Here is a 54,539-nt window from a genome sequence, read left to right as displayed (position 1 = left end):
AAAAAGCATATATATAAAAACATGATAGCACCCTCATTCAATAAGTCAACAGATAACCAATCCTAAATTTAGAGGTAGCAATCCAAGCCATATTTGAGATGTGTGAAAGTCCAATAGTGGGTAACAGGAATTCAGGGAGATCTTTAAATTTCCCTTTCTGCATAGGAATTTCCTCTTACTTCCTGTTGCCTCTTTGGGACAGGAAGTGAAAGCAAATCTCGCCAACGTGACAAAGACAACTAAAAACCTAAACTAACAAGGATGTTAGTTTAGATTAGTTAGTTTAGATTTTCTTATGCTACCCAAATTTTCGAGTGTATGACCACCCAAAATTTTTTCTCCTAATTTTGCATAAAATTGGGAAGATTTTGAACCTCTGTCAGGTTTCAACTGCTATCTAGGGCTGCTTTAGGCCTCTTTCACACGGTCATTCCAATCAGGTCCACCTGTCACTTTATCAGGCAGACCTGATCGAAAGGGCTATTCATCCCTATAGGCAGGCTGGTGTAAACTGACTTGTGTCCTTTTGCACCCGCCTACCTCAGGGTCCCCTAAAAAAAGAGGGGATCCAACCTCTTCTGTTTAGGTGGAATGGATTGGAGAGTAGTCAAGTGTAAATGGGCAGCAGAATCCGTTTACTCCCAGCCTCCCATGCAGCAGATACTGAGTGGACACGGATGTGTCATCTGCCCGCTCTGCTCTGATCAGCAGGAGATGTGTGAGCTGATCCCGCTAATCAGAATGGAATCCAGCCCATGTGAAACGAGTGGGGTTTTTTTTTCCTCACTTCCTGTCCTGCTGATATTTTACCAGACGTGAAATGAGCTCTCCAACAGCAACACAAACACACATTTTTTTTTACTAGGGAAGGGAAACTGCTGGAACTATATATGCACAATTTGTTTAGTTAGGAATCAAAATTTGGACGAAATTTGTGTTATTTGTAGATTCAGAGTATCCAAATCACAATAGTAATGGATTTCAAATAATCCAAAATAAATTATAACGAAAGCAACAAATTGTTTTGTATTCATTCATTTCATTCAGATGGTGTGTTGCGATAGTTTGGGGTTTTTGTTAATGTTTGAAGCATCCAAATTAATGTAACATCATAATGAATGATCCAAGCTTATTCGGATCCGTTCCTTTTTATTCTAGTGAGCATAGCATGCATATTCTAATAGATTCTTTTGGTATTGGGGTTGAACTTGGGAGCCCATACATTTAATTTGCGCAGTCAAACTAACAAAGTCAGTTGGGAATGGGGAAATTAATTCAACATAATGAATTAATACGTATCATTTGGATTCAATTTTTTTATTCGAGTTGAGAGTGATAGTCTTTTTGCATTAACATTTTTCATTATTATTAAAAAAGCACTACATATTAAATAAAAACATATTGCAATAATTCAGTAAGGTATAAAAGTGAAATAAGATAATTCCTGCTTATTGTGTTTGGGTTGGATGGAGGTGGATCCATCAGAATCTCCAAAAGATAACATAACGAATGACCTTGAAATGTATTTTATTTTAGTTTCGTACTTTCAGATGCACACGTCCAGCTCATTCCATTTATCTTTGTGGGTTGGGCCAGCAGGGAGTGCATAAGTAATCTCCCAAAATAAATGAACGTGTTAAAACTAATATAGACAATATTCCAAATTAACAACAGAACTTCCAAAAATACGAATCAATTCCAAACGATGAATATATACTTTCCCGAAATAACAAAAATGTTTAAAAAAATTATCATTCTAACATAACCATTATGACTAAATTAAATGAATTAAACCAAAATTAAACAAAACAATTTTTCCATCGTGCACATCTTTAGCTAGAATATCTGTCTTCTTTTTGTTTTCTCTCTCTGTCCCTGTTGGAGACTTTTCCTCACTTGTAGTAAAACCGTTGTAAAGCAAAAAGTGATGGAAAATCTTTATAATTTCTCATGGAATGTTCCTTCAGCATGCATGGTGATCATGTGGGCTATGCCCCCCAAAAAATTAATAATTTCTTTATCCATCCCAATTCCACTAGCTGGTTTGAACTGAAGCGATTAAAATGGATAATAGTGAATGTTTCAGCGGCAGAATGGCACTCCTGCGCAAATTGCCGTAGCTGTATGGCCGGCACTGTGTGCCGGGCACCCGCGATCACTCCTGACAGTGCAAGAATGGGGATCCATGTCCTGTCAAGGAAAAGGAGACAAATCGTGTGTTCCTAGTGTATAGGAACAACGATCGGTTTCCTCCCCAAATCAATCACAGCTCCCCACAGTTAGAACACACAGTCAGGGAACACATATAACCCCATTGGTCACCCCCTAGTGTTCCTTCCCTTCCAGTGACATTTATACTTTAATCAGTGCATTTTTATAGCACTTATCGCTGTATAAATGTCAATGGTCCCAAAAATGTGTAAAAAGTATTCGATCTGTCCACCGCAATGTCGCAGTCCCAATAAAATTTGCAGATCGTCGCCATTACTAGTAAAAAAAAATTTTTTGAAAAAAAAATGAATAAATCTCCTATTTTGTAGACTATAACTTTTGCACAAACCAATCAATAAATGCTTATTGTGATTTTTTTTCAAAAATATGAATAATACATATCGGGCTAAACTGAGGAAGAATTTTTTTTTAAAATCTGGATATTTAGTATAGTAAAAAGTAGAATATTGTGTTTTTTTTTTCAAAATTGTTGCGCTTCTTTTGTTTATAGCGCAAAAAAATAAAAAGCGCAGAGGTGATCAAATACCACCGAAAGAAAGCCCTTTTTGTGGAAAAAAAAGGACATAAATTTTGTTTGGGTACAACATCACATGACCCCGCAATTGTCAGTTAAAGCGATGCAGTGTCGTATCGCAAAAATGGCCTGGTCGGGAAGGTGGTAAAGTGGTTAAACAAGTGAAAACACAATAGATACTAATTCAGTTTTATTGCACAGCAATTATAGAAATTTTAAGAATGCTGCCATATTTTAAAATGGGAACAAGAACCTCTAAAACACCACCTTATATCAGTCTTCATGATACAAAACATTGAATACATTTCATAATGTTTATACAAACACATATTTTTTTTTTTTTTACAAATATTTTATTTAGTCATAGGGCACAGTCAAAGACATACATCAGGGCATTCCAGAAAAAAGAATAACACAACATTGAAATTAAACATTGCTGATTAGAACACAACATAGCTTCAGAATGCCAATATATTGGATCGCTATCTAAAGTGTCTCTCCTATTCCGCAATAATGATGCTTTATACGTTGAGTACAGGCGTACTCAACGTATAAAGAAAAGCGAACCATGTATGCTGCCCCATCTATAGTCCCAGACCAGTCCTAATCAATTTTATAACTTTATATATTAAAAAAAACAAAAAGGTTATGGACCCCAGGAGCCTGGATCCAAGGGATCAAAAAGGTAAAGGGCAAAAATATAGGGGGAGAAAGAAATATATTTTTTTAACAAACCTTTAAAACAATATGAAAAATGGCACATCCTTTTCATACAGCACACAAGCTTAAAATATAGGTGTACCTTTCGATAAAAAACTGTGTATGCGCCCCCACCCCTTTTTGACATAACACCAAAAATCAATTGAGCACTCTTGGGACTGTGCTGCATTTCAGGTTCCATTTAAAAAAATTTTTTTGCATAAACTTAAAGCGTAGTTCCACACAAAAATGGAACTTCTGCTTTTCCAGTCCCCCCCCCCCCCCATTGTCACATTTGGCACCTTTCAGAGGGGAGGAGAGAGCAGATATCTGTCTAATACAGGTATTTTGCTGCCATGGGTACCTACGCCACTTCCCGTTCCCCCCCGCTGTTTTCTGGGAGACACACGGGTCCCAGGAGACAGCAGGTACCAGTGGGAACGCGCAGCGCGAGTCGCACATGCACAATAGGGACAAGGCTTCACTTCCTGATTCCCTTACCGAAGATGGCGGCAGCAGTATCCGAGAGCCGAGGGACACATAGGCTTCGGGTGCCGACATCGCGGGTGCCCTGGACAGGTAAGTGTCCATATTTTAAAAATCAGTAGTTGCAGTATTAAAAAAAAAAAAAAAAAAACGCGGTATTCCACTTTAAGGTAGAGTGGGGAAGCACTGTACAGACCGCAAATCCACAAATTGATTCATCTTCCAGTATGGGGAAGGAACCATAGGTTGAAAGCAAGCAACTGTCACTCTATCTTCAACTGAAGCAGAGTACATTGCAGCAGCACACGCATGTCAAAAAGCGATATGGATTCGTCAACTTTTTGTGGACATTGGGATAGACATGACAAAACCAATTCCCATTTTTGAAAACAACCAGGGACATATAAAGCTCACGCAATCAGAAAGGGTCAATCCTAGGTCCAAACACTCAACTATCACCTACTGAGGGACAATCAAGAGCAAGGTCTTATTGACATTCAATACTGCCCATCAGAGGAGAGGACTGCCGATGCACTCACCAAACCTTTGTTGAAGAAACAGCATAGTCATATCCAGAAGAAGCTGAATATAATTTGACTAAGCACATGCTGTTGAGAAGGGGTGTTGGAAGAACAACAACAATCTGCTCACATACTGTGACTGTGTATATGCATTACAGCTGTCTATCCAGCAGGTAGCACTGCAGTGTTATAGTGCGTTATCTATGGTAATGTAATCACAGGATGTTATGTCTACGTCCAGTGTGCACTTGTTTGTATTCAGTTCCTGTCTCCATGATAAAAGATATGTTCTGCTATTTCTCTATGAAAGTAAAGCATATTGCTATATACAAGACCCTTCAAGCACATTATTTCAATACTCTAAAAACAGGCAGAACACACAACATGAAAGGAAAATTATCACGTAAGCTTAAATTGGTTTGTCAAATATAACTACTGTCTGTATTGTTATTACAATGATGATGATATACAATTAAAATATATGCTGTGACCATAGCTCTCCTTTAATATAAGGCAGGTGTCTCTGCAGACATTGAGGAGTGAAATGGAATTAATGTACTAAAAATTAACATATAGGGGTGTATTTACAAAGCAATGAATGTAACATTCACCAAGCAGTCACTGCACAGTGCATCGGTAACTGTAATTGAAAACACCAGAACTAGGAAGGCACACCTGCAGTGAATGTTTGGTGCATGCCACATTTTACTGTTTAAAAAAAAACATAGTAATATTGTTGTTGTTAGGCAAAACAATCATATTTTAAAGATAACTGTTCAATACAAGTGTTTTAATGATATGTTTGTTTTAGTTTATATGAAGAGGGAAGCCATTTTAGCTGCTACCTCAGACAGAATGAACAAGTGTACACTCACTCCGTTCCAACCATCATACAAAAGGAATGCAGCTCTAACTGGGTTTGTGTTATATGAGCACTCAGGAAACGGGTTTAATGAGACCATAATCTAAGCATTTGACGAGGGCTTCTCTGGCCACAGCTATAATGTGTTCCTTCTTTGGATTCTTCTCCTCTTTTCCAATAACAGTTAGGATTTCCAGCATTTCAGCCTCCACCATTTTCTTTGCAAGCTCTTTGTCAGCATTAATCAGGTTGTAGACAATCACAACTCCACGGTGCTGAACCTGCAAGTCCTCATTAAGGCAAAGTCTCTGCAGGATCTCCATCCACTGTGTAGTCTAAAAAATGCATACACACATACAATTATATATATATATATATATATATATATATATATATATATATATAAAAGAACATGTCAAATTGCAAAGCCAAAAAAGAAAGATAAATCAGAAACCAATTAGATATAAGCTAATCTAAAAGTTTCCATGTTCCCATTAAAACATTTTCACAAACCAAAAGGGGCCAAAGTTTGACAGCTCTGCTGATCATAAACACCCCTTTTTTCCACCACTACAAGTATGCGTGGGAATGAACTTAAAATCCCCCAAATTCAACTAAATATGTCCTCTCTTTTATTTACTTGTACAGTATATGGCAAAACCTGTATCAGGTTGCGTTAACTACCTCAGACTCCACTACATTGCCGGATGGTCCTAAATGGTCAAAATGCCAAAAAATTTGGTGCAGCTGTGCATTGGAACTAATTAGCTTCCATGTTGTTTGTCAAAGCTTAATTGAACAAGCTGACGTTAGAAGCTAATTGGCTACCATGCACAGCTGCACTAGATTTTGCCCTCTGCAGTTTTAGTAAATCAACCATCTTGTGTTTATAAATTCTTCCTGTGATCTCTGCCATGTCTCTTCATTCAAAGAAAAGACTAGTTGAGGCTTCTTTACATATATCATCATGTAATCGATGGTGATGTTGTCACCGTTAAAACATAGACTACCAATGTGAAGATATGCAATGGTTGTGGCCATGTCATTGAACTTTTGAGGCCTATGAGCGTAATTACACACTTCTGGACTATATATGTAAAGGACACATTTTCAGTGAGAAATATGGAGGATGTCACTGTTAACTTGCCTTCTGCAAATGGTAGTTGCCTGTTTATCGTGCTTTAATATTTTGAATCATTTACTGAGAAAAAGCATGCAGATAATAATTTATGATTCTCTGATATTAAGAATTGTTCCAGGTCAGTGACTTTGAAAGAATTTAAACTAATGGCCCAGCATAATAGCCAGGAAAGCTGATTGGCTACCATGCAAAGCTGCACCAGATTTTACACTCTCCAGTTTTAGTAAATCAACCCCATTGTGTTTTGTAAACTAGACAATTTTTTACTAAAAATATGGGTTGGATAAACAGTTGTCAAAAAATTCCCACAAACATTGGTGGGGTTACAAGCCTCCCTCTGCTTCTTTTCTCTTCTCTGCTTCTTTCATTAGGCCATGATCCTCCTTCCCTTGCATTCCTTAGAAATGGCTTTGGAACCCTTCCTTGACCGATACATGCACATTACTTTGTTTCTAATCTGTTCTTGAATTTTTTTAGATTGTGGCATGATGTGTGTTTTTTTGTGATCTGTTGGCGTGCTTCACTTTGTCAGACAGCTTCTATTTATGTGATTTCTTGATTCAGCAGGTATGGCAGTAATCAGGCCTGGGTGTGGCAAGTGAAATTTAACTCAGCTTTCCAAAAAATTGTGGTTAATCACAGTTCATTCATGATTCAGCATGGAAGAAGGCAAATACTTTTTTTCACATAGGGCCAGGCAGGTTTGAACAGCTTTTTTCCCTTAATAAATAAAATAATAATTTAAAAACTGCATCTTGGATTTACTTGAGTTATCTTTGTGTAATATTAACATTTGTTTGATGATCTGAATCATTTAAGTGTGAGAAATATGCAAAAAAAATAAAAAATCAGTAAGGGGCAAATACTTTTTTCACACAACTGTATTGTCATTTAAGTAGTGTTAGCTTGCAATGAGCTGTACTCACCACTTGTGTTAATTTGTGGCATAGCTTCTTCTCGGCTGAGGTCAAAACAGCTAGGGTTCCTGCTGCGGCTCTTTGCAGTTTCACTTCATCCTCTTCACCGCACAACAATACTACCAATTTCAAACGATCATTTCCTTCCGCCAAGAACCTTTCCTGGATCTACAAGAATGATACCACAAACTAAGACTCGTGGACATTTTGGCATTTTGACTGTTAAAATATTAAGCTGGTAAAGTGGTTTTATACTATTTGTAAAGCCATGGGAACTCCACTGGAGCATTCTGTTCTTGTCCTGTAGCCATTATTTATAACCTCAAAGAGATTTTCCCTTTACAAAATAGGAATGTTCCACGTTACATCATATATATATATGAACCATTTCCTAGATAAAATAAACATGCCTACAAAAATTATAGCAATATAATAATGTACTAAAACAGAGCAGTACTATTAAAGCAATTAAGATAACTGTCAACAAGAAAAAAAAATATTGTCTCCCCATATAAATCTGTTAAACTGTTTTATTAAAGAACGCAGCAGTATACAATGCAAGTTTCAATACATTGACGTATGGAGTAGTCCAAACTAGTTGCATCATGTGCTGATGACTGTTGTAGGGACAGAACAGTTCCTTGAGGCCTTAGTAATTGAGGGACTCCTGGAGGGAGTATAATTCACTTTCACTTTTTTGACATTCTCCACACCCCCCCCCCGGGCACCATATTGGTCTGTATATTTTATAATGGATCTGGCATTCAGTGTCAAGAGAGGCCCTGAAGAAATTAGTTTACTCTACAAAACCAGCCAGGCTGAGTTTGCTCCCTCTTCCCAGACTGCTCAATCTTATGATGATGCTACTGCTAATTGAGATGTAGTCTGAAATACTAATGCATTACCAAATGAGTGTGATGTTGAAGCTTCTGCTAATATGATCCTTTGATGTCTTGGGACTTATCCACTACTGAGTTGTAAAGTTTTACTTTGGCTTTTCAGAATGGGTGCAGTCATTTTTACTTTATTTATCCTGGTTGGTAATTTCTTTCTGAGTGTTTCAATGCAAACTATGAACATGCTCTGTCTTCTGAAGCTTACTGTGTGAAATTTACAGTGAACTTATGAATTTCCCCAGTAAAGCTGAATGTACCCACATGGATGGATACTGTCCATGGCATAAATTCACCAGTCTTACTGTTACACACTTTACATGATACAACAATATCCTGATTCATCAGCTTATTTCTTGCTTAGCCATTTTATGGAGTTTGGATTTACAGCACACAAACGCAATAATGGTCTTGTACATCCATTATATATAGAAATACAACTACAGTAAAGCATCAGATCTTCAGGGCCATTTACTTAGAAGCTTCGCCATGTAAGTATTATACATTCTATATTCTATAATTATTCTATATTTTGTGATTAGATGATCTTAACAAGAACAGAGAAATGAGAATATGTATGTGTTTTTATATGGTATACTAAATGTTGTCTTGTCTTGGTCTTAATTTCTTTGATTCTGAATAAAATATGTAAATTGAATAGCTATTTATGTTTATATACATTTATTTTTTTGTTTCAAGGATTTCTCGTCTTAGCCTTTAAACAGTAATTTTGTAAAAAAAAAGTAATTTGTAAAAAAGTTATTTGTTTGAATAGTTGGCCTTACTGGAGGCCCAGAATTTTTCATTTTTTGAGGTTTGGATGGTCTGTGCTTAATTTTTAATTTTGCAAAAGATGATTGTTACTTCTACTTCAGATTGAGGATTTGAGACTTTTCTTGACTCTACTTTGCATGTGTATTCAGATAGGAATGAGCACTACTTTTAAGACTAACAGACTACAAAAGTGCCAAGAAAAAAGTATTAGCACAATCCACATCAATAAGCACATGCATTTAGACATGTATTTCTACTTTTGTGTTTCCTGCATTGTTTCAGCAGTGAAAATGCAAGGGTTTTGGATAACAGTAGTATCACTTTAAATAAGATGGAATCGTGTGGGCATCTACTTGTAGCTAATAAACCTTTTCTTTTTAATTCTATTTAGGTATCCCACACAGTGCACAGAGTAGATATGGTGTCTGCACATCTGAAGAATCCAGACAGAATGACTGACCAGAACCAAAAGGCATACTTAATAATATGGCTTAGAATTTTTCTTAAATGAGTTGTAAAGGCAGAAGTTTTTTTTATCTTAATGCATTAAGATAAAAAACTTTCTGTGTGGAGCAGCCCCCCATCACCCCCCTAATTACCTACCCGAGCCTCTCCTCTCTCTAGCGATGTCCACAATCCCCTCAGCCATCCAGGACACTCCTCCTGAGACAAAGCAGTGGCACCATTGGCTTCCATGGCTGTCAAAGTCAGTCAGCCAATCAGGGGAGAGAGGATACGGGGCCAGGTCGGGGCTCAGTGTCTTAATGGATACACGGAGCTCTGACGCGGCTTGGGTGCCCCCTGTAGCAAGCTGCTGGCTGAGGGGCTAGGACCAGCGAAGAGGGACTCGAGAAGAGGAGGATCCAGATTTCTCTGTGCAAAACCAACTGCACAGAGGAGGTAAGTATAACGTGTTTGTTATAAAAAAAAAAAGCTTTACAATCACTTTAATGATAATACATTTGTGTATTGATAGCCGCATTCTAACCCATTGACTATGTGTTATTATTGGTGCATCTAAAGCCGAATGTAGATGCATTAAGCAATGTAATCCAAGTATTCTGAAATATATTAATCTTTAAGTTACAGTTGTAAGTGAATTGACTAAAAATAGTATGATAATTAGTAAAGGCTCACTCAGAAAATATTTGTAACTACAACATTCATTTTAAAATATGTTAAACTGACTTTAATATTGTCTTGTTAGCTCACAACAGTATCCCTTGTCTTTTGTAAGTCTTGCAAGTACATTCCCATAAATGGAACAAATCTCCATCTACACAAAGGTAAAAACCTCATGAAACAATTATTGCCCTAGCTGGTACCAAAGCAGGTACTGTATGTCTTACTTACCTCTTTGTTTACTGCCAAGTTGCACATGCATTCGGTGGCAGCTTGTCGGATCTGTTCATGATTTTCAAACATATAATTCTCTATGTCAGCAAGGGCCTTCTCCTTTATGATTTTTTTCCTTTACGAGAAACATTTGAAAAAGATCACTTAAATATGTAAAGCATTCCTTTTCGGTCTTTATCAGCAATTTCACTTTCATCATTTTCAGCATTTAAAATTTTCCACCGTTTACTGCTTGTGATGTGAGAAGTTTTTTAACAACTAGCAGAACAGTGCTCATTCTGTAATCTAAATTAAATAAAAGAACAATAGTTTCTCCCGGGACCAAATAGCAGTTTTAGTTTCCAACAGTGATGAAATTATGTATTTTTTATTGTCTTTAACAATCAAGTAACAAACCTCATACTGAACATACTTTGTGTACACTATGAAGACCGTGCATAATGTTTATGAGGCCAGTTTTCCTGGGGCACTTCAAAGCTATCCCAGATCTGCTGAGAGTTCTAATCATTTTAGATTTGCTTTAGAACCTCCACCCAGATGACTGTGCCTGATAACTTCTGAAGGGGCATTCATATAGGATATAGTATGTAGGTTTTCAGCACCAGGAATGTGGAACTGATAGTTCTTGGTGTGGGCGCATTGCTGCAAACAGGTAGAAATAAAATGTCTTGACACTTACCTTAACACAAGTCGGCCCTAACCCTATCTTCTCCTAACTCATAATCTTAGACCCAAGTGCCAGGCCATTCTCTATAGCTAAAGGTTTGACACCTCTGAGGCCGCGTACACACGCGGGGACTGTCTGCCGAAACCAAGTTCGTCAAACAGTCCGCTCAAACTTTTGAATGAACGAACACGCCCACACACGGCACTTTTTGAGCGGACAAATACGGCAAACTTTGTTCGTCGTACTAAGTCCGCGCAACTTTTGAAATGAACGGACTCGCCCACACACGAGGCAACAGTCCGCTCATTTCGAGCGCGTGTGCAGGTAGGCGGGGCCCGCGACGGAGACGTCGCGGGCTCCGCCGCCTGGAATGTACTTAAAGGGGAACCCCAACGCCGAAAAAAATCGGCGTGGGGGTCCCCCCAAAGTCCACAACAGACCCTTGTCCGAGCACGCTACCTGGCCGGCCAGGAAAGGGGGGCGAGCGAGCGCGCCCCCCCTCCCGAGCCGTACCAGGCCGCGTGCCCTCAACATGGGGGGTGCCTTGGGGAAGGGGGGGCCGCGCGGCCCCCCACCCCAAAGCACCTTGTCCCCATGTTGATGAGGACAAGGGCCTCTTCCCGACAACCCTGGCCGTTGGTTGTCGGGGTCTGCGGGCGGGGGGCTTATCGGAATCCGGGAGCCCCCTTTAATAAGGGGGCCCCCGGATACCGGCCCCCCACCCTATGTGAATGAGTATGGGGTACAATGTACCCCTACCCATTCACCTGTAAAATAAAAGTACCCAAAAAAAAAACACAACACACGAGATAAAATATTTTATTGCACAGCTCCGGGGGACTTCCGTCTTCGGGGGTCTTCTCGCCGGACTCCTCCGCTATCTTCTTGTAGCTCTTTTGCTAGCGGAGGAGTCCGGCTTTCTTTCTCCCCGCCGCCGGCCTCTTCTCCCGACTTCGGGGGTCTTGTCCCCCTCTTCGGTTCTTCTGCCGGGCCACCGCGCCTTCTTATAGCTCTTTTACAGGCGGTGGCCCGGTCTTCTGTCGCCGCCGCCTTCCGTTCTTCTGCCGGGCCACCGCGCCTTCTTATAGCTCTTTTAGAGGCGGTGGCCCGGTCTTCTGTCGCCGCTGTCGCCTTCCGGTCGCCTTCCGTTCTTCTTCTTGTTCTTCTTCTTCTTCTTCTCCAGGAGATGTTGACACGTCGCTCTCTCCGGCCGGAATGCCAGAGCCGCGCTGTGCGGCCACTTATATAGTGACAATGGGGCGGTGTCACATGGTATATGTCACATGGGTTGGTCACATGGTGACCCCGCCCCCTTACGATGTCATAGTCCCAATGTGACATCAACCCATGTGACCAACCCATGTGACATATACCATGTGACACCGCCCCATTGTCACTATATAAGTGGCCGCACAGCGCGGCTCTGGCATTCCGGTAAGCCCCCCGCCCGCAGACCCCAACAACCAACGGCCAGGGTTGTCGGGAAGAGGCCCTTGTCCTCATCAACATGGGGACAAGGTGCTTTGGGGTGAGGGGGCCGCGCGGCCCCCCCTTCCCCAAGGCACCCCCCATGTTGAGGGCACGCGGCCTGGTACGGCTCGGGAGGGGGGGCGCGCTCGCTCGATTTTTTTCGGCGTTGGGGTTCCCCTTTAATCCATACCAGGCGGCGGGGCCCGCGACGTCTCCTTCGCGGGCCCCGCCTACCTGGAGACGCGCTCGAAATGAGCAGACTTTCCTCCGAGCGGGAACAGCTTGCTCATTTCGAAAGTGGCCTACACACGGGCGGACTGTCCGCTCAAACCAAGTTTCAGCAGACAGTTTTTCGGAATTTCCGAAAAACTTTGTTCGTCAAACTGTCCGCTGAAACTGTCCGCTGAAGCCCCACACACGAGCGGACTGTCCGCTGAAACACTGTTCAGCGGACAAAGTTGAGCGAACAGTCCGCCCGTGTGTACGCGGCCTGAGAGCTTTCTTCTGCCCTCACACAAATGCCAACTGGCAAGGCACTAATATGGACTCCCTCACTAGGCCAACAGGAATATGTAGTCACTACCAGGCAGAACGTGCCAGAGCTTTGCCTTTTCAAAATGGCTCAGCGGGAAAGGGGGTCAATGAAATCTGTTGCTAGCAATTTGATGTTCTTAAAGTGGTTGTAAACCCTCCCCCACAACTTTGTCCCATGTAAATCAGCATAAAAAACCCTAATGAACACTGCTCGTAGATATCTCCTTACTTGCTTAGTATTGTTATAATCCTTGTTGTTCTGTAGAATGAAGTCACTGAGCATGCCCAGATCTCCCCTGATTTAAGGCACACTCTCTATATGCTTATCTATCTGTTATCAGGACTTTCTACGGCACAATACTGAACTCTGCTAATCACTCAGAGCTTCCTCCTACACACCATGTGACCATGTGACCTCACATACAGTCTAAACTTGCCCATTACTGCAGTCTTATCAGCTGAAGCTGATCAGTCTGACAAAGGGAAACATTAGACATCGGCACAAGTAAATACTATGAAATAAACAAGTAAGTTATGAACAGGGATGCAGGGTTGCCATAGAAATGTTGGATTGAGAAGGAGGCTTGGTAACAGTACAGGAAGTGCTCAATGTAAGGGCGAAATTACACTCCACTGTGGACTCAGAAAACAATACTTAAGATGGCGCTGCCTAACCCCTGGAAACAAGTTTTTTAAAGTTTCTTTAAACAGTAAGTAATATGCAATTTGGGCTGGATTACAGTGGCTATAGTCTGATAATGACTTATTTTAATGGACTAAATGAAAAGAAGCATCAGAGTGGGAGAGTTTACTTCCTCTTTAAGTGCTGCATTCGAACACAGAAAGCATCTCACAGTAAAAGAGAAGTGAACATGTGAGCTTGGAGCTGGGCTTTATCCTAATCCTTAGAATCAATTGTTAAAATGTCATCTGAACCATAAAACCTCCTAAAAAATTTAAACTCCTAAAAAACAAACCCTCCTTACCTCAAACCCCTACTCTTAACACTCACCTTAGCCTTACCAATAACCTAACCTCTTACACTTAAATTGTGCAGATCCATATTTACTTTTTTGAGTGTCTTACTCTGAATTCAATCCAAATAATGCCAAAGAGCTCATTACCGAGAACCAAGACCTCTCCGTCAAAGCACCCCCAGATCTGCTTACCCTACTAAACTCTGTAAGCCCCCCAAAACGTTCAAAGAAGCATTGTTTATTCCATCTGCATCCATGGCTTTAAGTTTTGTTTAAAATCCTATTGTTAATTACCATAGGCAAGAATAAATACATGCACTGTGTGGTACACCCTGAACTTAGTCCAAAATCTCAATTTTCACAGTAATTATGTTTGATGAGGAACCTGTTTTTTCTTTCTATGAATCCTTGCCATCGTAATTCTACTGAAAAAAGTAACCACTGCAAGGAAGGCCACATTCTGCACTTATTCATCATTATATAGTGTATCACATTAATGTGTAGTAATCACTGACACACATATACAGTAGTACCATCAGCTGGTATTAAACATATTTATCTAAACCACTTCTTTAAATTGAAAGGAATTTATGTGGCATGTAGTATGGTGAAAATGTAAAGATTAATATTTATTGTGTGAACATAAAACCAACCTTAATTTGTCACTTTTCCCAGCAAGGTTGGTCAGGCCTAAAAGTGCTTCATAATTCTGCATACCATCTTTCTCTGTGTTTAGAAGACTGACCAGGGGACGTACCACTTCATATACCTGTAAGCATACCAAAATGCTTATAAAGAGCAGTCTCCAAAACATATATTTATGTGGTAGCATTTTCTCATCAAAGAATAAACTGCTTCAAAGCTTCTTTATCTTGAAAGAAAGAATAGTTACGGGCAGGTTGAAAGAAGACCCATTGTTTTTAATCTAAGCACAGATTTTTAAAAAAAATCATCTTAAAAACCCAGTAAATTCAAAGGATGGCAATACACTTATAAAGCATGGTCAACAGAAAATAGAACTTGGGGGGGATAAAAATAATATTTGATGCCTGGATCAATAATCTACAGCGTCATTTATTATAACTATTAGTAGACATTGATATTTTTTGCATTCAGAAGCATCACTCTGTCCATTCTTAAAGCATTCTATTGAACCGGTTTGAGCCTGCTCTTGTGTAAGACTATTCTGTGTTTGTACAGTCCTTATCGCAAAGAACCCTTAAATTACTATTTTGCTGGTTAAATACATTTGTGGCAAGTTGGCAACTAACAATGATAATGTGTATAATAATGATTATCTATACGGATTCATTTACAGGTGAAAATTGCCTGTAATTTTGCTTGTGGAGTATGTTTACAGGCGCTTGTTTAGTCCTTTTCAATGCACCCTAGTAAACACTATGGCCTCATTCACACCGGCATACCAGTCCATACATCTGTGCAAAGGGGCTGTTTTCTGTGCAGACCTGTGCCTTAAGCCTAATCAAATCAATTATATGCGGTTGATTGCACAGATCTTCATGCGCATGTGGGTTTGATACACAGATCAGAATGCAGTCTGTCTGTGTCCTTATCCAGGCATCAGACATGCATGGATGTACATTCCTAGATGCACATGAAGATATATACAGCCGGCTGCATGTCACAGATTTTCTGCCTGCACAAGTCTACATGGAACACCTGTGCATCCTATACAGGAAAAGACAGCCCATTTGGATGGGGGTATGGATTGGTACACCTGTGTGAATGAGACTCAAAGCTCTCCACTTTTACCTCTGTATGGTGAGGCTCAATAGTAATTTGACCTCAACAGTCAAGGTTAGGAGGATAGCTGTAGGCGTTTGATCTAATAAAATACATACCCTTTCTCCTGGGAATGCAATGTCAGGGTTAGATATAGCTGCTATTTTGGCAAGACCATGAGCGGCTTTTGTCTTCCCAGCTTCAGTACCTTCCAGAGCCAGTGGGATCATGACCTATCAAAACAAAGAGCAATGGATGGTATTGTTAAACCTTCTTGGTTAGGAATAGCTAACAACTGAATAATTGTAAGACCTATTGGATTAATAATAAAGAAGGAATATTGTTAAGCACTTTACCTTGCCACCCCCTTGTGCTACAATAATTCCTCTGTCCTTTGGATCTTCACACAATGCCAGGAAAACCCTAGAAACAGTACAATGTAAATGAACAGAAACAGCTACTAAAAAATTTATCTTGCATTCTCTGATCTCTGAGCTGTTTAAGGTGGTTGTAAAGGCTTAGGCCATTTTACTTTAATGCATTCTATTCTTTAAGGTAAAAAACCTTCTGCATGCATATACAGTGGTGTGAAAAAGTGTTTGTCCCCTTCCTCATTTCCTGTTCCTTTGCATGTTTGTCACACTTAAGTGTTTCGGAACATCAAACCAATTTAAACAATAGTCAAGGACAACACAAGTAAACACAAAATGCAATTTGTAAATGAAGGTGTTTATTATTAAAGGTGAAAAAAAAATCCAAACCATCATGGCCCTGTGTGAAAAAGTGATTGCCCCCCTTGTTAAAACATACTATAACTGTGGTTGTCCACACTTGAGTTCAATTTCTCTAGCCACACCCAGGCCTGATTATTGCCACACCTGTTCACAATCAAGGCATCACTTAAATAGGAGCTGCTTGACACAGTAAGGTCCACCAGAAGATCCTTAAAAGCTACACATCATGCCGAGACCCAAAGAAATTCAGGAACAATTGAGAAAGAAAGTAATTGAGATCTATCAGTCTGGAAAGGGTTATAAAGCCATTTCCAAAGCTTTGGGGATCCAGCGAACCACAGTGAGAGCCATTATCCACAAATGGCGAAGACATGGAACAGTGGTGAACCTTCCCAGGAGTGGCCGGCCGCCCAAAATTACCCCAAGAGCGCAGCGACGACTCATCCAAGAGGTCACAAAAGACCCCACAACAACGTCCAAGGAACTGCAGGCCTCACTTGCCTCAGTTAAGGTCAGCGTTCATGCCTCCACCATCAGGAAAAGACTGGGCAAAAATGGCCTGCATGGCAGAGTTCCAAGGAGAAAACCACTGCTGAGCAAAAAGAACATCAAAGCTCGTCTCAATTTCTCCACAACACATCTTGATAATCCCAAAGACTTTTGGGACAACATTCTGTGGACCGATGAGACAAAAGTGGAACTCTTTGGAAGGTGTGTGTCCAAGTATATCTGGCGTAGAAGGAACACTGCATTTCATAAAAAGAACATTATACCAACAGTAAAATATGGTGGTGGTAGTGTGATGGTCTGGGGCTGTTTTGCTGCTTCAGGACCTGGAAGACTTGCCGTGATAAAAGGAACTATGAATTCTGCTGTCTACCAAGAGATCCTGAAGGAGAATTTCCGACCATCTGTTCGTGTACTCAAGCTGATACGAACTTGGGTTCTGCAGCAGGACAATGATCCTAAACACACCAGCAAGTCCACCACCGAATGGCTGAAGAAAAACAAAATGAAGACTTTGGAGTGGCCTAGCCAAAGTCCTGACCTGAATCCTATTGAGATGTTGTGGTATGACCTTAAAAAGGCCGTTCATGCTCGAAAACCCTCTAATGTAACTGAATTAGGACAATTCTGCAAAGATGAGTGGGCCAAAATTCCTCCAGGACGCTGTAAAAGCCTCATTGCACGTTATCGCAAACGCTTGGTTGCAGTTGTTGCTGCTAAGGGTGGCCCAACCAGTTATTAGGTTTAGGGGGCAATCACTTTTTCACACATGGCCATGATGGTTTGGATTTTTTTTCACCTTTAATAATAAACACCTTCATTTACAAATTGCATTTTGTGTTTACTTGTGTTGTCCTTGACTATTGTTTAAATTGGTTTGATGTTCCGAAACACTTAAGTGTGACAAACATGCAAAGGAACAGGAAATGAGGAAGGGGGCAAACACTTTTTCACACCACTGTATATATATATATATATATATTTAAAAGGTAAACTATAATGGTCTGGGGTCAATTTTATTAGTAATTTGTATAAATTCGTTTTTTAAACAGATGTATTTTTTTTTAACTATGCATATAAAATCTTTGTGTTACTAATAATTATTTAACACAGGGTTGACACATGAGCTATGGAGAGAACGAGTATTCATATTTTTCCTTTTTAGATAACTTGTTCTAGGTGATATTACCTGGCTAACTGCTCTTTTGTTTGATCTGTAAGGATAGCACTGTCTGCTTTCAACATGCAAGCAAGGGTGGATATGACATCAGCCTTTAACAGTCTCTTAACTCGCTTGGTCACAAAGTCTTTCTTGTCCTAACAGAACACAGAAGAAAATCGAATAAATGCAAAATAATATAGACAATTTTTTCAAGCCAAATGAACAAATACTAGGCAGCAGGACAGAACCGAATAGGTTACTGTATTTGTCTTAGTAAAGTAATAACGTTGAAACACAATCTTTTCAGGGTATATTCAGATGTTCAGTTATATTTTATTAATTCATTTTTTCATTAAGTGCTGCTAAAAAATATTCTGTACAGGTACTTACCTAGATGTGGCATAACTCTGGCTACCAAATATTTTATGGGTACTTAACCAGATAATTAAAAAAAACATTTTCCTAGTTATGTACATGATAACCAAACATGGCCCATTATCCGTTTTATAATTTGCCCTTCTCCAGTAGGTGACTTACCTTTGGGTGCTGTTCAGGAACATGTTGCTTTGAGAATTTGGCCAGCTGTACCAGCTCAGGAATGACCTCTTTCACATCATAACTGTTTGTACAGTTGACCAGAGTGGAAGCCACTGAGTACAAGACTGTCTTGTCACTTGTCTGTGGAAGTAAATGCTGAAATGTCAACTAAATGGTACAGAGCAAGCATTATTAATATTATAAAAAAAACTAGCATGTCCATTCAACACATCGGCTGTACAAACCTTAGCCAGTTCAAACATGGCCTGCAAAGCTTGTTCATCTTCAACAAAATCATCCTTTACATCAGCATCTAAAGTCAGATAAGCCAAGCCTTCGACTGCCCACTTCCTTGTTTGTATGTCAATGCTGGGATTACACAGCCACCTATAAAGAGACACCGGTCACTTTCCAGGTGGGAATGGAAAAGACAACTAAACACTCCATACACAACAGATTTTATACAAACTGCTTAACTATTTGCTGGGTAATATTATTTCTTTGGAACCAAGTAAAGCCAGCATATAATATGTACTGTAAGTAGTATATTTGTGCATGCTGTGATAGGCATTAATGGTGAAAGGCTTTTATTGTATAAGGTACTTACTTCCTGCATTGTTTAGCAAGTTTATCTGTAGATCCCTCAGCAAACTGCCTTAAAGCGTAGTCTGAACCACCAGCTGATCCCAGTTTGCAAAGACCCTGAAAATTGAAAGCCATACAAAACAAGTAAGACACTCAAAGGAGAATTTATCAAATATTCAAGAACCAGGCGCCCATCTAGTGTAAATATGACTGCCTCTTACTTAGTATATTGCAACCCATGGACCTGCTATCCTGCACAGCCAACTGGTGACAGTTTTACAAAATATCTAGGACATATTTACCAAGTTGCCTATATCTGATCAAGGCCATATTTTATGTTGGCATAATGCTACTTTTGACCCACAAGGGGAGGGATTTTTTAAAAGAGAAGTTTAGGAACACAAAATATGAAACATCTTTATTCATCCACATGGTTGACGCACTGATCCCAGCTGCAGCTGTCCCCCGCCAGCTTTACAGCAAGAACTGATCGCTGAGTTCTCAGTATCCAGTCTGCAAAGAGGCGGTCACTATCAGTCACCGACTCTCTAACTTGCCCCTCCAGTGCTGGGGGTGGGAGTGGCTGGCTCAGGCATTCAGCGGCTTGTCTGTCCAGGCATTTGAGTAGATCCTAATTGGCTTCTGTCCAAAATTGGCCCTAGTATATGAATGTGAGTTGGAGACCTTGGATTGTGGGCTCCTTGATGGTATGGACCAATGTGAGTGTGCGATGTATGTGTGGAGCACTGCGTAAATTGACGGCGCTGTATGGTTACCTTAAATAAATAGGGATAATTGTAGACACGCTCCCACACTCACTCAGGATGAACTGGATGGACTGGTGTCTTTATTCAACATTAATAACTATGTAAAGTTGGGATCTTTCCAAAACCTGGATAGGGTGAGTGACTTAGATCCATAGGAGAAGTAGGGCCAAAATTGCTTTGGCTATACTTCTCCTTTAATTGATTTTCAAATTTGTAGTAAATATTTTTCTCATCTTTCCTGTTTTGCACAGCCTTTGGTCTAGCAAAATGGGTTAATAACCCATTATTATTACAAGGTCATATTTTAAACCAACAATGATGACTGAGGTCAGCGAAAAAAGTCATTTATAGAAGAGAAAATGACAGAAGGTAGCAACAACCATTGCAATAGTCTGACTTGTATAGTAAGGGTCACAGAAATTCATGATCTATGGTCTCTAAAGTGAAAGCAGTAAGGCTCAGATTTGGAGTTTAATGTGAGGAACATTGTGCCAGCTTGGATTCATGCTCATAAGTATGCACATGTTTCTGTGCATAGATGCCTTGCTAGATAAGCAACCTGTGTGCACGAGTACACACATTGCCATGGATACATGTCCACCATGGATAGTAGGTATATTTAAACTTGCATAGGCTCACTGCTGAATGGTCTTTCAAATGTGTTCCTGTGACCCATGATCTCTGGTCTTGAACCTTGCGCCTGACCTTAATTACTGACCCAGCTTCTGTCTGACTTGTCCTTAGATTTCCCCCATTCTTGCATTTAGGCACTTGTGCCCTGCTATCATTCTTGCAGGCCCTGTTGCAACTTTTAGGGGAGCTCATGTAGGAATTGTGCAAGGGGTCACCCTCATTATCCTGGGCTCCTTCTACAGGTACATGACACTCAAAGTAAATGGCACTGGTCCCATCCACTCTTTGAGCTTGCGGCAACTCTTAACTCTCACTGTTAAGCACCTACATTTATATATGCTGCAGATTTTTGGAAGTCACAAGTCTTTGCAGGCCCTGTTGTAGCTTTTAGGGGAGCTTGGAAAGGAATTGTGCAAGAGGTCACCCTCATCATCTTGGGTTCCTCATACAGGTACATGGCACTCAATGTAAATGACACTGGTCCGATGCACTCTTTGAGCTTGCGGCAAGTTTTAACTTTCACTGTCAAGCACCTACTCTTAGCCCCTGTACACACGGTCAGAGATTTCCACAACCAAATCCGTCTGATTTTGCCCGTCGGATTATGTCCGAAACTGTTGCATACACACGGTCGGACAAAGTTGGCGAAAAATATGATCTTTCAGAACGTGATGATGTAATTTCGTTACGATGGGACTACATTCAGGCTAGTAGCCAATAGCTTTGATGTAGGAATTTGATCTGAGCATGCGTGGCACTTGGTCCGATCAAAATTCTCTACACATGATCGGAGTATGTCCGACCGGCCCAGTTGGTCGGGAAATATTTCCAACATGTTGGAAAATTGGGTCCGACGGATATTCAGACGGAATCAGTCCGATGCATACCACACACAGTCGGATTATCCGACGACACGGTCAGATAGGACACATTCCGACGGATTCTCCGACCGTGTGTACAAGGGCTTATACATGCTACAACATTTTGGTAGTCACATGGGGGAGACAGTAATCAGAGCTGTTGAAAGCATAACATATTTCAGTTTGCTCATACTCACCACCAAAGCACGGATCTTAATCTTTTCATTCTTTGTTTTCTTGTAAATGTCTTTTAACATAGACACTCCATTAGTGATGATGAAGGAGGCACGGCTAAACTTTGTAGAGGCATGAATGAGAGCTTCCACTGCAACCAGCTGGTCTATCTCATTTTCTGATGCTGTCAGTGCTACCATCATTTCCATTACACCCTGCAGCCCAAGCAATTTGTTTCCCAGATCAAATGGTCCTTGCAGAATACCTGACACAGTTTGTATGGCATGTAAGTTCTTCTCCATATTCTTAGGGTCAAAATTACCACTGCGAGAAAAAATAACATAAAATGGAGAGATGATGTACAGTGTAAAGAAAATTTTCTCAAATGCATTGAAATTTACAACATGTACCCTCTGGTATGGCCTACTCACATCACAAGTAGCCCTTGGCATACATATTTTTATTCTTATATATGCGGTTCTTAAATGGAGGTATCTATACCTATCTGTGTAAGCAAACCATATGATGGGGATATAGGCCTAGATCAGTGATGGCGAACCTTGGCACCACAGATGTTTTTGAACTACATTTCCCATGATGCTCAACCACACTGAAGAATGCATGAGCATCATGGGAAATGTAGTTCCAAAACATCTGGGGTGCCAAGGTTCGCCATCACTGGCCTAGATCTTTGATTTTATTTTTTTATATTGCTAGATTATATTATTCATTGTTGATTGTGATCGTGGAGGGGCTAACCAATCAGCAATCAAATCACTCAACGCGGATGTTTTCCCACTTCCCTGTATTGCCATTTGATATGTTGGTGTGGTCAGAATTGACATGGTCTGTAACTGCACCCTAATTATATGTCTTTAATGCACGCAACAAAAGAAAAAATCTCACTAATTGTAGTAAACTTGAGGTTTTGTGATTTGCCATTTTATAATAATATAATACATAAAAAAAAAATTCAGATGTTCTATTCTCAGCTATCCTTGTGCAAAGTAAAACATCTTACTGACATTTTTTGAAGTCATACTGTTAACTAATAGGATTGATGATGACGAAGATCACAATTTTACAGAGGAGTATGGAAACATATGTGCAATCCATCTGAGGCTGTATTTGTAAAAAATGTTAAGGACCAATAACTTTATGTTTTTCAAATAACACTAATTGGATCTATTTTAGATAAGGCACTGTATGCTATTTGCCAAGACTGAAACTGATGGAAACTATTACTACAAATCTGCTTATAAAAAGCCAAAGTACACTTGTCTGTACATATACTATTGGTTAAGGGGCAATAGTGCAGAATGCAAATATCTTTTATATTATTTTTACCAAAAATAAAAAAACTTTACATTTTAATGATAATTTTCTTTAATGAGGATTATATTAACCTGGTAGAGCATTGTAGCATTAATTACTGACTTTTAAAATTTGTAAATTATTGTTAAATTACTTACGTTATGTACTCCTCACATATTACACGGAAGTTGTCTCTTTCAGGGTCAAAGCGCATGTCATCATATAGCTTATTCACAAGAATGGAAGCATTTAAACGGGTGTTCACCGTGAGTGGAAGGCAGTTTGGCAATTCTGGGATTTGCCCCAAAATCTTTAATATCTTCTTCAGTCCTGTCAGTAAAAATTGTATTGCTTTATATATAGAGCTCTGATCACTGACAACCTCATTGTTTTTGTGTTTTAAAGACCTGAATTTATTTTACATTTTTCTATGCTGTTTTCTTATGGCAATGACCTTTGTAGTAGCTAGAAGAGGGGATTGGATATACTTTGAATGTTATTAAACAATAAATATATGGCTTTCAAATAATTCTCTACACACAGGCTTTATAGAGGCTACAGTAGTACCTATGACATAAATTATTATATAAGATAAAAATACCATAAAGGACATTTTTTGTGGTAATCCTTTGCCATAGGTGCATTTTTTTTGTAAAACAAACATTTACATAAATAATATGAAATACAACATTTTGCTTACATTTTTTTACAAATTAAGTTAAAATTGACCAAAAGTCATTACAGTTTCTTTTGAAACACAAAGCCTCATTCCTAGCTTCCATATTGCATTTTTTTTATCTTTCACTCATTTTATTTTATTTTTAAATTACATTAATTAAAGAATTACATCTAAGTTGCTAAGCCGTGAATTGAAGTATAGAATTTAATAAATAATATAAATCAAGACAGGAAAATTAACATTTATGTGTTGCAAGATAATAGCAACTGTCTAAAAGGGAAATAGAAAGATGAAAAAAGCAATTTGGGGCAAAAATAAATTTGTGTCATCAATTGTTTAATGCATTATTTTTAAAAAAACATGTTATTTTGAGAGTTTTCAAATATTTGTTAATGTCACCTGAGTCAACTACGAATAGAGATTTGGTGTTGTCTTTAATCTTCTGGTCTTTGCGGGGGATGTTTTTATTTAGCAGATTTAGAGCTTGATCCCTGCCATGTCCGGAGACCTTTTTACTAACAAGCATGTCCAACAAGTGTGTGGTGATCATCTGGAGGTCCTTCTTGCTGTCTGTAACAAAACATTTAGATTGAGATGTAGGAATCATGCATACCTATGTTCACAGTCTGCCAGTATGTACTATAAAAAAATAAGGGATACTGTATGTATACTGCTTTGTTGCTTCTTAGCACAAAAATCTAAGGCTGACGAAATATGTGACAATCTCATTGTAAAATTTTCTTTCAATTTGCAACTAGTGCAGGGGCCCCTAACTGAGTACAGGTGGAAAAGATTATATATTTCTATTTCTGCATCATTGATTTGTGTATAATACTTGCAGAGAGAAACCCCTTTTGACTTTGTGCTATTGCATAATCTTATTGCAGTGTAAGTATCCATTTTCCTTAATTCTTCTCAAAAATTCAAGTAAAAGAAAAGATTGTTCATGCAGGCCTTCACTTTTTTCTCTAGACACATTTTAAGAAGATTTGTACAGAGCCTATTCAGATTTCAACATGTATGGCCAGTATAAGCCCTTGTACACACGGTCGGACATTCCGACAACAAAATCCATCAGATTTTTTCCAACGGATTTTGTCCGAAACTGGTGTTGCATACACACGGTCGGACAAAGTTGTCGGAAAATCTGATCGTTCGTAACGCGATGACGTTATTTAGTTACGACGGGACTACGTTCAGGCTAGTAGCTTTGGTCTAGGAATTTGATCTGAGCATGCGTGACACTTTGTCTGATCGGAATTCTCTACAAACAATCGGACAAAGTCCGATCGGATCATGTTGTCGGAAAATTTTTATATCCAGCTCTCAAACTTTGTTGGTCGGACATTCCGTCGGAAAAAGTCAGATTGCCCACACATGGTTGGATTATCCGACAACACGGTCCAATCGGACATTTTCCATCGGAATGTATGACCGTATGTACAAGGGCTAAGAGTGTTTTGTGCACTATGCATATTTTTATCAGTACAGCCCCAACACTTGATTACCTATTACATAAACTGCATTTAACATATAGGTTCAATTTGGACGTACAACATTTTATATCCAAATTTTCCAGAGCTCTTACCTAAAACCAAAGCCTCTTCTTTCCCATGGTCCCTTCGATCCTCTCCTGTCAGTGAGTCCACAATATTCTGCACCAGGTTGCTTGTAGCTATAGCAATTTCTTCATTATCAACTGCCATAATGCTCAAGATTTTACTGATACCCACAAGATGTAGAATAGCTGTAGCCTTGAGGACAAAACATATGTAATTAAAAACAAGAAAATTCACATACTTTTAAACGACTAAGCTCCCATGACTAAGCTCCTAGGGGCAGAGCGAAACACGTCAAAGCTTAGGTTGCCACTTACACACTCATTTTAGGGACAGCATCGATGTGCGTCTACAGGGAATCCTTTCTTTACCTTCAAAAATATTTTCCTTTGTACATTTCTTTAGAAAATCCTTGATTTTATGAACTTGCAACTTATTCCATGTACTATATTTATATTGCAGATCCGGTCAAACCTTTTTTTGTTCATTATAGTAAGGAAGGGTTAGAACATCTGCCGAGTTTTATTGCTGTTTAAAGCCTTTGAGTATAACTAAAGGCAAAACTTTTTTTTTAGTTTTGGATAGAGTGGAGAGGGATTAGAACACCTGTCAGTTTTTATTGCTGCCAGTGCCCCTGTTAGGGAGATTTGCCCTCTCTATTTGTCCTCTTTACTATTATCATTGAAAGTGAAAGTTAAAGAAAATCTCAGATTATGTGTTGTCCCCAGAAAAGTAATAGATGCATTGGGGGTTATTTACAAAAGGCAAATCCACTTTGCACTGAAAGTGCACTAAGAAGTGCAGTCTCTCTAAATCGAAGGGGTAGATCTGAAATGAGACAGGAAATAAGTGGAAATCTCTCCATAAAGATCAGTAAAAAATACGTCTGTGCTAACCTTTCCCTTAATTTACCCAACACTACGAAAACGATTTGGCTGGTGATACTCTTTTTTTTAAATTAATAAACTTCTTTAGGTAATGAAGTCCCATGCAGGTATCATGAACAATGAGGAATTTAAAGTTTGGCAGGCCTTAGAAGTTACATAAATAGAAAATGACAAGGTCCAAAAAATTGCACACACTTACTCTTGCCCTGTGGCCAGTGCACATGCCAGAAAGAGTCCTCACTGCAGAAAGAATCAGCTCTGGGTCTTTGGTATCCACCAATTCCATTAGAAGGTTCACACCATTGTTCTGGAAAATTCTCTCAGCACCTGCATCCTCCCTGCCCAGAACGATTAGATTGTTGAGAGCCTGCAAAAAAGAGCATTTGAATATTAAGGCCTGATTCACACCTATGCAGGTTGCAGTTTGCATATTTCAAGGGGCATTTTACATTTTTTCAATACATGCTTTTAATCCATTGAAGTCTATGGAACCAAAAACCAATGGCCCTTTCCTTAAAGCGGGATTCCACTGCCGTTTTTTTTTTTTACCTGTGTCACTGGTGGGCGATTCCTACGGTGTCTTTGCAGCCACGATCGGCGGCGTCTTTTTAACCCCCGGCATGACGATTTCATTGCTAAGGAAAACTTTTAAAAAAGCAGTCCGGCGGTTTCCATTTTCACTGTGGGCGTTTGAAGCCCACAGGCATTTACTTCCTGGATGCGATGATGCTGAGCTCCCAGCATCCACCGCTCCATCTCGCACATACTCATTGAGTGTCCTCTTTGTTTTCCTTCCTCTTGCCTCATGTGCTATAGTGGTAATGGCAGATAGAGCTGCCTGCCCACTTTCAAAATGACAATTTCGGCATGACTGTGTCCCCCACGGATTCCTGGGAAATAGCTAAAAAAGTTCCCAGGGACCATTGCGAAGCCGATAAACACGCCTACTCCCATGGGAGGAGAGCCCGGAAGTCAGCATAAACATTAAAAATAAAAGGTAAATACTGCATATTATTTTATTTCAATGGTCATAACTGCATCTATGTTCCAAAGCCATTTGAATAAGATGAACTTGCAATTTTCTGTACAAAACCGCTTTAAAATGCACAGATGTGAATGTGACCCATAGAAACCATGTTAAATGGACTGTAGTGTGTTTCTGCAAAACTGAAAACACACTATAAAATGCATAGGTATGAACCAGGCCTAAGAGAGAGACATCTAAATAATTTTTTTTACCTTTTCTCGTTTTTCCTTTTCACTGTTTGGGTCCAGCAGGATCTCAAACATGTTCTGAACACGAGAGTCAGTGGAGAACTGAAGGCGAAGCTGTGGGAATTAAGAGAGAGAGGTTGATTGTAATGATATACACACAATTTATCTAGATTATTTAATCTCAGTACACAGTATTGTATTAGAGTGGTTGTGTACCCTTACATATTCCAAGTGAAGTGAATGGCCTCAGGTGAAACACAGAGATTAAATAAATCCTCCTACATAAATTGTACCTATTTATCTGCAGGCTTCTCCTCTCTACAGCCGTTCAAAATGCAGAATATATAAAACATGTCTGAGATTTCAGAAAGTAGTAGGTGGAGAGCTAAAGTTACACTTTGCAGAGCTCAGTGAGAGCTGATTGGACGGAAGGGAAACACCTCTTTCACACAGCACACAGGAATAGAGCTGAGGCTGTCAATCACAGGCTGTGTGCTGGTGATTCCTCCCCTGTCACCTTTTTTCTTATGGTTTTAGGAAAATGTGTCAGAAGACACTCATGCAAACAGAAACGCCACTCAGAGCTCTGGATTGAGACAAGTATACACTATAGAGGGATATGCTTTCTTCTTATTTCATGTCTGAGGTTTCCATTCATTTTAAAGTAAATGATATGCCCTATTTGCGTGTGTGGAAATGCACAAAAAACATGCAAAAAAGTGAGCGGTATTGCATGTTCCTGCTATGTGAGGTGTGAACGAAGCCTTATGTGCAATGTGCAGTAACACAACAAAGCCAATCAATTTATTATATTAATCTGATTGCATTCATGCAAAACATAATGATTTGTAAGTGCATTTTTATTTTTAATAAATGATGGTATATATGTTAATGCACTGTGAGCCCTCTCCATTGCTTTTATTATAACAAGCTGTCAGAGACATGAGCCCAATGGGATCAATTTGTCTGGTAAGAGGCCGATTGTAATGGTTTTGAGTACGGTGGTGAAGCACAAGCACCTTTGATTCATTTAATTCACACAAGGAAAATTTCTTTAATCTCTTTGCATGTGGGGCATTTGGAACCACAGATCAACTTTTAGCAGAGAGATTATATGAACTGTGAGAGCATTTTCATATGATCTGGAACATAAGTTTAATCAATCGTATTTGTTGGATCAGAATTAAAATTATATTAATTTTGTAACGTGGTTAATTTATTGCACTTAAAGCGGAACTTCAGTCATTTTTTCATCTTTCCATCTATTAAATCTTTTGCCCTTGTTATTTTAACTTTGGGTAGTAAAACATTTTTTCTTCAGCCGGTAAATCCCTTATACAGCCCATTTCCTGTTTCTTGTCTGAAAAAAAAACCTAAGCTTATGACATCATCCATAGCCCTCTCTCTAACTCTTGTGAGAGTTTGCCAGGAAGGTAGGTGGGGTGAGTCATAAGAGGGCCAATGAGAGCTGCAGAGCTGGAGGTGTGCCTCTGTGTGTCTGTGTAAATCCAGGAAGTGAACAGGCAGCCGCTTCAGCTACCCACAGTTAAAAATTTTACAGCCAGACTCAGTGGAGGGAGATTTCTGTAGCATATTTGGAAAGTACACAATAACAGTATATATAAAATAATATGCAAAGTGCTTGAAGGGAAGCTTCAGAATGGCAAAGAGGTTTTTTATTAATTACATAATTACAAATTATGTGAGCAGACTGACTGACTCTTTAATAGCACATCATATTAGCACTCTTTACACACGCTATTTATGCACATAGCACTTTTATTATGTGGATTCATATAATGGTATGATATTTAGAAAGATAGTTTATATATATTTTATATAGATTTTTTGATGTAGTTTGTTTTCAAAATTGTATGTGAATACTCATAATATAGCAATAAAAACAGCGCACCAGCACATGACTGTATATACTTACCCTAAAAATAAAATGTATATATATACCAGTATAAAGGAGTACTGTATATACAATATATTTTATTGAACTGTGGTGTTACAGCAAGCAGGGTCTTACCTTTTCCTGAATATTAGTACCTAGCCGGTGCAGAGTCTCTACAAAGGTCTTATTCTTTGGCTCTAGTGTTGCACATCTCTGAACATCCTTATATGCTTGGTCCAGCTTCCCTAGTTTCTCCAGAGCCTGGCAGCGTCTGAACAGGGCTTTTATGTCTGATGCATCAACATCGATAGCTGAAAGTGAACAAAACAATTATTTCATTTCAGTGTCTGACCTATTTGTTAATTGCTACTTCATAACCAGTTGATTAGATAAATCCCCTGATTTGAATTATTAGTAAAGTCATAGTTTACAGTAGGGGTGCTCAACCCATTGGATGTTTACCTACTGTTTAAAGCGGGGTTCCCACTTAAAAAAAAAAATTACAAGTCAGCAGCTACAAATACTGCAGCTGACTTTTAATAAGCGGACACGTACCTGTCCCAGGGTCCAACGATGCAGGGGATTGAAGCCCCACTCACCTCCCCCTCCATTCGGCGGGCCGGCATTGTAACTGTGGGTGCCTGGCTGATGCTTCACAGCCGGGCACCCACTGGGCATGCCAGAGCGGCGCTGGGCGCCGTGATTGACCGCGCAATCATGTGGGACCTGTCACATGTCCCAGATGATTGACCAGAGGGAGGGGGCAGAGCTGAGCCCTTCCTGCGCCAAGGGGAAGTGACGTCAAGAGAACAGGCACTGAAGGAGGCAGACTACGAGGGACCCCCTAGCAACAGCCATTTAGAGGTGAGTAAAAAAATAAAAATAATTTCCACATTTTATTTTTTTTATTTTTTTTAGGCACATTAATGATTTTTTTTTGGAGGTGAAACACCACTTTAATTTCATTCACAAAAAGAAAGAGTGAATGACACTAGTGTGAACAAGCACTCTATGTCTATTGCAGCGGTGGCAGTAGAATAATGGATAGGATCAGTTCCTGTATATGCCATCTCTGCCACCCCTCCTGTCCAATTGTAAAACAGAATGTGACAGGGAGGCTGTCTGGGCCCCCTGGAGCATAACATTGCAACCTCTGACGCTACATCAGTGGTTGGGAGGGGGGTATAAAAACATGCCTCAACTATGGGGTTTTACCGCCCCACAAACCGCAAATATAAGGCTGCTTTCACACTGATAACCTGCAGTTTACTCGCACCATGGATGCAGCGCAGTGTACCTACAGCTTTCCTGTGCGTTAGCTGCGCTTTGCCATAGATTTCTGTTACATCTTGCAGGTGTGGTGCACTTTCTGAAGGCTCACTAAAGCTCCTGCATTCAAGAATTTTGGTGCGGTTTCAGAAAGCACACCAAAGCCGCAGGATATAATAGAAGTCTATGGCTCAGAGCAGCTTAGCCCTTGTACACACGGTCAGACATTCCGACAACAACGATGGATTTTGTACGAAACTGGTGTTGCATACACACGATCGGACAAAGTTGTCGGAAAATCCGATCATTCGGAATGTGATGACGTTAGTTCGTTGCGACGGGAATACATTGCGGCTAGTAGCCAATAGCTTTCGTCTCGTAATTTGATCTGAGCATGCGTGGCACTTTGTCAGATCGGAATTCTCTACAGGTGAAAATTTTACATCCAGCTCTCAAACTTTGTTGGTTGGACATTCCGACGGAAAAAGTCAGATGTAGCCCACACACGGTCGGATTATCCGACAACATGGTCCGATCGGACCTTTCCCGTCGAATTTCCAACCGTGTGTACAAGGGCTTAGCCATAGGAAAACCACAGGCGCACTGCACCCGCAGATCAGCGTGAAATCAGCTTAATAGTTGTTAACCCTTTAATACAGTAGGTGCTAATATGCCCATTGCAAATGCACAATGTATTTGATGTTTAATACACTGACCTTCTTTTCCTCTTGCAGCTTCTGCTGGCATCACTCTCCAGGCTGCTAGAAAGATCGCAGATGAAGTGCACTTGGTATCACACCGGAGAGGAGCTAGTGCTAAGGAGGAAGGATCAGCTTATGCAGCTCCTGCTCTCTATGCGGCTGCCTGTTTCCTCCACTGCCGATGCCCGCTCATCGTACTCTGAAGCTCTGGGATAGCAAGTCTTCAAACCCGTTGATAACAGTGTTAATTTTAGTCTTAAGACTAAAATAGCATTTTAGTTTTAGTCCCATTTTAGGCTTCTGCAATTGGTTTAATTTTAGTCACATTTAGTCGACTAAATCTCCAGTACATTTTATTTGACTAAAATGTCCTACATTTAAATAGACTAAAATCTCCAGTACATTTCAGTAATTGCAATTTAGTTGTAGTCATAGTCTTTTGACTAAAATGGCATTTTAGTTTTAGTCTCATTTTAGTCTTTTGACTAAAATGGCTTTTAATTGTATTCGTATTTTAGTCATCTCAATTGTTTTAGTTTTAGTCGTATTTTAGTCAACTAAAATAGTATTCATTTAGTCGACTAAAATGTTTTAGTCGTTTTAGTCGACTAAATTAACACTGGTTGATCACGATCTGGGCTTGCTGACCTGCTATCCCAGAGCATGAGCATGCGCTTCTCTGGTTTGAGGTCATGGGTCACATCAGAGGGCTTTGTGCCAGGGGTTGAGCACCCTTGGTTTACAGATATAAGGCAGTCAAGCAAAATATTCTGCTGTTTGTTTGTTTTTTTGTTTTTGTTTTTTTACACGTCTTACCTTTAGTGGCATCTGAGGCTGCCTGAACAAAATTTTCCTGGAGAAAAGAAAAGGATGCAGGTGAACTAATTTTACTGAACGTTTGCTCTCAGCACAAAACCGCTCAAAAAACATTAGGCTAAATGTACAAAGTTTAAATGCAAGGATAAGGATTTTTATCTTAGTCGCATGATTGTAATTTTCTAATTTTTTTACACAGTTACATTGGACAAACGTGGACCAATTTAACTATGCATTGTGCCATAGCTGGTTGATCCCCACTGGAAGCTAGAAATCACTGGAGTAGGCACCACCACTACTGATTGCTGCTGGCCTCCAGCTCCTGTGCTGAGTGGCAGCCCTGCTACTTAGTGAATATAGGAGGCTACTTGGTGACTGCACAGACGTCATTCATAGAAAACATTTTTCTCAGTGAATGCAAAGTGTTTTCTAAATGGACAAGTTGAAGAGGCAGGGTGATGATGTCACTATCGCCACCTCATCCAATCAGAGAATGCTTTACATTCTCTAAGGACATGGAAAGTGTTCTGTGCGTGATGTGTCCAGTTACAGCAGGGTATTTGCTTGCAGGGCCACTGATAAAGCAGTACAGCCAGCCCTCCTGTACTGGGCCCAGGTCCCATCAGTTCAAAAGGAGGGCCCAGGCACCTGCTGAGCAGGAAGGCCAGCTGTACTGTCTTAGTGCAGACACCAATTGTCTTCTGCTTTCCCCTGCAACGTTGCCAGCTTCTCTCTCTGGCTGCACTGCAGGGGAGTGGTTCTAGCCCATGCACCCTTTCCATCTGCTGTCCGGGCCCCCCTTTGTGCTCCTTTCCCCCACAGCGCTGCAGGCTTCTATCCTCTCCTCTCCCTCTGGAAGCTGCTGCGAGCACACATATTTATTGGCCCCTTCCTTTCCTGAATGAATACAGTGAGTGATCAATACCAATCAATCTTGTATCCATTCATCACTGAAGCATAGTAAACTGTGTTCAATATTCTTCAGCTTGTGAATGAGCAAGAAGCTTCAGAGCGCTTCCAATTCATTCATCGTTGCAACTGAGGCAGCAAAGAAAGGGACTGATAAATGTCCTCGGTAATTTCTGGCTGTCAGGTAGGCTGTATGGGGCCCAGTGATTTCTAACAGTAGCCCTGGTTGCTTGGCACAGGACCTAGGAGCTAGTAGGGATCACTGTTGTAGCAGAGCAAGTTTGACCAATGTAACTATCCAAAAATAGCCATATCTGGAATTTGGCTTAAATTAATTCACAGTCACTATTAAACTGATTCCAGATTATGTTTTTTAACCAACTTTTTTTTATAAACCATGGTAAAAAAATAGACATACATAGATTAACATAGTATAATAGACAAAGAGGCCAAAAAAAAGAGAGAACAGCTTAGCATACAGTGTAAAGGACTTTGAGGTCTGACCACTGCATCCCTCACTTCTATACTATCTCTCCATCCCTGCAATTAGGAGATGTTGAGGGATCTTGAGAGGCATACCAGAAGGAAGCAATTAGGACAAAACCATGTCCAGGCACAATTGTTCTCCCACTGATAAGCCTGAGACAAAGGTTACTGCAGTTAGCCTTCTTCACAAAGTTGAGCTTGCCACACACTAGTGAATTAAGAAACTAGTGAAGTAACGTTCATATAGACTTTTGTAGGAATACACTGTTATGCCGCGTACACACGACTGTTTTTTCCATCAGAATAAACTCTGACGGTTTTTTCAACAGAGTTCCGACAGAGTTCTGCTCAAACAGACTTGCCTACGCACGATCACACCAAAGTCTGATCTTTTAGAACACAATGACGTACAACGGGACTAGAAAAAGGAAGTTCAATAGCCAGTAGCCAATAGCTGCCCTTGCGTCGTTTTTGGTCTGTGGGAACAACATACAGACGAATGGTTTTCCCCTATAGGAATTGATTCCGTCGGAAAGATTTAAAACATGTTCTATTTCTAGGTCCATCAGACACTATCGGAATATCCGATGAAATGATTCCGTCGAACCTTTTCTGATGGAAAGTCCGACCGTGTGTACACGGCATTAGAAATGAGTTTGTTCCAGAAAAAAATTCCCATCTTGCTCCTTTGAATTTTCCTGTCACTGTGGTGGAAAACGAATGTCGGTTTTGACCCCACCAATGATTAGAAAATTGAATGAATGTTCTTAAAACTAAAAATCTTGCATGAAATTCTACTAGAGTATGGGCAGCATAACACAGACACATGAGGCAAGCATTCATGTTTAGGGACCAGGAGGCTGGCATAGATAACTCAGGAAACTTGGCTCTGCATATCTGACTGTTCTGATGTCAGAGAAGGCCTAAACTCCTTGCACCTTCTGCAGGGTGCTGGCTGAGGCAAGGTACCCATATGAACCCGTGGATGTTGATTACTTCCACAGCCTCTCTGGTCTTCTTAGCCCCCGTACACACGGTCAGACATTGTGAAGGAAAATGTCCGATCGGACCGTGTTATCGGATAATCCGACCGCGTGTGAGCTACATCAGACTTTTTCCGTCGGAATGTCCGACCAACAAAAGTTTGAGAGCTGGATATAAAATTTTCGAACAACATGATCCGATCGGACAAAGTCCGATCGTTTGTAGAGAAAAGTAGGAAAGGAAAGTCTGATCGTGTGTACGCGGCATTACTCTTCTTCAACAATTAGAGTAAATAGCTGTAGGTGCGGTTTATTTTTCTTATAACATACCTTTTTAAGATAACAGGCTGATCTGTTACGATACAAGAGGGCCAGCAGCTTCTTATCTTTAGCAAGTTTTATGGCTTTGCTGTAGCAATCAATAGCTTGGCCATAATCATTTTCCTTGAAAAACGTATTTCCATCTTCTTTAAGCTGAATTGGGTCTTCCATCTGAAAAAAAAAATAAAAATAAATAAATAAATAAATACATTGTAGAGACACCTTAGGGATGATCTCTATCTAGCATTACCTAGCATAAGCCACTAGATGGGGCAGACTATACAACACAACAGCAATGTGTGCCTACTGCTATACAACGACAGTAAAATAAAACAACTTATATATCATCAATAGCAGTTTATTACTGCATATGCCAATGTTAGAATCAATAAATACATGTTTATTCTATATGTAATAGGATTACAAAGCCATAGTACAAGAAAAAAAATTTCAGCTACAATTTGTGTCATCAGAAAACTTTATAGATAGACTTACGCTGTCTGCAAATTGATTGTATATCAGACACAGACTGTGACTACAGAGGTCTGGGAAATATCCTACACACTACACATTTGTCTGATAAACAGCTGTGTGTATTCAGATGACAGACAGCTTACTATATATGGAAAGTAAGTTGTCCCCAGGGGGACAAGTGGTCCTGTCACCTGTTCACAGACCAACACACAACAATGTCTTCACTAATTACAGAAAATTCAGATTTTTTGTATTTTTTAAATTAGAAATTGGGGCAATTTAATAAAGTGTTTGCAATGCTTTCCTGGCATTATAACTGCATTAGAAATCACATCAATAGTTCATGAATAAAAATGAAAGTGTATGAGTTAAGGAGTAAATATCAATGGCTTTGATGGGGCTTATGCAATAAACAGCAAAAGTATCCACGCTTTAACTGTAAGGTGCAGTAAACAGAATTTTATTAATTAAAGCCAGAACAGGGCAAAGCTCATTTTGATTGGTTGCTATGACTTACTGAACCTAAGCTGGCTATACACTATACAATCTGATTTCACAATCTCCTTTAGATCCACCAAAATGTTGTAATATAAGGACAAACCTAACCAATGCATTCAATATATCAAATTAGGCAGGCCTTTGCACTACATAGTTGATGATAGATCTAAAGGAGATTGTACAATCAGATGTAACATGTATAGTAAGCTTTAAGCTGGCCATATAAGGTTCAAATCTTGGCCGGTTTAGTAGCAACTGACTGAAATTCGAATCATGTATGGTCAGGCTGAATGCAACCAAGCCGATCAATCAATCAACTTGAGTACAACCAGCCTGTCCGCTGAAAAATCTCTAGCCTGCCATCCAACATTTGTTGGCAGAAAGTTGGACAACAATTGATGAAGCGTACGGATTTTAGGAAAATCCGATCCTGTGTACTAGCCTTTAGGATAAGTGAATATTCTAGCCAAAAGAATGAGTTTGCTTGCATTACACTTCTGAAAGCAATATGCCCATAAACACACATAATTGCTTGTAATTACATGTCAAACAAGCATTTTGTTATTCCAGATTTTCCTCCTGAAAGAAAGATCCAGCATAGATGATGAGTATTATAATGTGCCAGTATACATTAGTCTTATACTGTAATATTTAATATACGAAGTGTAGAATTGTATTATATGTAATGATTTATGTGTGCATACAAGTAAAATATCATAAAATTAGGTGGTTACATGGTATTTAGATAGAAATTACTTAAACAATCTGACGACCAAATCAAGCATCGTGGTAGACTACCTATAGGCAAAGGACATGAAAATAAACGGCGAAATTTAAAAAGTAACCACATATTAATATTATTATTATCAGAAGTAATAAAGGCAAATAAAACAAGAAATAAAAGGTGTCATTAATAAACATACATCATAATAAAGACATTAATAAGTTCTCGATGTGTCCAATAGATAGACAATGCAGTTGATTTTTTTGTATTACATAAATGGTATATCCTCACTACAAAAATTTCTACTGTGATCTCAGCCTATAAACATACCTTGACTGGCATATGGGATCTTGGACTTTTCGCAGCACTTCTCAGGCAGCTTGTGTCCTCTGTGATATATATAGAAGTGAATGAAATGGTCCAGGACTGTGGAATGCTGGGACACCAGACACACACGGGGGTGTCCTCTTATAAATAAATATTTAAAGAATTGATAGACAAAATCTTCATTGATTAATTATCAGACATACGTTTAAGCTAAACAAAGTTTGTTCTTGTTTCACATGTTGGTACACAAATGTGCATGCAAAGAATTGTAGAGCACTTAAGTAGTGGTAGACCCCCCTGTTGGTGTTATCAAAGCCACCTGCCCTGCCATTTATGGAGGTGACTGAAAGCTGACCACTGGGACAGCTAGAGGCATGAAGCTGATATAGTGGGAGATGATCCAGAGCAGCTGTCAAAGCTGGAGGTGCCTAGTAGCTTCTGGAAAATGAAGTGTGCCCATGTCACTAGTCCAGGCTCATCCACTCCTAGTTTTCTTTCTTCTTCTCTGTTATGACGCTGCAGTTTCTATGTCTGCCATCCCATCATCCCATGGCCTATCTGATTTATTATTTCCCAACCAAAAAAAGATTACGTTCTCTAGCAAGTAAAATCAGTATATATATTCTGCAGACCCTTTATATATATACAGTATCTTACAAAAGTGAGTACACCCTTCAAATTTGTGTTAATATTTTCTACCATCTTTTCATGTGACAACACTGAAGAAATTACACTTTGCTGCAATGTAAAGTAGTGAGTGTACAGCTTGTATAACAGTGTACATTTGCTGTCCCCCTCATCGCACTCATCGCACAGCCATTAATGTCTAAACCACTGGCAACAAAAGTGAGTACACCCCGAAGTAAAAATGTCCAATTTGGGCCCAAAGTGTCAATATTTTGTATGGCCACCATTATTTTCCAGCACTGCTTTAACCCTCTTGGTCATGGAGTTCACCAGAGCTTCACAGGTTGCCACTGGAGTCCTCTCCATTCCTCCACAACGACATCATGAAGCTGGTGGATGTTATAGACCTTACCCTCCCCCACCTTCCATTTGAGGATGCCCCACAGATGCTCAATAGGATTTAGGTCTGGAGACATGCTTGGCCAGTCCATCACCTTTACCCTCAGCTTCTTTAGCAGTGGTCGTCTCATAGGTGTGTTTGGGGTTGTTATCATGTTGGAATACTGCCCTGCAGCCCAGTCTCCAAAGGGAGGGGATCAGCTCTGCTTTAGTATGTAACAGTGCATTGGTATTCATGGTTCCCTCAATGAACTGTAGCTCCACATCGCCGGCAGCACTCATGCAGCCCCAGACTATGACACTCTCACCACCATGCTTAACTGTAGGCAAGACACACTTGTCTTTGCACTCCTCACCTGGTTGCCGCCACACACGCTTGACACCATCTGAACCAAATTAGTTTATCTTGGTCTCATCAGACCACAGGACATGGTTCCAGTAATCCATGACCTTAGTCTGTTTGTCTTCAGCAAACTGTTTGCAGGCTTTCTTGTGCATCATCTTTAGAAGAGGCTTCCTTCTGGGACAACAGCCATGCAGACCAATTTGATGCAGTGTGCGGCGTATGATCTGAGCACTGACAAACTGAGCCCCCCACCCCTTCAACCTCTGCAGCAATGCTGGCAGCACTTATACGTCTATTTCCTAAAGACAACCTCTGGATATGACGCTGAGCACGTGCACTCAACTTCTTTGGTCGACCATGGCGAAGCCTGTTCTGAGTGGAACCTGTCCTGTTAAGCCACTGTATTGTCTTGGCCACCATGCTGCAGCTCAGTTTCAGGGTCTTGGCAACCTTCTTATAGCCTAGACCATCTTTATGTAGAGCAACATTTCTTTTTTTCAGCTCCTCTGAGAGTTCTTTGCCGTGGGGTGCCATGTTGAACTTCCAGTGACCAGTATGAGAGAGTGAGAGTGATAACACCAAATTTAACACACTTGCTCCCCATTCGCACCTGAGACCTTCTAACACTATTGAATCACATGACACTGGGGAGGGAAAATGGCTAATTGGGCCCAATTTGAACATTTTTATCTAGGGGTTTCATCTTTTGTTGCCAGCGGTTTAGACATTAATGGCTATGTGTGGAGTTATTTTGAGGGAACAGCAAATTTACACTGTTATACAAGCTGTACACTCATTACTTTACATTGAAGCAGAGTGTAATTTACCTGTGGGTTTTTCTTTGTAACCTGAGCAATTCATCCGCCAGTTGCTGTTGCAGTCTTTCTTGGTCTATCTAACCTTGGCTTGATATCAAAAATGCCCACCATTTTCCACTTTCTAATAAGTGATTAAACAGTACTGACTGGCATATTCAAGGCTTTTGATATCTTTTTATATCCTTTTCTATCTTTGCAAAGTTTCATTACCTTGTTATGCAGGTCTTTTGACTGTTCTTTTTTAACTCCTCATGGCTCAGTGTCTAGCCTGCTTAGTGCATCCATGTGAGAGCTAACAAACTCATTGACTATTTATACACAGACACTAATTGTGATTTAAAAAGCCACAAATGTGGGAAATTATCCTTTAATTGCCCTTTTAACCTGTGTGTACCACCTTCTGTGTCTGTACCAAGGCCAAACATTCCAGGGTATGTAAACTTTTGATCAGGGCCATTTTGGTGATTTCTGTTATTATTATGATTTAAAAGGGACCCAAAAAATATATGATAATAAATGGCTTCATATAAATGCCATCCATAAATACATATTTACTTGTAAAATCCTTTTCTTTGAGTACATCATGGGACACAGAGTTAGGCTAATATTCATTACCTACTGGGTTATACGCCATCTCTAGGTGAATGGACACTGGTAGACAAAGTCTTAGACAGGAAGCAAACCACTATATAACCCCTCCCATACAGGAAGTACTTCAGTTTTGTAGCAAGCACTGAATCCTCAAAAAAGAGGGGAAGGATGTGTTCCATGATGTACTCAAAGAAAAGGATTTTACAGGTAAGTATGACAAGTATGACAAAAAATGCTTTTTTCTTTTTCAAACATCATGGGACATAGAATTAGGCTAATATTCATTACCTACTGGGAAGTCACAAAGCAATAGTCTTGAGGGGAGGGAGACACCCTTCTAAACAATAGCCATCAGACCTTATATGGCACACTGTGGCCGAAAGCCGAATCCTCTGCTGCTCGAACATCCACTTGATAAAATTTTGTGAACGTGTGCACTGAAGACCAGGTAGCAGCCTTACAAATCTGAGCCACAGATACCCGATGGTGAAAAGCCCAGGAGGTTCTTACGCCCCTGGTAGAATGGTCTCTCACCCTAAAGGGAGGAGCTTTACGTTTCAGACCATAGGCCTGAATGACCAATTGACAGACCCAATTGGCAAAGGAAGCCTTGGAAGCTGCCTGCCCCTTCTTGGATCCGTTTGGTAAAACAAAAAAGGAGTCTGATCCTCGGATCTCCGCAGATCTAGACAAATAAACCTTGACTGCCCAAACAATGTCCAAGGAATGCAGTTGTCTCTCTTCCGCCTAACGAGGCTGAGAGAAAAAAAGAAGGCAAAATAATGTCCTTATTTAAATGAAAGGCTGACACCACTTTTGGCAAAAAGGATGGAACAGGTCGTAACACGACACTGTCATGGTGAAGAATCAAGTATGGTTCCTTGCATAAAAGGGTCGCCAACTCCGACACCCTTCTAGCCGAGGTAATGGCCATCAGGAAGGCTAGCTTGTGTGACAGCAAGTCTAATGGAATTTCCTTGATAGGCTCAAATGGTTGTTTCTGTAACACAGACAGCACCAAGTCCCAAGGACACATAGGTGACCTAATGGGGGGAAGCAAGTAAAACCTGCATGAAGGTTCGGATAAGTGAATGGGAGGCTAAAAGCCTTTGGAAGAATACTGACAGGGCCAAAATCTGACCTCTGATTGTACTCAAAGCCAATCTGATTTCCACAGCTGACTGTAGAAAAGAGAGAATTTTCCCAATCACGTATTTCGGAGGATGCCATTTTCTGGCTTCACACCAAGCAATTTAAGTCTTCCAGACCTTATTATAGATCTTCCTAATGACAGCTTTTCTAGCATTTATTAGGGTAGACACCACTGGTCCCAAGATGCCACGGTCCTTCAACACCCTGGCTTTAATAGCAAAGCTATCAAATTTAGAGAATGTAAATTGGGGTGGAAGATAGGACCTTGAAACAGTAGATCGGGAAGACGTGGAAGCGTCCATGGCCTGTCTATTGTCAGTCTCACAATCTCCAGGAACCAGGACCTTCTGGGCCGGGCTGGTGCCACCAGAATGACTGGAACTCACTCTCTCCGAATCCTGCGCAACAAATGTGGAAGGAGAGGGATCGGGGGAAAGCATAAACTAGGGAGTACTGGCTCCATAGAACTACCAGAGCATCTACTGGGATTGCCAGGGGATTCCATTTTTCAGGACACAAACTGCTGTAGCGTGTTGTTGAACTTGGATGCCAATAGGTCAACCTCTGCCGATCCCTAATGCTGGCAAATTTCCTGGAACACCCCTGGGTGTAGGGACCATTCCCCCGGGCAGATCTGCTGGCGGCTGAGATAATCTGCCTTCCAGTTCTCTAATCCGGGGATATGGACTACCAATAGAATCTGCACATGTCCCTCTGCCCAAGCTAGTATGTGGTTATGATCCAGTTTAAGCTTTCCACATTCACATTGTGCAGTTTATGCCCTGTTCTAGAGCCAGTATTGAGTGATCTCTGAGCAGGAGGTCGTCCAGATACCCGAGCACCAAGATCCCTTGGGCCCTTAAAAGACCCAGTACTGGTACTAAAACCTTTGTGAATGAACAAATAATAATAAAATAATAATAAAGAAACTATTTTGAGACTAATCCTGAATAGTCCTCACCACATCCCAGAAAATATTGGAAATAGAAGGATGCCCAAAGGGATTGTACAGGCAGGGAGCCAAAAATAGGATGATCAGAAAAGTAATACAAAAAGTATAAAAAAATATAAATTTTATTTGTAACGCGTTTTTCTAAATGTAGGGTTACAACTGAACTACAGTTTGGTTTGGGTACAATTGTTTAAATTTGGACCTCAGCATCAGTCTGATTGGACTATGAGATGTTCAGCCTGTCCACAGGGGGCACTGTCTTCTGGCAGGTATGGAACTACAGTCTGGTTGGATGCTTTAAGATTACTCTCTCTCGGAGCCCGCCCAGTGGGAGTGGCGCTCTTGCTGTGCTTTCTGGGAGAGGGTACTTAAGATGTAGATGTCACGAGGTTCCGGTCCAGAAGGATGTGCTCACTTCATGGTCCTGGTCCACCCGACTTGTTGTCTCAGGGCTGGCTAGCCTGAGACAAGGAAACTAAAGGAGGATTCTGTGGTGTTTGGGTGCTGTCTCCGGTTTTGGAGAGACCCAGTAACTTCAAGCTATCCAGGGGAGGACGCTTCAGAAGAAGGCCACGTACGGGTTGGTTTCTTAGCAAGAGCCTGGAGGAGCTGAAGTACCTAAGAGAATCCGGTCTCGTGGATTTCGCCAAGCTGGCTGAATGATCCAGGTATCACATGAGTGTTCTACAAGCTTATGCCGCGTACACACGGTCGAACTGTTTGACGTACTTAGTCCGTCATACAATCCGACGTACAATCCGGCGTACTTTACACCAAACAGTCCGACGAAAGCTTGCGCGATGACGTACAGCACGTACTACGGGACTAGAAATAGGAAGTCCAAGACACAGCAAAGCACCCTTTGGGCTCCTTCTGCTGACTTTGCGTTAGTAGAAGTTTGGTTAGAGACGATTCGCGCTTTTCAGACTTCAGCTTAATTTGTCCGTTTTCTGCGGCGCAGTCTGCCTGTGTGGTTTGTATCTGTCTTTCAGTACGCGTGGATCAGTTGGTACCTGTTGTTAGGCGCTTCTGGTCCGCTCGTTTCTGGGTTTCAGATCGTTCTTCATAGGTCTGGCTGTTCTTCAGTGCATTCAGTTAAGCTTGTTTGTCCAGCCGACCGTTTCAAAGCCATGGAGAGTGGACGTACTCGTTCACGAGTTCGTGCTATATGGGGGCTTGGTTTGGGGTTAATACTTTGACCCAAGCCCAGTTTGTGAACAGGGCGAGGAGGAGTTCATGGACAAAGAATTGGTTGCGCCAGCGCGACCAATTTTCTCATATGCCTTTACTCCGTGAGATCCGTGAGAATAATCCTGATGATTTCAGGAATTATCTCAGGATGACGGACCCCGTTTTTCACCGTCTGCTGGCTTTGCTGACCCCTTATATCACCAGGCAGGATACCTGCATGCGGCAAGCCATCACTCCGGAGCAGAGGCTCGTCGCCACGTTGCGCTACTTGGCGACAGGGAGAAGCCTTCAGGACCTCAAGTTCTCTACAGGCATCTCCCCCCAGGCTCTGGGGATCATTATTCCAGAGACCTGTTCTGCCATTATTCGGGTCCTGCAGAAGGAATATATGAAGGTATGTTTGTTCTTTTAATATTGCATTATATGCATTGTATGTTTGTATTAATTTCATCATGACTTTTAATATCCATGACAGGAATATGCTGTGAATGTCCCCTTTATATGAATACATGCAATTGTTTTTTTGATGTATTTTTTTTTTGTGTCATTTTTTTTATAGCTTTTACCTTTTTGTGTCCCACGTGCATATTTGCTTTCACTAACGTCCCCAGCATGCAATCCTGGGCCCCTATACACCCACAGCCGAGACTGTTTTTCTCTAATTCATATTGTCAGCTCCATTGTACTGTTTTACTGCCCCCCCCCACCCTTTTGGAATTGGTTTCAGGGATTGTATACTCATTAATTAGGCCCCCACCCCCCTCAAATTGGTTTCAGGGATTGTATACTCATTAATTAGGCCCCCACCCCACTCAAATTGGTTTCAGGGATTGTATACTCATTAATTAGGCCCCCACCCCACTTAAATTGGTTTCAGGGATTGTATACTCATTAATTAGGCCCCCACCCCACTCACTCACATAACTTATGTCCCCTGGTCCATCAGAGGGCTGAGTAATCTGGGAATTGGGCGGTCTATTTTTTTTTTTTGCTGCAAAACATTTTCAATATTTATGTTTAACTGCTGTTCCAAAATGTTTTTGAGTTTTTTATTTGTTATGAATTGTTTTTATTTAATGACAAATTTTTTTTTTTACCTGTGTTTGACTCCCCAGTTTCCTTCCACGCCACAGGAATGGCAGACTGTGGCTTCCCAGTTCGCTGCCCGTTGGGACTTTCGCAACTGTGGAGGGGCGATCGACAGGAAACATGTGCGGATTGTGCCCCCACCCCATTCGGGGTCCTACTACTGGAATTATAAGGGGTTCCATAGTGTGGTGTTAATGGCGGTGGTGTCAGCACAATATGACTTTCTCTATGTGGATGTGGGGAAGAACGGCCGGATGTCTGACGGAGGAGTGTTTAGGCAGACCGAGTTCTGCCACCGTCTCATCACTAGTGGCCTGGACTTGCCACCAGATGCTGATAATGTGGAGGGTCTACCTTTTGTTTTTATCGCTGATGAAGCGTTCGGTCTGAGTGACCATTTGATGAAGCCCTTCCCCCAAAGGACCCTCACCCCGGAGAGGAGGGTTTTTAATTACCGGCTGGCCAGAGCAAGAAGGGTTGTGGAGAATGCCTTTGGTATTATGGCCAGCCGGTTCCGTCTGTTTTTGACAGCAATAAACTTGGCAGAGTACAAACTGAACTATGTCATTCTCTGCTGCTGCATTTTACACAACTTTTTAAGAAAACATTCTGGAACCCATTACCTGCAGCCAATTGGGCCTGAGGCCGGACTAATGCCAGAACTCACAGGGCTGGATCATGCCCATCCTGGCTTAGCCCCCCAAACAGCACGTGAGGTGCGTGACCAGTATGTCACCTATTTTAATGGTAGGGGGGCTATTCCAATGCGAGCTGAGCAATAAAGATTTCCTTTTCTTCAAATATCTATTGTCTGATCAAATTTTTAAGTTTGGTTCTTGTTTGCTTTTCAAGGTGGTTGTCTCCTACATTCTCCTAATTCAGGGATATGCAATTGGCAGACCTGCAGCTGGTGCAAAACTACAAGTCCATCATGCCTCTGGGTCTCATGCTTGTAGCTGTCAGTCTTGCTATGCTTCATGGGACTTTTAGTTATTTAACAGCTGGATTTCTACTAACTGCATATTCCTGTCATAGTGCATTTGTATTGCAAAGTGTTTTTTTTTTTTCACAATAGGAAATAAGGTCCTTTGTCACAGAAAACACAAAATTATTTCCCAAAAAGGTATTGAGTATTGAAAGGAGGAGACACACACACACACATATCTTTTTAGAAAAGTTGTAATAGTGCACATTGAAACAAGTGCCTTTTTTTTGTTTTGTTTTTTTGGTAAACAATATAGATTTTTTGTAGTAAACAATATCTTATTTTGCTAATTTTTTGGTAAACAATATAGATTTTTTGTAGTAAACAATATATATATATATATATATATATATATATATATATAATTTTTTTTTTTTTTAAAGAATAAAAAATCTAGATATATACACACATACATATTTGTTGGATGTTAAAAGTTGAACTATTTACATAAAACAAGGGTAAAAGCCAAATTTAGAAGATGTGCACCAAAAATTGGTAATGTCAACATGTGCTATCTCCCATTATGAGTGATCAATGGATGCGTTTTGTGGGTGCAATCCCTTCCTCTCACATACTAGAATGAGGAAGGGGTTGCAAACACAAAATACGTACATTGAGATCCTCTGATGGCACATATAACATGTTGACACACTGTGTGCATCTTCTAAATTTGGACTCTAAAAAACATAATTAAAATTTCAAAAAACATAAAATGATTTTTGCAAGCAAATGAAGAACATGATCTTGCATTTTAGGGAAAAGGGGCTTAGATTCTCCCCAAAACATCGATCATGTTCTTCATTTGCTGCTGAATGGTGTCCAACTGCCTGTGCATGTTGCGGATCTGGTTCCGCATGCAATCGATCTCGCCATTCCAGACCATGATCTGCCCAATCAGCCTCTGGGCGCTGTCAGTTGTGAATGGCTCTGCGGCTTGTCCTTCTACAACCAGATCATCACCTAAAAAAGGTTTATAAAAAAAAAAATAGTGTTAACATATGCAGGCATTAATGGTTTACCTTAAGCTGCATTGTCAGACACTCACTTTGTGGGGTGAGTACCTCCACCACCTCTTCTTCTACCTCCACCTCTGGCACTGGGCTGGGGTCCTCTGGCACTGGGCTGGGGTCCTCTGGCACTGGGCTGGGGTCCTCTGGCACTGGGCTTGGGCTAACTGCCCAATCAGGCTGGTGAGGTCGAGGGGTCCTGGGCTGCTCCAACTCATGTCTGAGTCTTTGTTCCCCTATGAGAATGAAACAAACCAAAAAAGGTAGACTTTTAAGCCCAGTGATATTTGAATCAAGAAATCTGAATATTAAACATTGGTTCGAAGTGGTGTACAATTATTAGCTAGTTGTTACAAAATCCTAGTTGAATACATCATTTAAATTCCCTTTTAGGCTGGGTTCACACTGCTGTGATGCGTGAAAGCTGCAAATCTACTGTGGGTTCCCACATCGCATGCCTCCCGGAGGCAGTTCACACGACCCTATGCAAACTGCTGGGAGTGTCAGTGAAACCTTTAATGACACCCCCAGATCAGTTCGCATATTGCAGTGCGATCTGCAAACTCAGACAGGAATCGGATCGCATGGTGTGAACACCCATGCGATCCGATTCTGCTGTGGCTTAAAAAAAGGGTCCTGTACAAGTTTGTGCCGGATGCCATGCAAATTCTGCCATACTACCTGTATGGCTGAAATCGCATCGCACAGAGATCACATGTGATTTGCACTACAGTGCGGTGCGAACCACATCCGATCTCATACATAGCAGCAGTGTGAACCTAGCCTTTAAACAAACTGTGATACTTTACATCATTTAGCCACGTTTCATAGATGGACACACCAGAATCATCCCCTTGAGTCCCTGTGTGTGATGATCTCAAAAAATGTTCTATGATGTCCCAAACTACACGAAATTATCCCCAGTTGAGATGTGGAACTTATATATCTTAATTACAATACATTACACTGAATAAAGTGATGAAACAGTTGTAGCTATAAAGATATGTACACAAGGAGATCCTAAATTGAATGTCACAATTCAAGGTATCATTAACAACAATAAAAGAAATAAGAACTCAAAAACCTAAACCAATACCATATACTGATACGCGCCATTTACGTACAGTCATACGAACGATCAAGCAGACGACAGTTTAATACGCCAGATTTACCACGGGTAGGTACGAACGTCAAGATAAGCGAAAAGTACTCACTTTTTTTGAGCGCCTTTTTTATTCTCCTGTATTGATCTGGCTCCCTGCATTTTATATCTGACCAGCGTTTGCGGAGTTGATCTTTAGCTCTTCGGACACCAAATGTGTTCTCCAAAGTGCTCACTACTGTACTCATTATTCTGTCCTTCCGGATATTGGGTTTGGGATAGGGGCCATTTTTCCCATCATAATCTTCTTTTCTTAAGATGTCCACCATCTCTTCGAAAGACATGTTTGTGGCCTTAAACCTCTTCCTAGCTCTGGAAGTATTGGGTTCAGGGCTTTCCTCCGCGCTGCTCTCAGAAAATACGTCCGCCATCTTTATCTAGCTACTCTCCCACAGCGGAACAAGGGTAAAAGGGGCGAGGAAATACGGTCACAAGGAACGTCAGGGGCGGGCAACGTGGGCGACGCAGGCGGAGCTTGACGCATGCGCTGTATATAAAGCGTTACCGCGAGGCCGTACGTTTGTCCGAACGGAAGCAGCGAGTGATACACGCGACGGTAAGATGGTGATCTTTTTATTTTTAGGGTTTTAGGCCTGCGTTAGGAATGTATATAGTGGTATTTTACCTTGTGGATGGTTAGTTGATTTTAATGTGGGTTGGTGATTGAGTGGGGTTGGTGTTTTGTGTGGGTGTGTGTGGGGGTGGGGGTGGGTGTGTGGGGGGGTAGTGTGTGTGGTAGTGTGTGTGTGGGGGTGGGGGTGGGTGTGTGGGGGGGTAGTGTGTGTGTGGGGGTGGGGGTGGGTATGTGGGGGGGTAGTGTGTGTGTGGGGGTGGGGGTGGGTGTATGGGGGGGGTGGGTGTGTGAGGGGGTAGTGTGTGTGTGTGGGGGTGGGGGTGGGTGTATGGGGGGTGGGTGTGTGAGGGGGTAGTGTGTGTGTGGGGGTGGGGGTGGGTGTATGGGGGGGTGGGTGTGTGAGGGGGTAGTGTGTGTGTGGGGGTGGGGGTGGGTGTATGGGGGGGTGGGGGTGGGTGTGTGGGGGGGTAGTGTGTGTGGTAGTGTGTGTGTGGGGGTAGTGTGGGTTGGTGTAGTGTGGGTGTAGTGTGTGTCTCGCCTACATTGTCACAATATAAATAGTGTGCGTTTGGTCTGACATTAGTATTTATGTAATTTTTTTTCAGAACTAAAAATGCAAAAGTACAGTCCGGACCGCTTTAAGGAGGAGGCATTCCTGGCAAAATTCATAGAGATGTTTGAGATGCAAAGGAACCTGTGGGATGCCAAGCACCCACTATATTCAAGCCGTCCTGGCCGGAGGAAAACACTGGGGACACTTTTGAAGTTTGTGAAAACCCGACTCCCCCAGGCAGACCTTAAGTTTGTGAGCTCCAAAATTCAGGTCCTGCGTAACATGTATAGGCGGGAGCGCAACAAGATCCTAGAGTCCCAAACATCAGGAGCAGCAGCAGATGAGATATATGTACCTAGGCTGTGGTATTACAACAGGCTGCGTTTTCTGGATGACCCGTCAGAAGCCAGGCAGTCACTTTCCACTCTTCCGTCTACCCTTCCCTCCACCCTTCCCTCCACCTCAGGTGAGCCACCCCAGGAAGATCCAGACCCTTCCTTCCTGGACGAAGTTGATGCGCCCAGCTGGAGCCAGGTATATTTTAGTTTATAAAGTTAGGATTGCTCAAATATTAATGATGTAAAGTTCAATGTTTGAATTGCTTCCAAATCTAGGATTTCATCACAAATTAAATTAGATATAAGGATACAGTAGTTTCCACAAATGTGGCTAAAATCTTGGTGAACTGATGGAAAAATTATGGTGTCAAAATGATAGCCTTTTGTATTTCAAGACAAATGTATTTGCAAGTGAAAACTGTAAAATTGTCAGTGATTGATGATTTCAAAATATATACATATTTTATTTATTTATTTATTTATTTTTTACACAGGATGAGCTCACCCAGGAGGAGGCCGGGACCAGTGGTATGGAGGAGGAGGCCGGGACCAGCCACACACAAGAGCTAGCTGGGCCCAGCAGGAGTCGGACAGAAAGTCAGGTCCCTCCCCTCCGCCTAGCCAGCAAAAGGCCCAGGAGGATGACACAGACAGAGGAGGAGTCATTGGCGCTTATACGTCAAGCCAGCCAATTGCTTAGTAAACCCCCCAATCCTGAAGAGGCCTACACTACTTATTTGGCCAGCAAGTTTCTTGAAATGGAGAAGGGACAGTGCAACTTGTGCGAGGCTATTTTCTTCTATAGTATTCAGCGGGGTCTGAAGGGTGAGCTAACACCAACCACCAGACTCTACAACACAGACCCTACTGCTCCTCCTCCTCCTCCTCCTCCTCCTACCACAAGTCCACCACCAGAGGCACAGCCTCCAGCGAAGCGTGGAGGGAAGGCTAGACGGAAGAGTCGGAAGTGACTGCCTGGCTTCAGTCTGCTCTGACAGAAGACGCAGGCTGTTGTAGTACCACAGTCTGGGGACATAGATGTCATCTGCTGCTGTTCCTGGTCTGTGGGATTCTAGGACCATGTTGTGCTCCCTATTTTCATGTTTACACAGGATCTGAATTTTGGTGGCCACTGACTTGATGTGTGCCTGGGGGACAAAAGGCTTCACAAACTTCAAAAGTGTCTCCAGTGTTGCCTCCCTCTTGATTTTGTTTTGTACAGACTAAAAATAAAGATGTATTTTTTCCAAAAATATTGTAATTTTTTTTATTTTGGATTAAAAAAACAGAGTTTATTTGTGAGTAGGCAGGTACATGTTAAAAGACTATGGGGGTTATTTACAAAACACACGTTAATGTTAATATAAATATGCTAACTACAAGTGCAATTTTTAAAGCACTGCAAGTGCATTTGGAAGTGCAGTCGCTGTAAATTTGAGGCTAACATTTGAAATGAGGGGAAGCTCTGCTGATTTTGAACATTCAATCATGTGTAAGCTAAAATGCTGGTTTGGGTATCTATCTATCTATCTATCTATCTATCTATCTATCTATCTATCTATCTATCTATCTATCTATCTATCTATCTATCTATCTATCTATCTATCTTTCTCTACTTACATAGTCTGCTTGGACAAAAAAAACACAAGTCCATCTAGTTTAACCCCCCCCCCCCCCAAAAAAAAAAAGCAAAATAAATAAATAATTTTAAACTAACAATAGTAGTTCCAAAAATATATAGTAATAGATAAATTATAAAATTATATATATATATATATATATATATATATATATATATATATATATATTTATATATATATATATATATATATATATATATATATATATATATTTATTCTCAAATTGGAATATTAATCATAGGATGAGGATGAATAAAAACATTTGTGATAACTCTGTGAATATAAGCAGCAAAGCTACTTCATTTTTCTTGCATTATGAAGAAGAAAAGAATGTGCTATATTAAAAAAACACAAAATTAGCAGCATGACGAATATGCTAGCTTCAATACGAACACTAGTTTTACAAGACAGAGCGCTTCCGCCCTGTAAATCCTTTCTGGGCATGCGCCATTCTTAGTCTGTCGGACTAGCATACTGACGACCGTATTGTCCGCTGAAACCAAAGTACGACGGACAGATTTTTGGAAAAACCGAAAATCTTAGTACTCCGGACTGCACGCTGAAAAAGTCAGCTGAAGCCCACACACGAGCGGATTGTCCGCTGAAATGTATTTCAACGGACTAAGTACGTCAAACAGTTCGACCGTGTGTACGCGGCATTAGTTTTCCTACGTGATCTACAACAACGTCTGTGGCAGAGACTTATTCTTGTATGTTCTACAACAACGTCTGTGGCAAAGACTTGTTCCTGAGATAAGCACCTTGTTGGCTGCTAGGCCTTGTGGGGGAGGGACTATCCAACTTGAGAGGACATCCAGTTGTGAATGGCTATTCTCTGGATGCAGTCAAAGTAAGCAAGTTCTTCAATATTGACTTTGACATTAAGAGTACCTGAACTTCCTTTCCAACCCTCTGATCCCATTTTAAGAGACTGTTTGTTGTCTACATTTTGTGCAAATAAAATCCCTTTATGCAGATCTGTTGTCAGTCTCTCAAGTTACTGGGCCATCTACCACGGGACACCCCTAGACGTGAATTGAGGAAAAGAAGGTAACGGTAAGCCCAATTAAACCAGCAGCTCCTTCGGGGTTTAGTGCTACATATTGATTACGTAATATGGATATCTAAAAGAATAGATTGGAACAGAGATATCAATATGGAAATACAGTTGCTCAGTATTGCAGCACACAATGTATTTATAGACCTCAAGTTAGAAAATAATTACACTGTGAATCTTGCAAAAAATCCTACATGTTTTGGAAAATACAAAAAATATTTTTTCCTTTTTGTAGAATGTGTACTTCCTTCTTCAGGGGTTTGTTTGAGAGCATGCTGATATATTTAAATCACATGTTCCTTATTAACCACTTTCAGACCGGACCATTTTGCTGGTAAATGACCAGAGGTCTTTTTACACTTTGGCACTGCGCTGCTTTAACTGGTAATTGCGCGGTCATGCAATGTTGTACCCAAACAAAATTTGCGTCCTTTTCTTCCCACAAATAGAGCTTTCTTTTGATGGTATTTGATTGCCTCTGCGATTTTTATTTTTTGCGATATAAACGTAAAAAGACCGCAAATTTTGAAAAAAAATGATATTTTCTACTTTTTGTTATTAGAAAAATCCAATAAACTCAATTTTAGTCATACATTTAGGCCAAAATGTATTCAGCCACATGTCTTTGGTAAAAAAAAAGTCAATAATTGTATATTTATTGGTTTGCGCAAAAGTTGTCACATCTACAAACTAAGGTACGTTTTCTGGAATTTACGCAGCTTTTAGTTTACGACTGCCTATCTCATTTCTTGAGGTGCTAAAATGGCAGGGCAGTACAAAACCCCCCCAAATGACCCCATTTTGGAAAGTAGACCCCCTAAGGAAATTGATAAGAGGCATGTTGAGCCCATTGAATATTTTATTTTTTTGCCTCAAGCGATTGAATAATGACAAAAAAAAAAATTTTTTTTTTTTTTTACACAAAGTTGTCACTAAATGATATATTGCTCACACATGCTATGGGCGTATGTGAAATGACACCCCAAAATAAATTCTGCTGCTTCTCCTGAGTATGGGGATACCACATATGTGGGACTTTTTGGGAGCCTAGCCGCGTACGGGGCCCCGAAAACCAAGCACCGCCTTCAGGCTTTCTAAGGGCGTAAATTTTTGAGTTCACTTCTCACTACCTATTACAGTTTTGAAGGCCATAAAATGCCAAGATGGCACAAAACCCCCACAAATGACCCCATTTTAGAAAGTAGACACCCCAAGCTATTTGCTGAGAGGCATGTTGAGTTCATGGAATATTTCATATTTTGCCACAAGTTGCGGGAAAATTACAAACTTTTTTTTTTTTTTTTTTTTTTTAACAAAGTTGTCACTAAATGATATATTGCTCATGCATGCCATGGGCATATGTGAAATGACACCCCAAAATAAATTCTGCTGCTTCTCCTGAGTACGGGGATACCACATATGTGGGACTTTTTGGGAGCCTAGCCGCGTACGGGGCCCCGAAAACCAAGCACCGCCTTCAGGCTTTCTAAGGGCGTAATTTTTTGATTTCACTCCTCACTACCTATTACAGTTTTGAAGGCCATAAAATGCCAAGATGGCACAAAACCCCCACAAATGACCCCATTTTAGAAAGTAGACACCCCAAGCTATTTGCTGAGAGGCATGTTGAGTCCATGGAATATTTTATATTTTGCCACAAGTTGCGGGAAAATTACAAACTTTTTTTTTTTTTTTTTTTTTTTCACAAAGTTGTCACTAAATGATATATTGCTCACGCATGCCATGGGCATATGTGAAATGACACCCCAAAATAAATTCTGCTGCTTCTCCTGAGTATGGGGATACCACATATGTGGGACTTTTTGGGAGCCTAGCCGCGTACGGGGCCCCGAAAACCAAGCACCGCCTTCAGGCTTTCTAAGGGCGTTACAGTTTTGAAGGCCATAAAATGCCAAGATGGCACAAACCCCCCCCAAATGACCCCATTTTGGAAAGTAGACACCCCTAAATTTAGGGGTACACTAGTGAGACTAGGTAATAAATGGCGGGTGCCCTGAAACTATAAAAAAATAACTAACCAACCAGCGTCACCTGTAACAGTTATATGGTGATCACTGGTGAAAGGGTTAACTAGGGGGCAATTAGGGGGCTTTATGCGGTAGTATATGGGGGTCCCTGGCGCTATAAAAAGCTGCAGCGAACCTAAATACCTACCTGCCTAACTAGCGTCACCTGTGACACTAATACGGCGATCAGAAAAACGATCGCTTATTAGGCTGGGTTCACACTGGAGCGATGCGGGAACGCCACGAATGCGCGGCGGGTTCCCGCATCGCATGCCTCCCGGCGGCAGTTCACACTGCCCTATGCGAACTGCTGGGAGTGTCAGTGAAATGTTACTGACACCCCCAGATCAGTTCGCATATCGCAGTGCGATCTGCAAACTCGGATCGCATGGTGTGAACACCCATGCGATCCGATTCTGCTGCGGGCCAAAAAAAGGGTCCCGTGCGAATTTGCGGCGGGTGCGGCGGGTGCGGCGAATGGCTGAACTCGAATCGCACAGAGATCGGATGTGATTTGCACTGCAGTGCGGTGCGAATCACATCCGTTCTCATAAACCGCTGCAATGTGAACCCAGCCTTAGTGACACTGGCGACGGGGGGTGATCACGGGGTTAAACCTTTATTGGGGGGGTTAGGGGGGTACCTTAGAACTAAAGGGGGCTAACCCTAACTGCCCTAACAGTTATTAGTCACAAATGACACCCGCCGGGTGATCAGGGGGTTAAACCTTTATTAGGTAATAAATGGCGGGTGCCCTGAAACTATAAAAAAATAACTAACCAACCAGCGTCACCTGTAACAGTTATATGGTGATCACTGGTGAAAGGGTTAACTAGGGGGCAATCAGGGGGCTTTATGCGGTAGTATATGGGGGTCCCTGGCGCTATAAAAAGCTGCGGCGAACCTAAATACCTACCTGCCTAACTAGCGTCACCTGTGACACTAATACGGCGATCAGAAAAATGATCGCTTATTAGGCTGGGTTCACACTGGAGCGATGCGGAAACGCCGCGAATCCGCGGCGGGTTCCCGCATCGCATGCCTCCCGGCGGCAGTTCACACTGCCCTATGCGAACTGCTGGGAGTGTCAGTGAAATGTTACTGACACCCCCAGATCAGTTCGCATATCGCAGTGCGATCTGCAAACTCGGATCGCATGGTGTGAACACCCATGCGATCCGATTCTGCTGCGGGCCAAAAAAAGGGTCCCGTGCGAATTTGCGGCGG

The 54,539-nt window shown here is 41.0% G+C and overlaps 1 protein-coding gene across 1 annotated transcript; it reads right to left on the bottom strand.

Annotated features, from left to right (window-relative positions):
* Positions 1 to 2,919: 2,919 nt before the first annotated feature.
* Positions 2,920 to 37,025, bottom strand: UNC45B (unc-45 myosin chaperone B). The gene is made up of 20 exons (XM_077482162.1): positions 36,808 to 37,025; positions 34,791 to 34,952; positions 32,083 to 32,119; positions 29,432 to 29,607; positions 27,424 to 27,513; positions 26,384 to 26,551; positions 25,327 to 25,492; positions 24,138 to 24,308; positions 23,218 to 23,389; positions 21,769 to 22,069; positions 19,334 to 19,428; positions 18,972 to 19,113; positions 18,727 to 18,867; positions 18,217 to 18,344; positions 16,143 to 16,209; positions 15,906 to 16,019; positions 14,697 to 14,812; positions 10,393 to 10,510; positions 7,382 to 7,540; positions 2,920 to 5,649 (listed from the first exon to the last, which is right to left on the bottom strand). The coding sequence occupies exons 1-20, from the start codon at positions 36,817 to 36,819 to the stop codon at positions 5,389 to 5,391; spliced, it is 2,796 nt and encodes a 931-aa protein (XP_077338288.1). The 5' UTR covers positions 36,820 to 37,025; the 3' UTR covers positions 2,920 to 5,388.
* Between the last annotated feature and the right edge of the window lie 17,514 nt (positions 37,026 to 54,539).

This window comes from Lithobates pipiens, unplaced genomic scaffold (assembly GCF_037356315.1).
Source record: "Lithobates pipiens isolate NorthernLeopardFrog02 unplaced genomic scaffold, aLitPip1_a1.2 Scaffold_16, whole genome shotgun sequence".
Lineage (NCBI taxonomy): Eukaryota > Metazoa > Chordata > Amphibia > Anura > Ranidae > Lithobates > Lithobates pipiens.
Note: the sequence above shows the minus strand (reverse complement) of the source record. Positions and strands in the feature narration are given on the sequence as shown.

Excerpts from the sequence above, each read along its gene's own strand:
- UNC45B (XM_077482162.1), bottom strand. Across the intron at positions 19,114-19,333 it reads CTTGCTAAACAATGCAGGAA|GTGGCTGTGTAATCCCAGCA; the intron begins GTAAGTACCTTA and ends GTCTCTTTATAG. Across the intron at positions 5,650-7,381 it reads GCCACAAATTAACACAAGTG|ACTACACAGTGGATGGAGAT; the intron begins GTGAGTACAGCT and ends TGCATTTTTTAG.